This window comes from Taudactylus pleione, unplaced genomic scaffold, assembly GCF_031769625.1.
Source record: "Taudactylus pleione unplaced genomic scaffold, aTauple2 ptg001990l, whole genome shotgun sequence".
NCBI lineage: Eukaryota > Metazoa > Chordata > Amphibia > Anura > Myobatrachidae > Taudactylus > Taudactylus pleione.
In genome coordinates, this window is record NW_028286386.1 from 1,287,358 (window position 1) to 1,359,446 (window position 72,089).

Genomic DNA, 72,089 nt, shown 5'->3' on the forward strand with positions numbered 1-72,089 from the left:
TAATTATTATCTGACAATCTAGTCGTTTATGGGCTGATATAGAGTAAATCGGACGCTACTCTGCGTCGGAAGCAAGCCGATGTGCACAAATTCATATAAATATATATGTCATTCAAGGTTTAGTCAAGTGTGTGAGAAGCAGGAGTATGTCTGTGACAAGTAATTAAAAATACACAAAGATACTGTGTTTTGAATGTAGAGTTAGAAACAATTGTCAGAAGTTTGATTATCATTGGCAATTGTATGCCTTGTGTCCAATGCTGATGTGGTTAAGAAGTACTGACAATTATATTCTAAATAAGCAGAAGAAAGCCTTTGTTAAAGTTATCAGACTTCTTGATTATGGCCAAGGCTTGCCCCACCTGTGAGCATGACAAACTTTATTTTATATGACCTTTTTGTAATTAGATTCAGACAGATATTATATCCAAAATACCAGTTACTGGATAAAGCTATATAATTTTAATCCATGACACAAACACTAATGCACATTTGCATACACATAGACAATCGCGTGTATCCACAATGCGAACACATAGACGCTCTTATGCTTACGCACATACCCACGAACATACCCTGTAACTATTTTAATATGAAGATGCACAACGCATACTTATGTATTTCTGTAAATATCTCACTATTACTTATGCAAGCACATATAGAAAAGGTTTTATTAGACAATCATTATGGTATAAAGTGTGCATATATGATATTTAAGGTATACAACATGGTAGACATGGCATGTTTGGTACTATACTGACACCCTGTTTAATTCCAGATATTTGAATCCATCAGCGAGGGAGTCGCATCTTGCATTCAATGGTTATGGATTATAGGAAATTATTGGTTAGAATGTATCCTCTGTATATAGTGTCTTAAACCAGTTAAAGAAAGACAATGTAATCTCAAGATATTGTTGGAGAATTGGGACATTCCCCTAGTGACAACATATGAACTGTCCTATGAACTACAGCGTACTACAAAGACCAAGAATCAATGGAATTAGGTTTGTCTGTCTACATTGTTGTTATCATGATCTGTAGGGTATATAACCTGCGCACCAGTCCCAGTCAGTAGCCATTCTCTTGGATGACCACAGATCTCAGGATTGACGACTGTATACTGGGGCCGATGCGCATGCATCAAGCTGTACCTTTTGTATTTAATTGTCTTTGCGCTAATTGTGATAGATCAAAGCGTGTAACTTACTTTTTGTTGCAAAAAGAACTTTTTTGTGCTTTGGAACTACAGTCAAAGTCTGGAAAGCAATTATTTCTCTCTAGCGATTTAGCCCCGCAATGACAGATTGATGGGACTTTATCTGGAACCTGAATAATCTTAAGTAGGGATTGAGATCCTTCAAGTTCAGAATAGGTCTGACTGATCCGTCTGGCTTCGGAACCACAAACAAACTGCAGTAGAATCCCTGTTTGATTTGATGCGTGGGAACTTGGACCATTAGAGAGCGGTCAGAGGTTTTTCTATCACTTCCTTTAATACGACACTCCTGTCGCTGGAAACTGGCAAACCTGTGGCGAAAAACCGAGGCGGTTGCAAAATTGAAATCGAGTTTGTATACCTGAGTGATGAAGTCCCGAACCCAGGCGTCTGGGCAAGATTCTGCCCATACTTCGCTGAAGTCCCGAAGATGAGCTCCCACCCTGGGGTCCCCCAGGTGAGAGGGAAACCCGTCATGCACTGGGTTTAGTGGTGGACTTAGTGTCCTGTTGAGCAGAGGGTGCTGCGGATCTTCCAAGGCCTCTGGAACCATGAGAGATTGTAGGTCCTCCTCCTGAGCGGCCTCTGAATCTTCCCGGGGCATGAAAGGACCGAAAGGAAGGTCTAGAATAGGGCTTACAAGGAGCTGGAGCAGCAGATGGGAGATAAGTAGACTTACACCCACTAGCCTGGGAAATCCACTTATCCAGTTCTGGGCCGAATAGGACATTGCCTGTGAAAGGTAGATTTTTCCACCGTACTTTTTGTTTCTGCATCTGCCTGCCACTGTCGAAGCCAAAGCGCCCTGCAATACCGCCAAGGCCAACATTGTAGAGGCGAGATTACAAACATCTTTAGACGCCTCTCCAAGATAGGAAGCAGATTCCCCTATATGTTCTGCTAAAGGAATAAGGTCCTCAGCAGGGAGTTGAGCCCGTAGTCTGTCGGCTAGCAATGTAGCCCAAGTTTATATCGCCTTGTTGGTCGAGCAGCTCACTATTGCAGGACAAAGAGTCACGCCTGCTGCTGTATATATGGACTTTAGAGAGTTCTCCAACCTCCTGTCCAATGGTTCCTTTAATGAGGTGGACCCTGGAAACAGTAGAATAGTCTTTTTGGACAGACAAGAGACTGAGGGATCTACCACAGGAGGAGCCTCATAATACTTCCTGCTGTCTGCTGGGGAAGGGTCGGCGGACAAAAACTGACAGGATACCTGAAATCTAGTTCCTCTGATACCGGAAAAGAGGCAGCTTGTCTTTGCTTTTTTAAAAAGGATGGCCGTGCAGGACCCTAGTCCTTCTCTACTTTTAATACCTGGTGGATTACTGAAATCAAATGCCTCTATCCCCTGGGACACAGGTTTTGGCTCCTCCTGAAGCTGCTCCTCTCCAGAGTCCTGTGCATATTCCCCCTCCTCTAAAGCGGGCATATCCTCATCCTTTGAGTCTTCCGACTGGAGGACTGAGGGTAACGGTCTCTTCTTGGAGATATGTGGAGAATGAACCGTGGATGGGGCATGGGATGGTGCCATGGCTTTTGTGAGCCCTTCCATAGATTTTGCTAGGGACCGCGTCCAGGTCATTTCCTCTACAGTAGCCGATTGAGACCTAGAAACCTCTCTATCCTTACGAGAAGCCTCCAGTTCTGCAAACAGGTGCGACATAAACTTTGTGAATTGCGCCGCCCATGTCAGCGTTTCCTGCACCAGAATTTCAGCAGATTGCTCTGTATTACATTTTTCATACAACAGGGAGCTAGATGATTGACTATGTGTACATTTTTCAGCACATTTTGCACAAGCAAAAGGACTTGTATGAAGCCTTAGAGCCCCTTCCAGCCATGGTACACAAACACTGAAAACACACACAGCACAGTAATGTAGTGGACAGTGAAAAAGGCAGAGACTGAGATGCAGAGAGGTAGGAGAGGAGGAGGAGAAACACACCTGCCCTACCAGCACTCCTAGCAGTGCTAGAAAACACTAGGCACAGAGTAAAGTTGAAACGAATTACTGTGCTCTAAAGCTCTCCTGACTAGCCTAACCCCACTGTTCCAGGATAAACTGTCTCAGGCTCAGCGCTAACAGCGCGGTCAGCAGCAGCAGGATGTAGGGATCTCCGCACCAGGGATCCGTGTAATGGCCGCCAGCATGTGTGGAAGCGCTGGGGACACCGGGAGCAAGAAGCAGATACAATGAGATAGGCTCCGCCCCCTCCCCACGCGCTATGGCGCCTGTTTTGAACTGTCAGCGCTGCTGCTGATCTTATATACAGACCGCCCGTTCATAATGCCTGGCTACCCCACTAATCGGGGAGCCAGGGTCATGCTCACAGATCTGCCATTGCTGCCGGTGGCAGTCTGGCTAATGGGGGACTGCGATGCGCGCTATACACAGCAGTATGCAGTACTCCCCAGGACAGTGGTCCCTGTAGCCAAGGACCCATGCGCTAACCGCAAGCAGCTCCCTCGTTGCAGACAGACAGGGGCAGCCGCTGCCTGTCATATATCTGTAGTATAAAACTATCCAAGACTCTAATATACCCTGAGGAGAAGTCCCAAACGTGACCAGCTCCCTCGGGCACAAACTAAGACTGGGCTTGTAGGGGGGTATAGAGGGGGAGGAGCTTTTCACACTTTCTAAATTTTAACGTGCCAGCTCCCAGTTAGCACACATCTATACCCCACTGTCATGGAGCCTCCAGTGTCCCCTTAGTGGATGGAGAAAAGGGTAGAATAATAGCCCTTGCCCCGTTGTGAGGAGGGGACCCAAATTATAACTCCTGAATTCAGTAAAGACTGAATGGCTTTTTGGAGCAGCAGGACCATGGTTTTGTCCGATGGAGGTCCTGTGCAAAAGTACTGCTGGGGGTGGTCGCCTCAGGAATGACAGTGCATATCCATGGGAAAGCACTTCCCTTACCCAGGCATCCGACGTGGTTTGATGCCAAACCTGGGCGAATTGAAGAAGTCGGCCCTCCTACCCTGGGAGCCCCCAGGGAGATGCCCGCCCTGTCAGGCTGCAGTCTTGTCCTCAGACTTGGCAGGTGGACATCTAGTAGCCCAGGAGTGTTTTGCCCTAGTCTTGGAGGCCTTGGTTGATGTCTGCTGTCGTGGAGACTGACCCTTTGCTTTTCCTTGACGGTGAAAGGACCGAACGGATGATGTCCGAGGCTTTGTATTATATGCAGTGGGCAGGAACGCAGTCTTGTTAGCCGCCAAAGTAGTCACAAGTTTATCCAATTCTGGACCAAATATGCAGTAGACATCCTAAGACAGAGCCTGCTTTGATTCGGAATCTGCTATCCAGGAACGTAGCCAAAGAATACGGTGGGGCCACTACCGAAGTGGCAGATATCCTGGAGAGCAGGAGAACCGTATCCATAGCTACTTCACCTAAGTAGGAGGCTTCATCTCTAATGTGAGATATGTAGGACAGCTGTTCCCTCGAACTATCAGGGGGAAAAGTATCTTCTAGGGCCTCTGCCCAACCCTTATTGGCTTTTGCCACCCAGGCCGTAGCCCTAGCAGGACAAGTAATAGCTCCTGTAAGAGAGTATATAGATTTATGACAAGCTTCTATACGTCTATCTATAGTCTCCTTCCAGGAGGTTGCAGTATGAATGGGTAAGGTGGCATTTTTAACCAGACGTGTTACATGAGAATCCAATGCTGGGGGAATTTCCCATTTAGTACAATCAGTAGCTGGAAGAGGGTAAAAGGAACGGAATCGTTTTGGAATTTGAAAGCTTTTACCGGGCATATTCCAAGCTTCACTCATGTGATCAGATAGCTGGTCAGAGTGAGGAAACTCTGGTAAAACAACCTTTTGTTCCTTAAAAAGTGCATGTTTTTTCTTAGGAGCGGGTTCATCCTCTTCTAGTTGTAGAATATTTTTAACAGCTCTTTCAAGAGCAGGTATATTTAGTTTGGAGGGTGGCTCCTCTTCTCCTGAGACGGAGTCAGAGTGAGAGAGATTGGCATCTTCTGCCTCCCCAGATGATAACGCAGAATCAGATAACTGTGTGGACTGGGAAGATGATTTAGTATGTTTAGTAGGTAAAGGTTTTTCTTTTTGCAGCATTTGCTGAAAAACCATAGAGGTATTAGCCAAACTCTGTTCTGAGGTAGACAGTACGTCTACTCATGAGGGACGCAAAGGATTTGCAGAGAGTACCTGCTGTGATCATCCCATAAGGGGAGCTACCACGGTGACTACTACTTTACATTTGTGAAAAGGCAGCCCAGGTTGGGTCCTGAGGGAGAGACACCGGGGCTTATGGGCCTGGGGCTGTGTAACAATAAATACAGAGCCCATCCTGAATGAGTTCCTCTGTGGCTAAGCCTGCAGAGCAGGACTTACAAGACACCAGAGTAGGAGGAGCAGCATCAGGCTGCTTATTGTTCTTTCCTCTGCCAGCCATAGCCACAAGAATATTAAAATACATATGAGTAGGATACAGTGCAGTAAGACTCTGGCTAATATGGCACAGTGTAACCGTGCCATAAAGTATGTGATGGCACTCACAAGTATCTGGGAAATGTGAGGTACAATGAACCCCCTATACCTTCGTATGTCAGGGTATAGTAGAATAAAGGGAAAGGTATAAGCTGTACAGTATAGAAAGTAGAGATTAGCGCTATCACAAGTAACATACAAACGCAGAAAAACATTACAGGTTTACAATGTGCACTATAATAAACTACACAGACCACAGTGGCTGGTAGGATATAGCGCTGTATGACCTGGCCCATGAGAGAGGTATGCAGGGAGACTGGACTCAGCGTCCCCAGAGACCTGTTTGCAGAAATTGGCTGCCGTGCGTCCCTGGGCGGAGGGTGAGGGAGGAGCAGCCCAGGGAACACCAAGGCCGCAGTGGAATGGCGCCCTTGACTGGGGGAGGTGCTGCAGGGAGAGCGCCTTCTCCCCTTGATGACATTAACCACCGGGTCCCCTGGCCTCCTTACATATGCCCTGAGCCAGTATGTTTTTTGCCCCGGTGGTTTAGTGGTCGTGGTTTAGTGCAGTCGTGGGCGCACCAGTGTCCACATCAGCGCCACCGGTCTGTCTCCTGAGACCGGAGGAAACAATGCGGATCCCCGCGAATGGGGTTCCGCCTTACCTGTCCCCTGAATTCCAGTCCCCCTCGGAGCTCTGCCGGGGAGTACCTAGCACAGGCTTGGAGTCACGGCGCCTCGGAGGGTGATGGGACGACAGCACAGACGTCTGAGGAACAGTCTGGTGCTGCTCGCCCGTTATAGTAAAAAAATAGAAATAAATTCAATCATAAAATAAAAGCTTGGCCCCATTATAATGGTGATCTAGCTCCTGTCAGACACAAACGAAACTGGAGTGCCCTCGTGCTGTGGGCGGGCTATAGGGGGAAGGACCTAAGCATCCTGGGATTGAAAAGCTTTGCTGTTGGTGTCTGGTCCTCCAGGTCCCACCTACACTCCAATGTCTCCCTGTGGAGCCCTATGGACCCTGAAGAAGAATTACTATTTTAATACAGGATGAAGTACTCCTTATATGGGAGATAATACACCCCTTACTGTGATATTATAATTCACTGTATAGTTTTGATATCATGTAAAGACACAAAGCTCTAGCCCAAGTGCTTCAGCCTCACACCACCATTATTTGTGCTGGACGCCAGAGGATTCCTATACCACCCATTTACCCAGGACTGGTAAAGTGCTGTTGTTCACCAATGGGGCATCATCTGTCATTATCTATCTGAGCTGTTTTTGACCTCTATATCCAGACTTTGATTGCAATCTGGAGGTACTTATTGACTGTTGCGAGATAGATTAGTGATTTACCTGCATTATTTATATGCCACCAGAGATAGGTGGCCACCAAGATTATATTTTAATTTATGTGTATATGTCATATGTTTATTTATTTATTTTTATTTTCTCATGTGCACATGTGTTTTTATGATATTTAGTGTCATTAGCTAAATAAATGACTCATTTTTATCTTACCGTCCATCTAGTAATTAATATTTAATATCGATTATTAGCGCTGGTTTCTTTCGATATTTGTATATGCTCATACTTAGGGACTGACAACCCCCTTACCAGCAGCTCTCCTGTTAGCGCGTCCATTTCTCTTTCCATTTTTTCAGTGGTCTGTAACAAGATGCTGGGGTGGGAGTGTCCTGTGTTATTGTTATGTAGTGTAATGTCTAGCCAAGGCCACATTGGAAGGAGAAACACAGGAATGAAGTGACTAGCTGTAAGAATACAAACACCAAGTACAAAAATGTATATAAACGATCACTTTCAGGCATGGGTAAAGATCACCATAACATTCTGACTATGGAGGAAAAGTATAACTAGTTAGTTATATCAGTGGCTGATAAGGAGATCATATGCTAACAATAATATAGAGTTCTTTACACAAGAAAGACAAATATATTAAACTTCATGTAACAAGACATTTAATGCAAGTTTTGACACATTTTGCGATGGGAATGGATGTGGTTAAAAATGTAAGTAACACATGGCAGCTGTCCATTAAATCCACTACAGTAAAGGATGGGTAGGATTTATACTATATAAATGGCTTTGCTGTCAGCAAGTAAAATGTTTCACAGAAACGTCAGTATTTTGTCCCAGTGAGAAGGAGAAACGAGAACAAGCTAGTCACTAGTATGAATTGCAAATAGCTCAGTCTTATATTGAATACAGTCTCCATGCACACGACTTCTCCAACCATATACCAAACAGTTCATAAGGGACAATCCAGTATCTAAGATCCAGCCGTGATGTGCTCTCCTCAGAAATCCATGGAGCTGGTGGCCAGGTAATCTTTTCTTCCAATGGTGCTGACTTGTTTGGTCTGCATGGCCTCCAACTTGGGACAGTCTGTAATACGATGGCCCAAACCTCCACAAAATGCACAGCCTCGTTCCCCTGAGAACAGAGAAAGCCATATCAGAACAGTAATAAAACCATATATATCTTTTACCATATTACATGTACAGTCACTGTTCTAACTTCTATCAACCCTGCAAACTACATGGTTAGGACAAGACACCACCAACACATAAGTAATGCACAGCTATAGAAGTCGATGGCCCTCATGAACCCGACGCTTAGGCAGAATCAGACAGACTATGCGTATGCAGAACCAGATAAAGGCAAAATATTAGTCTAATGAAATTGTCACTAGTATCGCAGTTGTGTGCAAGTTATTCAAGTTATACAGGGATAAAAAAAGGAAGACAGCTGAGCGTTTACTGTACATCTACACCAGTAGGAATGCTATTGATAAGTATCACAAGCTTTCGTACGGCAAGTGCCATTCCTTCTATGGTGTAAGACAAGTTGACTATGACCATCATTAATAGGTCTCGTCCTGACCTCCCCCCCTTCTTGCCTCACCCGGTTTTGCCATGTTATTTTATTTCATTCTATTTTTCTCTTTTTATTTGTCTGTATATGCATATCTGGGTAATAATACTCCTTTGCATTCCTTTTTCTCAAGTCCATCTGGCTGGTACTTTGCTTCTATGTATTAGCACGTTTGTATTTTACATGTATTTCAACCTGACAGCTTTTAGTTCGTCTCTTTTGTATGTAAATATAATAGGACTAATTTAAAAGATATGTAGGAGGTTTTAGATTTTTTTCTTTTCTTTCAGGAAAAGAATGAGGCCCCACATTTATTATTGATCTTACACCTTTCAGGTCGTCATCTTTTATCCTAATCGAATTACCTCATAAGCCAACTCGCTAACCTGATCCATTACAGCACAATCTCTAATGATCAATTGTAAAGGTGGATAAAAATTATTCATATCTGTCATTTTTAAAAACGACAGCTTACAATTTACTACAGCAGACTGGAGTATCAGCATGGGGGTACTCACCTCCAATGTCCAGCATTGTCTCATCACTGCTGTTGAGTACTTGCAGTACAGGAGGCACACGCTGCTTAGCCTCCATAAGCAGAGCTTTCAGGTCATTCAAAACAGATTCATCTGTGGGAAAGGGTAGGGTTGTTACTCAAGCAGCACGACTACACAATAATAACTAGGCACCGTCTTCTCTTATGTCTACACTTACCGCATGCCTTGTTAATGAAGGTGGTGGCAATTCCTGTATTACCTGATCGCCCTGTACGTCCTATTCTGTGAACTAGATATAAAAAAAGACAATTTGTTAAAAGCAGGAACATGCTAGAAGAACAACATTACAACTGGATAGACAAGGACTGTACACTTCTTGACATTTTTATATATTTTTTTTAAATTTTAACTAACAATAGCTACACCAAGGAAAGTTTTAGCGAGTTGTATAATTATTAATCACTTTGTTGAATGATAGGTCAACATCTTACTTATGTGAGGCTGCAGGTGGACTGTTAATAACTGTATTCAAGCAACATATCCATTCCTATATTGTGTTTGAGTATGTCATGTAGAAGTGGATGGCAGAAAGGAAATGTATGTGATGCAACTATAAGCCTCTTGAATTGGTCACCAGAAATATATAATCAGCCTAATTTCCAGTATTTTAAATTTGCATGATGCCTGTGTGAACGGGTTCATGCTCATATTTAAAACATTACCTCTCCCCGTTTTCCATAAATTTAAATACAGTAATGCACAGAAATCCTATTTTTGCCAGGGTTAGACATCAGAAATCCATGTTTATCATTGCATTGGCCTGGGTTATTGGGTGCAAAATGCCATGACATGAGAATGTTTATCTGATATAACTACTGCATACCGCATACAATACACATGTTTATGTATGTGTAAAAGGGTTCCAAGTTTCTTTTATCAAAACCGGGACATGGCAGCAGACACCGAATTCCCTGCCCTAATTGCTTCCCGAGTTTGGGGCAGTCAGAAGTGTGAGGAAGTGGTTCTCCCATGTGTTTCCACAACAGTTATCCATTACAGTATGTCCACACCCAAAGCCCAGTGAGCAGCAGTCACTTGGGACTCTCAGACTCACCGTAGTTCTCTATCTCCTCAGGCATATCATAGTTGATCACATGCTGGATAGCTGGAAAATCCAGACCTTTAGAAGCAACGTCTGTAGCTACTAGAACATCCTTTTTTTCTTCCCGGAAAGCTTCAATTGCTTTGGTTCTTTCCTCTTGGTCTAAAAACAAAGTTAAAACTCTAGTTGCCAACATATTAAAAACAATTCAATAGAAACTATTAAGCATGCTCACTGTTAAAAGAGGACAAATCATACCTAAAATCTCCTTAGATGGATCCCTCCTCACAAGAATTAGAATATGTTTTAGGCATTTAGAAACAAAACATTGCCTAATATATCACCTTTAACCCACTTCCCCATCTTGACAACTGTTCTCTACCCAAAGCTGGGTACACACACAATGCGATTGTGTACCCAGCCGACGTGACAGCGCGATAAAACGATACATCGCGCCGTCCCCATGCGGCATTTAGCATGTTCTAGTTCAAAACATATTGTAGTTCTTAGTGAGTAGGGATCCATCTAAGCATTTAGTAGCATGGCGTTGTTTATTGCATCGTCGCATCTGCTGTGCAGCACATCAGGTGGGATGTGATGAATGATCAGTGTGCGTGATCGGGCATACACACAATGCTATCTGCACTGTATATCGTTCTGATCTGCCAGAGAACGCTATAGTTTAAGACAGATCACATAGTAAAAAAACAAACTAGTTACTGTCCACAACACTCTCCAGCCCCCTCAAACCAGTGCTGCAGGTTGTGCACTTCAAGAAGTATGCTCAAAAAGCTGCAGCCATCTGCAGATTACAATGTGACATCCTGCATATAACCAAATCAGTGCTCCAGATACAAAGTGGCATGTTAGCAGTTTAGGGTCTAAACCTTTGGAAACTAATAGAAAATCAGCCACTTGGGAGCCTCTTATTGGATTGTAACATGCAGGATGCCCCAAAACTATTCACTCAATCTTACCGACTTAATACCTAGTAAAGAGCCAGGTACAATGGAGTAGCAAGTTTCAAAATAAAATAAGCAAAAAAAGTGAATAAAAACCTTATTGGGAGTTCTTGAATTTTGTTTTAAGAAAGAAGACATAATAAATGGATCCACTAGTCACCTTTTCCTCCATGTATGGCTACTGCCTCTACGCCCTTCAGTAGCAAATACTCATGTATAGCATCTACATCTGCCTTCTTTTCTGCAAAGATCAGCACCTGGTACAGGAAGACAAAAGAATACAACATGAGACTGCTGTGGACGTCGGACATACGGTTTATTGTCAGACTAAACTCAAATATTATAAACATAAAGCTATCGCACACTTCACGTACACACTACACATATTGACGTCACAAAACACATTGCTTGGCCTGAAAGTCAGATCACGATAGCCTGATTATTTAAAAAATGTGATGTAAATAAAGGTCTTAACATCTATCTTTTGATACTGTATTGCTTGTAATGTTTGATGGTCTTATAATGAAAGGATGACAATGACAAACAATGTATTATGGTGTGATGCTGTTTCCACTGTCAAATACATAAACAGAAGTGGAATATTCATGCAGTTGTGTGCTAAGAGAGAAAGGCATATAAATGCATTTAGTACATAAAAAGTGTCACTCACTGGAGGTGGGGTCTTCTGCAGGCACTCCAGTAGGTACACCATCTTGGCTTCCTCCTTTACATATTCTACTTCCTACAGAGTGCAGACACAAAGCAGTCAGTCATATTGCATCATTATATACGCCATCAAATCTCAGTGAGAAGGGGTAATCGCTAATCTTAGCATACTTGTGGCTCTACACTGGAGTGATCAAACAAAATATGCATTTGACATTTGCATTGCTTTCTCGATGTCTGGCTACTTAATGTGTATGCTGAGACACTGTATTTTAGGAATATATGAATTAGGAATATATGATCACTCCCTTTTTTTAAGGCTCCGCCTAGCAGACCTCACATTAGCACACAAACACTCCATAGAACGGCCTACTGTGGTGTTCCACGGGAGAGAAGTCAGTCATGCTTCAATTCAGCACCATCGGCTCCCCAACCATTATCAGTGCCTACACCAATCACCAGCAAGCTCTATTCTACTACACATGAATATCGTCCTTCGGTAGAACAGAGCATGCATTTTATTGGTGGAGAGAATCTTTATGGTGTAAGGAAAGTAGAAGTACTGTGCGTTCAAGCTCTGATTTGGACCTGTTGCAATAGCTGGTTACACATACAGTCAGGTGCATAAATATTGGGACATTGACAGAATTTTCATATTTTGGCCTCTATTCACCACCACAATGGCTTTGAAATGAAACAAACAAGATGTGATTTAACTGCAGACTTTCAGATTTAATTTGAGGGTAATTACATCCAAATCAGGTGAACAGTGTAGGAATTACAACGGTTTCTATATGTGCCTCCCACTTTTTAAGGGGCCAAAAGTAATGGGACAAACTAAACAATCCTAAATCTAACTTTCATTTTTTAATACTTTGTTGCAAATCCTTTGCAGGCAATTACAGCCTGAAGTCTGGAACGCATAGACATCACCAGACGCTGGGTTTCATCCCTGGTGATGCTCTGCCAGGCCTCTACTGCAAATGTCTTCAGTTTCTGCTTGTTCTTGGGGCATTTTCCCTTCAGTTTTGTCTTCATCAAGTGAAATGCATGCTCAATCGGATTCAGGTAAGGGGATTGACTTGGCCATTGCATAACATTCCACTTTTTAGCCTTAAAAACTCTTTGGTTGCTTTTGCAGTATGCTTCAGGTCATTGTCTATCTGCACTGTGAAGCGCCGTCCAATGAGTTCTGAAGCATTTGACTGAATATGAGCATATAATATTGCCCGAAACACTTCAGAATTTATTCTGCTGCTTTTGTCAGCAGTCACATCATCGAAAAATACAAGGGAACCAGTTCCATTGGCAGCCATACATGCCCACACCATGACACTACCACCACCATGCTTCACTGATGAGGTGGTATGTTTTGGATCATGAGCAGTTCCTTTCCTTCTCCATACTCTTCTCTTCCCATCACTCTGGTACAAGTTGATCTTTGTCTCATCTGTCCATAGGATGTTGTTCCAGAACTGTAATGGCTTTTTAGATGTCGTTTGGCAAACTCTAATCTGGTCTTCCTGTTTTTGTGGCTCACCAATGGTTTACATCTTGTAGTGAACCCTCTATATTCACTCTTGTGAAGGCTTCTCTTGATTGTTGACTGACACATATACACCTACCTCCTGGAGAGTGTTCTTGATTTGGCCAACTGTTGTGAAGGGGTTTTTCTTCACCAGGGAAATAATTCTTCTGTCATCCACCACAGTTGTTTTCCGTGGCCTTCCGGTACTTTTGGTGTTGCTGAGCCCTCCGATGCGTTCTTTCTTTTTAAGAATGTTCCAAACAGTTGATTTGGCCACACCTAATGTTTTTGCTATGATTTTTCAGCCTAATGATGGCTTGCTTCACTGATAGTGACAGCTCTTTGGATCTCATATTGAGAGTCGACAGCAACTGATTCCAAATGCAAATGTCACACCTAGAATCAACTCCAGACCTTTTACCTGCTTAATTGATAAAGAAATAACGAGGGAATAGCCCACATCTGTCCATGAAATAGCTTTTGAGTTGATAGTCCCATTACTTTTGGCCCCTTAAAAAGTGGGAGCCACATATAGAAACCATTGTAATTCCTACACCGTTCACCTGATTTGGATGTAATTACCCTCAAATTAAATCTGAAAGTCTGCAGTTAAAGCACATCTTGATTGTTTCATTTCAAAGCCATTGTGGTGGTGAATAGAGGCCAAAATATGAACATTCTGTCAATGTCCCAATATTTATGCACCTGACTGTATATGTCACTGGTTTGGAAGAGCACAAGATACAATCAGTCAGACTTATTGGGACATCAGGGCTCTTGCACTACCTCAGCTATAAAACAAATTATATATCTATATATATATATATATATATATATATATATATATATATATATATATATGATATGCTGTGTGTTGAGCTAATTTGTTTCAGGTGAGCTTTATTGGGGTTAATGGTGTGGGGTATATAGGTATGATCCAGTCCTATTACTAGCCATGCTCCTGACGAAGGTGGTTGTTAACACCTAAAACGGCCATTGGGCTGGCTACTTATGGGATGGCGCATATTTGGATACGATGAGTACACTCTCCTACCGATTGATTTTGTGCCTTAAATTGTACCGATTATTATGCTTAATGCCTCCCTTTTTCTGCTACAATATGCAGTTAAATATGATGATGCGTTTTATATGCTTATGCACCTTATGGATATAATTCTTAAAAACTTTTTACATTTTTTGATGTATTTGGATGCGCTGGCTCTTTCTTGCATTTACAATAAAATGTGTGTGACCACTATTTGCCTTAAAAACAGCATGAATTCTTCTACGTACACTTGCACACAGTTTTTGAAGGAACTTGGCAGGAAGGTTGTTCCAAACGTCTTGGAGAACTAACCACAGATCTTCTGTGGATGTCGGCTTGCTTCTTCCTTCGGTCTCTTCATGTAATCCCAGACAGACTTAATGATGTTGATATCAGGGCTCTGTGGGGGCCATATCATCACTTCCATAACTCCTTGATCGTTTTTACGCTGAAGATAGTTCTTAATGAAATTGACTGTATGTTTGGGGTTGTTGTCCTGCTGCAGAGTAAATTTGGAGCCAATCAGATTCCTCCCAACTGGTACTGCATGATGGATATGTACCTGCCTGTCTTTCTCAGCATTGAGGACACTATTAATCCTCACCAAATCCCCAACTCCATTTGCTAAAATACAGCCCCAAACTTGCAAGGAACCTCCACCATCCTTCACTGTTGCCTGCAGACACTCATTGTACCGCTCTCCAGCCCTTCGGCGAACAAACTGCCTTCTGTTACAGCCAAATATTTCACATTTTGACTCATCAGTCCATACCACCTGCTGCCATTTTTCTGCACCCAGTTCCTATGTTTTCGTGCACAGTTGAGTCGCTTGGCCTTGTTTCCACGTCGAAGGTATGGATTTTTAGCTGCAATTCTTCCATGAAGACAACTTCTGGCCAGACTTCTCCGAACAGTAGATGTATGTACCCGGGTCCCACTGGTTTCTGCCAGTTCTGAGCTGATGGCAAAGCTGGACTTCTTCTGATTTTGAAGGGAAGTAAGCATGATGTGTCTTTCATCTGATGCACTAACTTTCCTTGGCCGACCACTGCGTCTACGGTCCTCAACGTTGCCAGTTTCTTTGCACTTTTCCAAAAGAGCTTGAACAGCACATCTTGAAACACCAGTCTGCTTTGAACTCTTTGTCTGGGAGAGACCTTGCTGATGCAGTATAACTACATTGTGTCTTGTTGCTGTGCTCAGTCTTGCCATAGTGTATGACCTGTGACATGAAACGGTCTTCCACAACCTCACCTTTGTAGCAGAGTTTCCTCGCACAGTTTTAAGCCCCCTACACAGCTGTTTCTGCTTTAGTTAATGACTGTGTTTCAAACTACATATGAAAATGATGGTCATTATCACCTGTTTGGTATGATTGGTTAATCATACACCCGACTATAATCCTACAAAATCCCTGACTTTGTGCAGGTGTACCTAGAATAACTGATACTGTTTTGAAGGCAAAGGGGGTCACACCAAATATTGATTTGATTTAGATTTCTCTTCTGTTCGCTTCACTTTGCATTTTGTTAATTGATAAAAATAAGCTATTAACACTTCTATTCTTTAAAGCATTCTTACTGTGAAGCATTTTCAATACCTGCCTATAATTTTTGCTCAGTACTGTATATCCATAAACACACACATAAAAAACACCAAAAAAAACTGAAATTGATCCAGATACTTAAATTATTGAAATCCAGAAGCTACGGACATTTTACCCAGCTGCTAGTTATCAAGAAATGTCCTACAATATTATACATCAGTGTAGCCGACCAATACTGGAAATGGCAACCACTATTTCTTCTTCCTCCATAGGGAACACAGGCTTTACGCTGGGTATAGGCTGGTAAGTAGGAGTCTGGGCACGCCTATACCCAGTGTAAAGCCGGTGTTCCCTATGGAATCGAAGAAAAGGATTTAACAGGTAAGCACATAAATCTCCTTTTTTCTGTACACATGGTTCCTCCATGAATGGATCAATTAGCAATCTCTCAGGGCCTGGGTGAGCGAGTATAGTGGTTACTTTTTATGTTATTGTTATTGTGGCGTTCGCACCTGGTACATTAGACAATGATTGCGGTTATAAAATAACACTTGTTATATGATTGATAAAATTCAAAAAATTGGCACAAACATTACAGCATTTTTATATGCATTTATAAACTGCAGCTAAAATTATAATGTCAGTAAAGCCTTGTGTAACTAGGTGTGTCTAGAATAAACTTATGAGGCAAATAACACAGATCCACCTCACTCACAGTCATAGGAAGGAAATCCTGAGGACCCTCACCTGTATCACATCCAAACTGGCAGCGCCTGCTCGACCAACATTAATCGTGATGGGCTTCACTAGGGCACTTTTAGCAAAGTTCTGGATCTTCTTGGGCATAGTGGCACTAAAAAGCAGTGTTTGCCGCTGACCCTATTTACATAAGATAAGGAGAAAAGATAAGTGAAGAACTGGTCTATTTGTTCAGGTAGAGAGAAGCACAGAAAATCATCTTCAAAATGCCCAAACATTTTCAGCTCCCAGTGGAGTCACAAGCCTGATTTCAGGAAGGATCGCAATTGCAAAGCAGTATGCAGTCAGCTTTGCAATTGTGATCCTTACTATTATGCAAATGCAGCAGGAGGTGTATGACACCCTCTGCTGAATTTGCGATCCCAGCACTGCTTTGGAGGTCGCAGGCTGGGATCATCATCGCGACCATTGAGAACGCTGGTCGACCCCTCCCCTGCACTGCCACTTAAATGCCTGCGTGCGACTACGCAGGACCCATTCCCCACACTCGCAGAATGGGTCCTGCGCACATTTCCGATAAATCGGGAATCTGCGATCAGCAGCGCACTTGTGTGCACTGCTGAATCAGGCCCACATAGCGATGCTCCAGAGTGTTAGTAATCTTTTTATTTATTCTTGTACAAAATGGGACATCTAACCCACATGGGCATTATAGGATATGGGCTGAAAAAATAGATTTTAGTAATACATATACTTGTATTTAGTGTAGAATAATTAATGCTATACAAATATATAGTGGTAACACTTTGTATCAATGGATCTATTATAATTTAAAATGGTTAGGGTAGTAAAATAAGCATAGCCATAACAAACCAGTATTCAAAAATACAAACCATAACCACAGTCAAGCTCTATTTTTTTGGCAATTTTGTTTGTCATTATAAGCTAAACGTACTAGCAGGACCGGCTCTAGGGGTGTTCGACAAGTGTGGTCGTAGAGGGGCGGCACCCCTCCCCAGCATCCCGATTTCAGCGGGACAGTACTATCCCGCTGTTCCACCCGCGGGCCGCAGTGGCCCGCAGGTGGTCGGGGACCCCCACCGCCGCAGCCGTGCTGCGGTGCCGGATCCCCGGAGTGTGAATGAATGCCGCGGGCATGCGCGCGGCAACCATTCACTGACGGGAGAGGACTGGGGGAAGCCCAGCCAGTGACTTTACCCCCAGCCTGACGTTATTTGGAAGCATGCCATGCGGGCACGCCTCAAAATAACGTCACACAGGGGGCATGGCCTATGGTAATGAGGCCACGCCCCCAAATTTGGTCACGCGCGATGTTAGGGCGCCTTCTCAAGGTCCGGCACAGGGTGCTCCGAACCCTGGAGTCGGCATTGCGTACTAGGCAGACACCTACATGTTTGTGTGTGCTTGGGAATTGGTATAATATGGAGGGGTTTGGTGTAATTTTTGTAATATGGAGAAGTGGTTATGGTGAGCATTGCTGTAATGTAGGGGATGGGATTGATATATGTGTGTGTAGAGGGGGTGATTGTTGTAGTGTGTGTGAATATTTAGTCATGTAATAGGGTTGCTCATAGTGTAATGTTGGAGGTAATTACTGATGTAATAGGGGTGCTATTAAGGTAATGTTGGGGAGTCATTAGGAAAAATAGGCATATATTTTAAATGTTAATGTTCTTGATTTAGAGGCTGTCTTCCAACTGTCTCGATTATGGTGGGACTGTGTTGCACAATAATTTGTTGAAATTATAGCGAAGGTCAGGATACTATCTTCATACTGCTCTGCTTGAAGGGGGAGCCACATCCTGGAGTGGAGTGCACAGTATGGTCTGTGTATTTAAAGGGAAGTGGTTGGAGAAAGGCTTAGCACTAAAGAGACAGCTAAACCCTTTTTTGTGTTGCTAACTCCCAAATATGGCTACATGGAGGCACTTTAAATCTGCTACTGCAAACAGGACAATATGTTAAGCAATGGTTCTTTTTTAGAATACGATTTGAGAATTTACTGGTAATTTATGTATCCCAGTTTTGTTTTCAGGTTTGGATGTTGATTCAAGTCATATTTTCTCCATTTCATATATTTTGCTTTGTTCTCGGTAGAAGTTAAACTAGACAATTCAATACAAGACCGCAATTTTTGTAAGTGAAACTTCATGCTTCTCAATCGTACTATTAGGTTGAACAATTATAATTTCCAGATTAGCACCAATATACTTTTACATATGTCATTTGGAACAACTGCAGAAGTGGAAGTAATGCATCAAAGTGGCTAACCTTGAAGTATGAAAATATTGTCCTAATGTCCTCTTCAAATCCCATGTCAATCATACGATCAGCCTCATCCAGAGCCAGGTACCTGCAGATGTCCAAACTAACCATCTTCTTCTGCAGGAGGTCCATAAGTCGGCCAGGGGTTGCCACCATCATGTGCACACCCCTGCAGAGAGGAGGCAAAACAGTATCATTTATTATTTGTATAGTGTCACCAAATTACTCAGTGCTTTCATTCATATCAGTCTCTGCGCCTCTGAAACTTGCAGTCTAAGGGGGGGGGGGGGGGGGAGAAGCATCACACCTTCTAAAGAGGGCAAATTGCCTATATCAACCAATCATCTTATAGCTATCATTTTAATGAATGTACTAGATAAAAAGACAGCCAGTATATGATTGGTTACTACGAGAATCTTCTCCAATTGACCTCTTTAGAAGATATGATTAAGCTCCCCTTAAATTAGCCATTTACCACTGTGCTGTGGTCATAGGATCGATTCCAAACATGGCACCATCTGTGGGGAATTTGCATATTCTCGCCTTGGGTTTGCATGAGTTTCTTTCCAGATGGATTTTCTCTCCCAGTCCATACTAGTAGTTTAATTCGCTTCTACTGAAACTAACCCTTGCATTTTTTTTGTATGCTAGGCAATACAGATTGTATGCTCCACTGGGACAGAAACTGATGTAAATGATTGAACACTCTTTAAGACGCATCCTAATAAGTGGGTGCTATATAAATAAGGCTAAGAAATAAATATCACCACAAGCAAATTATATTATACCAGTATGTTTGTGGATTGTGGGAGGAAACCATTGAAACATTAATATAACCTCCAAACACCACACAGACTATGAACTGGTTGGAATCGAACCCATGTCACTAGCCCTGTGGCAGATATGTCCTTCTGACAGCAGGCGTATTTTGCCATCATTCATTACAACATTCCACTATAGCACACTCATACCCCTTGCACACTGCCATCAAGTAACCCGGGTTATTGCACATAAATGTGCAGCAACCAGAGTTACTAAGGAGTGTGAAAGGGTCCAGTTGAAATATTCCGGGTGGAGCGACTCGGCATTTCAACCTAGGTAATGAGAAGGGTTGAACATGAGTTCAATCCGGCTCGTGGTGTGATGTGAACGGGTAACCCGGGTCGAGGCGACCCGGATCCCGTTCACTGCATAGGGAGAACTTGCACTTGGAGATGAGATCCCTGCCCTACAATATTTTCCCTACCTTTTCACACCCTCAGGGGAGTATGCACAAGATAAAGCGATTTACAGAGTTTGAAATTGGATAGCGACTACAATTTGCAGTTGTGAGTTCCCTGTGATAACTGCTCTCATAAGCCATCTTGCACCTAATTGGATTGCACCCATATAGTTGAGAAGATATTTATAAAGAGCATTCTTAAGTACTGCGTTATGGTAGACTCCTAGAGAACTCCTTTTCTTCAAGGTCCATAGGGATACCATGGGGATATTATGGTTGGAGAGATCCAGGCACCAAACAGTTAAAGCTTCAGCTTCCAGGATGCCTTGGGTCCGCCTCCATATATACCCCGCCCCTAGCCACAGGCCTTTAGTTTTGTTAACAAGCCTCAAGGCAGGAGAAGGAAAGAAGAGAAGGAAGAGCAACTGTACACCAGAAACATTCTGATACAAGATGAGGGATCCGTGATCGAAAGAAAAAATTACCCGTGCAGCCAGGGGCGTCAGGGTGGGTGCCCTGTCGACCCTATGGACCTCGAAGAAAAGGAGTTATCTAGGTAAGTCTACCATAACCCATTTTCTTCTTCATGGTCCATAGGGATCCACAGGGATTCCATGGGGATGTCCTAAAGCAGTTCCCCAAGGGTGGGGGACACTCCTGAGTAGAAAGGAGAACTCGTCGTCCAAAGGAAGCATCCTGAGAGGCAAAAGTATCAATGGGGCGGAATATATATGGAGGAGGACCCGAGGCATCCTGGGAGCTGAAGCTTTAACTGTTTGGTGCCTAGATCTCCCCAGCTATAATATTCCCATGGTATCCCTGTGGATCCCTATGGACCCTGAAAAAGAAAATCAAATAAACAAACAAACTAATGGCAATCTGGAAATCATTTTGCTTTATCACTGGGAATACGAATTTGCAACTCACTGTTTGATCGTTTCCATCTGCTCCTTGACAGACATGCCACCGATGCACAGTGCTGTACGTAAGGGTGGGAAGTTGTCTTCCTGCAGCAAGCGGCAGTAGTACTCAATAATACTGTGTGTCTGACGAGCCAACTCTCGCTACATGAAGAAAACAGATAACAGTGCTCAACAAATGAAAGAGGCAAATAATGGTATAGGCTGCAAACTTAATACCCTAAGTTAGAAAAGTTGAGCTGGGCTTCTAAGTAGCCTTGATTGTTTAATCTCCACACGTGACCTCATACATCAAATTATTAATAATAATTCACAGTTGGTGATATGGTTAGCAAACATTTCATAGTTCATCTGGAAGTGGTGTGCCTCAACAAGGCAATTCTATTACTCCACAAATAAACCCAGGTTTCACTGAATCTATTAGTTCTGACAAAAGAGAGGCCAGCAGATTCTTTATTGGGTACTCTTCGTTAAAACAAACAAAAAAAAATAATAGTTAAACAGTGATTGACCTTCAACTGCTTACACCTTAAGTACACATGATTTGTATTCCTGTATTTCTGACAGGGATGATGTCCATCACATCATTTTGGCTAAATCTGCTCCAATCAGGGATTAATATATATAATATAAAGATCACTGAACAAGTACATACCGATGGACAAATAATAAGCCCATAAGGGCCTTCTCTCTTAGTAAAAGGTAATCGCTTTTCTTGCTCCAAACAAAACATAATAACAGGTAGGGTAAAGACCAAAGTCTTGCCAGATCCGGTGAAAGCAATGCCGATCATATCCCTTCCAGATAGGCTGCAAGAGAATATTTGTCTCAGTCAAACACAGAGCTAGACAGGATTTATAATAGAAAACAGATATATATCATACTAGTCTCACCATATGACATACAAAGTTAGTGCAACACCAGGTCTTTAACACCTCACCACCACACTAGGTATTAAGCACAAATAGGGAACATGCTCACTCACATTGTTGGGATCCCTTGAATCTGGATTGGAGTGGGATGCTGGATTCCTTTTCTCTTTAGACCACGTAGAATAGCTGTTGTTAAAATGAAAAAGTATTAGAGAAACATTCCTACAGGCCAGCATATTACAGCACCATGTTGTAATGTACCAAAACCATCTGCTTTTAAAATAACTGTACTTAAAAACAAAATATGAAGCGAAACACAAAAGAAAAAAAATATATAATATAATATATATAAAAAGTTAAGGGGCCTATCCATTAGCAGATAAAATGAACGATTGAACGATATATCGGAAGAACACTAGTGGAGCTTGAAATAAGGTATTTCTGTATAAATTGTGGCACCGCTTTCAATTTGAAGCTATGTACATATTACATGTTGCACTCTTGTTTACTGCCAATAATACAAGAGTGACGGGTTAAAAGCACATTCCTAAAACCAGAGGATTTTTAACCATCTTCTCTTAAAACTAAACTAAACAATTCATCCCCTCACTCATTTATCAGATAACAGTGCCAGGAGTTTCTTTTTGTTCATGACAGATGTGACTGGTTTGGAGCCCTACAGCATATCAGTGAGCAATCAGGTCACATATGTTACAGAATAAATTGCACAAATTCAATTGAAATATATCCTTTTAAAATGCACAGAATGAGGGAACAACAGAAACTGGCTGATTAATAATAATACAAATTGGCAGCATGTACTGTAAGGGAGGGTTGGCTGAGGACCTCTCATATATGCTTATAATAGATGACAACACAGTATACAATGGTAAGTCAAATTAGTTAAATCAACCACAAATTAAAGTATAAAACTTGCCTTTTTGCCAATACAATGAATGATCCAATAACCAAGATATTTATTTAATCAAACAATGGATAAATATGTTGTCTGTTCACTATAAGTGGTGCCAGAGAGAGGCCAACACCAAAATCAGATACAACTTCTACTTGTACCAAGACAAGCCAATATGGGAAAGGTCCATAACTTCTACTTGCACCAAGGCAATAGGGGAAATGTTCATAACTTCTACTTGTACCAAGCCAATATGGGAAAGGTTCACAACTTCTACTTGTACCAATCCAATATGGGAAAGGTCCATAAATTCTACTTACACCAAGGCAATATGGGAAAGGTTCATAACTTCTACTTGTACCAAGGCAAGCCAATATGGGAAAGGTCCATAACTTCTACTTGTACCAAGGCAATAAGGGAAAGGTTCATAACTTCTACTTGTACCAAGGCAATAGGGGAAAGGTTCATAACTTCTACTTCTACCAAGCCAATATCGGAAAGGCCCATAACTTCTACTTACACCAAGGCAATATGGGAAAGGTTCATAACTTCTACTTGTACCAAGCCAATATGGGAAAGGTTCATAACTTCTACTTGTACCAAGGCAAGCCAATATGGGAAAGGTCCATAACATCTACTTGCACCAAGGCAATATGGGAAATGTTCATAACTTCTACTTGTACCAAGCCAATATGGGAAAGGTTCACAACTTCTACTTGTACCAATCCAATATGGGAAAGGTCCATAACTTCTACTTACACCAAGGCAATATGGGAAAGGTTCATAACTTCTACTTGTACCAAGGCAAGCCAATATGGGAAAGGTCCATAACTTCTACTTGTACCAAGGCAAACCAATATGGGAAAGGTTCATAACTTCTACTTGTACCAAGGCAAGCCAATATGGGAAAGGTTCATAACTTCTACTTGTACCAATGCAAGCCAATATGGGAAAGGTCCATAACATCTACTTGCACCAAGGCAATATGGGAAAGGTTCATAACTTCTACTTGTACCAAGGCAATAGGGGAAAGGTTCATAACTTCTACTTGTACCAAGGCAATAGGGGAAAGGTTCATAACTTCTACTTCTACCAAGCCAATATGGGAAAGGTCCATAACATCTACTTGCACCAAGGCAATATGGGAAATGTTCATAACTTCTACTTGTACCAAGCCAATATGGGAAAGGTTCACAACTTCTACTTGTACCAATCCAATATGGGAAAGGTCCATAACTTCTACTTACACCAAGGCAATATGGGAAAGGTTCATAACTTCTACTTGTACCAAGGCAAGCCAATATGGGAAAGGTCCATAACTTCTACTTGTACCAAGGCAAACCAATATGGGAAAGGTTCATAACTTCTACTTGTACCAAGGCAAGCCAATATGGGAAAGGTTCATAACTTCTACTTGTACCAATGCAAGCCAATATGGGAAAGGTCCATAACATCTACTTGCACCAAGGCAATATGGGAAAGGTTCATAACTTCTACTTGTACCAAGGCAATAGGGGAAAGGTTCATAACTTCTACTTGTACCAAGGCAATAGGGGAAAGGTTCATAACTTCTACTTCTACCAAGCCAATATGGGAAAGGTCCATAACATCTACTTGCACCAAGGCAATATGGGAAAGGTTCATTACTTCTACTTGTACCAAGCCAATATGGGAAAGGTTCATAACTTCTACTTGTACCAAGGCAAGCCAATATGGGAAAGGTTCATAACTTGTACTTGTACCAAGGCAAGCCAATATGGGAAAGGTTCATAACTTCTACTTGTACTAATCCAATATGGGAAAGGTTCATAACTTCTACTTGCCTGCGGGGAGCTTCATTTCCTTAAAACTCTTTATGGGTGCAGGAATCCCATCACCTTCAACCAGAATATGGTATTTTCGCCGGACACGTTCATGACGCGCTTGTGACATTGCTAAGATATAGCGTGGGGCCTTCCAGCTGTACAAAAAAAAAGGAAACTGTTTATAAAGCATTGTAAAAAGGATTCTGGAATAGTTTACAGTATAAATTTCAATGCAGAGAAATTGTTCCAACACATAGGCTTACCTGGTCTTTATTGGGTCATCATATGTAATACCTTTTGCCATTTCCTTTACAGACATCAGGGCTGATTTGATATAAAAAATATATTATAATATATACGATATACATATATTATATTGGCAAAGATTTGCTTCCTACAGAATTAGTTTATATTCAATCTATACTGACAAGTAGGTATATGCATAGAGTACTTCTTCCTAGTGACTGTGTACTCTTTAGTGGGAATGCAGTGCTAATGTATGTGCCACACACTGCTCACCTCTCCCCTCTGTCACACTCTCTAAGATCTTCTCTTCTTCTTTCAGCTGCTTCTCCTTTGCAGACTCTTTTCTAGCTGTAATAAAAAATTAGAGTAATGAGCATACCAACCATGTACATAAATAGCAGGCATCATGTATTTAACAGAGAACCACAAAAAGCAGGTATTGCTTACAGAGTCTCCAGAGGCGCCCCCATACACACCTTCTGCCTTCTCTTTTAAGTGCTGATGTTGATCCAGAAGACTGACATTTGACCGGGGTCCCAAGGGAATGTCATCTTCATCCCCCCGATGGTCACTACCACTGTCCTTCTGCTCTTCCTCAATCACTCCCTTCCTGCGCATCTGCATCCTCTTTAGAAGCTGCACATAAGAAGAAAGAAACCAATAGGTAAGTTATTGGCATTTCCAGCTGTTCCCCAACTGTAGTCACTGTAGAAACTTTGGGACCCACTGTGTTAAGGTTTTATGGATGCATTTTCTTTTCACTATTTTAATGTTCTCTACAAATAAAAATTATTATTCTTAAAGAAACAGAATAGTAAATTAGTGCCTTGTCCAACATAGATATCTTAAAATGTTTATTAGCCTTGGCTGTAGCACACAATAGGTATGTACATAACAGGATTAGCTAGACCCACTAAAATGGCTTGGCATACAGTAAAAGTTAACTACCATCAATATGGAGATAAATGAGCCACTTTAGGAAAATTAAAAGATTTACCATCTGCTGCCTCCTCTGCTTAACTGGTACGTAAGGCACATAGTCTTCATCATCGCTAAGTGCAGTCTCTTCTTCCTCTGCATGAACTCTCTAGGGAATGATGGATAGTATACAGCACATTTTAAACAAATTAACATATATTTAAAACGTATAAACGTGTGTGTCACTAGTTTACATCTGTAGAGCTAAAAGTGAATATAATCTGTAATATGTAATCCCTATTCTGTATGTCGCAGCAGCTATGAAAAACTTACATGGTACATTAGTGAACATATACCAATGTTTCAAATGAATGTGTGTGGATAAAACAATGAAGAATTTAGGAACCAGCAGTCTCTTAAGAAACAAGAAGATATGTATTCATCTATATCAATAAAAATTACACAGAACTAACTTTTTTTAAAAAAAATTTTGAACGGTCCGTCCACCTTGTGCAAAACACAATTATGGGGGGTTTGTATGGGTTACCATGAAGTCACTTGAAGAAATTGAATTATTGGTAAATATAATCCGCATGTTTCTTCTTTTTTCCTCCATGGCAGCCATAACCTTGGGATGTACCAAAGCAGAGTACAGGGAGGGATAATAACCAGTCAGACTTCAAGGTATACAAGTGCAATTATTCACTGTCCTTTGTAGAACCTGACTTCCAAGTGAGCGTCCATAATATTTAAAGCATAGTGACTTGATAAAAGTATGCATAGATAACCCTGCTGGTTGTGTACAGGTGTCTTTTATTGACCTCCGAGCTTTCCTCACCATATAAGATTAATACTGCACTAGTCGACTGTGCCTTAAGAACTTACCTTACGCCCTTTCTTCTAACAATGAAGACGATCAATCTTCTAATCCATCTTCCAATGGTGTGTTAGTTGGTGTATTAAAAACTTTCTTGCTGGAAGAACCAACAAGTGCTTCATTTCCAGAAATAGGTTTACTCTGACTAGGTAGTCAGATATTCTCTGACTATATATCATGTATGCAATTTCTTTTTCAAGTCATTCATAGATTGAGGGAAAAGATGGCAGTGTGATCTCCAGATTTCGATGGAATGAGGATATTGCTTTTTGCAGAAAGCCTCAATTTGTTCTTAGCACACCTCTGTCTGGCCTGATACCCATAGAGCTTGAAATTTGCTCATTCTCCTGGCTGAGGTAATTGTAATTAAGATTACTATGATTTTCCATATCAGGAATTTCAAGGAAGCTTCCTGCAAGGACTCCGACTCCCATGGTGATGACATCAAACCATTCAATATATAATTTTAGATCAGAGGGGTTATAAATAATCTAATTTGTTGACAATTTTCTTTATGACTTGACAGAATCTTACGACTAAGTCCTCTTCTGCTAGACTCTTGTCCAGAAGGACGCTCAGAGCGTATATTTTTACTTTCATTGATGATACTGCTAGAGCTTTCATAAATCCATTGAACAGGAACTGCAAGACTTGTTATGTTCTGTCTTCAGAATGTCTAATTTATAACCTGTCCAGGAAATAAAGTTTTCCCGATTCAATAGTATACTTAAGGAGGAGGCTTTTTTTCTTGACAATTGTTTCAACAATTCATTCTCAATCTCCATACCAGTAAGTCAAGCTCAGTAGATTTGAATGGAGCAATTGCCCCTGTTGCAATAGACCCAATCTGATGGCTCTTTTATTGCCATTTCTAGAGCGGTTGAGAAGACTGCTCTTTTTGGCCAGTAAGGTAGAATTGTTATTACCTACGCATGCGCTTCCCTGATTTTCCTCATTCCTCAGTTACCATAGAGAATGGTAAGGATACATAATCCAGATGAACACCCCCAGGTTTGTACTCAGGCGTGTTACCATCAGGTCTATGTCTGGGCATCCAAATCATTACTATGGCCTGGAATACCTGTGTATTCAGCTCTCATTGTCCCGGAACAAGTTTTCTGTAATATTTTCTCAGCCTGGCAAATGCTCATTAGAGGCCAGCTTTTGGTACCACCCTGGCAGTCAAGAAGGCCACCACTACCAAGTTGTTTGAGAAAAATTTAGGTTATCTCCTTACAAGTGGTTCAGAGAACGACTTATTGCTTTCCATACTGCTTTCCGCTCTGTTTTAAAGAAAGCAATCTCTCTTGGGTGTCCAACATCCTTGCACTATGTGCTGTAACAAGTGTGCTACCTTGCATCTGTTGTTAATATCAGGTACTGTGACTGCGATAGAACAGTTGACCAGTTTTCCAATTTTCCACCAAGCCAGAGACATATTTGTGGTTTATTCCAGCTGTACTTTGTAATACAAAGGCAGTCTTCTTTGACAGTACTTCAACAAATCCAAATATAGGTTTTCTCATTCACCATCTCTCCCATGGAACTATGGCCCTCATTCAGAGCCGCTCGTTAGTGGCAGTACGCTCGTTCCGAGCGATGTTTGCACATCTGCGCATGCGTACGGTTTTTAGTACGCATGCGCAAACCAGTCAGTGCGGCCGAAAATCGTTGGTACGCAATATAGCGAGTGCCTCCTATTTTGAGTGACAGGAGGAGGCGTATGTGGGTGGTAACAGGGGAAGGTGCTTGAAAATGGGGAGTGGAGATCCGAACGCAGGCGTGCTTAAAGGTCAAAACGGGCGTTTTATGGGTGTGTATATTTAAAACAGCAGCGTCATTGTTCACGTCACTGGGTTATTTTATAGCCAGAACTGCTCGCAAATTTGTGGTAGCAAACACCAACCACAAGAATAGCGAGCAGTTCATACGCTGGTCGATGTACTCGATTAATCTAATAAATAGCGGACATGACGTAGGATGCGAGCGGCCAGGGGGCGTTTTTAACAAATAAACGAGCGTATGTTTTGCTCGCTCGTTCAGACTTAGAGGCGTGAACAGACTGCAATGTGCGTACGGATCATTTGAATAGCCACCCCTTGTTTTTAAACGAACGACCGCAAATAGCGAACGGCTCTGAATGAGGGCCTATATCCATAGTTGATGATATCATACCCAGGAGTTGCAGTTATGTCAGTTTTTTTATGATCTTTTATAATTTAAGAGGTTCTCGTACATTGATTATATACAGAGTACACCCTGTTTTTATGGTATCTTTACGATGAGAAATAACTTTTAGTCAAATAGAGCCTGGGGTGCCTTCTCCTCCGTCTTGTATCGGAAGTGATGTATGCGGGTCACCGGCGGTCCGGAAGTTGGGCTTGTTTGCGTTCCACCTGAGGTGGGAATTCTCTGGGCGATGTGCCATTTCCACTGGGAGCTGCAGGCTGCACTGTGCTTCTGTCCATCCGGTACCGGAAGTGACGATGCGTGTCACCGCCGGACCGGAAATAAGGTCAGTTTGCGTTCCACGGAAACAAGGAGAGTTATTTATTAAGTTATATTTAAACGTTATATATATATATATAATTTATTGGTATTGACTTTTACCAACTGTATGTATAAGATCTGCTTAAACAATGTCCTATTGAGGAGGAAATTTATGTTGTTGAATAAAGTTGGGCATGACCCAATCAGGATTTGAGGGAGGGTATATAAAGTAGCTCAGTCCACCTACACTTTACACCTTGAAAGACACAAACTAAGGGTCGAAACGCGTAGGGGGTATCCTTGAAAGGCTGGCATCCAGGAGGCAGGGACTTTTCAGAGACACTGGAACTTGCTGAAGCACAACGGAGTTCTATTCCCAGGAAGTGTGATTTTAGCGACTTTAGGTGTATATCTGTACACCCATATCTTCCGACAAGGAGAAGCATCTTTAGTGTAACTAGAGGAATTATTTACCTAGTTAACTCAGCTGACTATTTGGATTATCAACTTTATATCCTACCTCTCTTTCAATGAACTTCCCTTAAAGGGATAAAGAACTGTACCCAGGATTACGTTATTTAGGAACTATTCACACTATTACACTTCTAAATTCATTGCGCTTGGGTGACTATCTGTTTTTTGAATGCCATACTGTTAGTACAAATGTAGGACCAAAGGCAGATCCTTTTTCTCGGTGGGCGACACCATGTTAAGGTCCTTCGATAGGCTGAGCAAAAGTGCAGACCGCTACGCAAGGCATCCTGGTCTGGCTGCGTCCTAGGTCACCTCCCGTCACTTTCTGGTTGCACTGTAGCATGCAGCATGGAAGGTCACTTTCTGGTTGCCATGTTACAGCCTTATTCCAAAATGGAATAAATTCATTTTTCTCCTCAAAATTCTACACACAATACTCCATAATGACAATGTGTAAAAAGGTTTGAGATTTTTCCAAATGTAATAAAAAAAAAGCAAAACTAAGAAATCACATGTACATAAGTACTCACAGCCTTTGCCATGAAGCTCAAAATTGAGCTCAGGTGCATCCTGTTTCCACTAATCATCCTTGAGATGTTCCTACAGCTTAACTGGAGTTCACCTGTGGTAAATTCAGTTGATTGGAAATGATTTTGAAAGGCATACACCTGTCTATATAAGGTCCCACACTTGACAGTGCATGTCAGAGCACAAACCAAGCATGAAATCCAAGGAATTGTCTGTAGACCTCCGAGACAGTACTGTCTTGAGGCACAAATCTGGGGAAGGGTACCAAAAAATATCTGCTGCTTTGAAGGTCCCAATGAGCACAGGGGCCTCCATCATCCGTAAATGGAAGACGTTCGGAAACAGGAAACACCAGGACTCTTCCTAAAGTTGGCCGGCCGTCTAAACTGAGCGATCGGGGGAGAAGGGGCCTAGTCAGAGAGGTGACCAAGAACCAGATGGTCACTCTGTCAGAGCTACAGCATTCCTCTGTGGAGAGAGGAGAACCTTCCAGAAGGACAACCATCTCAGTAGAAATCCACCAATCAGGCCTGTATGGTAGAGTGGCCAGACAGAAGCCACTTAGTAAAAAACACATGGCAGCCCGCCTGGAGTTTGCCAAAATGCATCTGATGGACTCTCAAACCATGAGAAACAAAATTACCTGGTCTCATGAGCCAAAGATTGAACTCTTTGGCATGAATGTCAGGCGTTATGTTTGGAGGAAACCAGGCACCACTCATCGCCAGGCCAATACCATCCCTACAGTGAAGCATGGTGGTGGGAGCATCAAGCTGTGGGGATGTTTTTCAGCTGCAGGAACTGGGAGACTAGTCAGGATAGAGGGAAAGATAAATGCAGCAATGTACAGACATATCCTGGATGAAAACCTGCTCCAGAGCACTGTTGACCTCAGACTGGGAGGACAGATCATCTTTCAGCAGGACAACGACCCTAAGCACACAGCCAAGATATCAAAGGAGTGGCTTCAGGACAACTCTGTGAATGCCCTTGAGTGGCCCAGCCAGAGCCCAGACTTGAATCCGATTGAACATCTCTGGGGAGATCTGAAAATGGCTGTGCACCGATGCTTCCCATCCAACATGATGGAACTTGAGAAGTGCTGCAAAGAGGAATGGGCAAAATTGCCCAAAGATAGGTCTGCCAAGCTTGTGGCATCATATTGAAAAAGACTTGAGGCTGTAGTTGCTGCCAAAGGTGCATCAACAAAGTATTGAGCAAAGGCTGTGAATACTTATCTATGTACATGCGATTTCTTTGGGGTTTTTTTTGTTGTTTTTTATTAAATTTGCAAAAATCTAAAAAAAACTTTTTACACGTTATCATGGGGTATTGTGTGTAGAATTTTGAGGACAAAAATTAATTTATTCCATTTTGGAATAAGGCTGTTACATAACAAAATGTGGAAAAAGTGAAGCGCTGTGAAGACTTTCCGGATGCAATGTATATACTGTACCAGCTTACCGCCACCTGCTTGGTATGGGGGCTGTTACTGGCTCTGATTCTCCACTGAGCGAGCTTCAGGACCTCACCGGTAGGTCTGACTAGAAGCAGCAGTGCCAATCTCGCTTTCCAGTATGCTGTACCTGCCACGCACCCAGCCTTTAAACACTCCGGAAGGGTTATCCCTGGGGTGCCACCCTGCCACAGACCACGGCTCCAGGAGATTCATCACTAAGCTTACCATTGGCCGAATTCAATTCAGTGCGATGATGAATAGCCGCGGGAGGGAGCTCCCACAGCTATGCAATATACCGCGCTGTTTGGACGGGCTAAAGGATTTCTTCTCTAAACCGCCCTGGGGATGCGAGGAGAAATCCAACAAAAGTGCCGGACATACAGCGGTTTGCTAGCTTAGCGCAGTGCTAACAGCCGCGTGCCCGGCACTTTAGTCAGAGAATGCTAGTTACCGCGCCTTAACACCCAGGTTAAGTCGCGAGAACCAGCATTCTCTGACTTAACCAATTCCTGACAAGGCACACAGCGCGGTGTATTGAATAGCTGCGGGAGCTCCCTCCTGCGGCTATTTATCATCACACTAAATTGAATTTGCCCCAATATGAGGAAAATCATATGGATCAAAAAACAACAAACTTCCATACACTATTCTTTCTAGGAGATAGGAAAAAAAGACAAGGGGGAAGAGGAGGAGCTGGGATATATCAGTGGCGTCCCTCCCACCGGTGTCATCCGCTGCGGGGAGGGACGTTGTAAGCGCGGCAAAGCCGCGCGCCCCCCCGAAAAGAGGCGTGGCCATTTGGTCTGGGGGTGTGGCCCTGCGGGATGGGGGCGTGGTCTTGCGGCCCCATTTCCCGTGGTCCTGCTCTTTACTGGGGGGTGCAGGGGGTGCGTGCCGGCTCCCTCAGTGTCAGGAGCCGGGTGCTGCACTTAATACTACAGTGCAGCACCCGGCTCCTGTCACTGTGGGGGAGTGCCAGTCTGCACCTTGGTGTCACCCTTCGGCGGGTGACACCCGGGTGCGGCCCGCACCCCCCTTGTGACACCACTGGGATATATACACCAGGTGGGCGGTCCCCCACCTGTCTAACCTAGGAGGAGAGATCATTACCCAAGATTATGGCTGCCTTGGAGGAACGAAGAATAAAATATCTTATTGGTTTATCTAGTCTACCCATTATGCTATCAACAACCAACCAGTATATTTTGCTTTATATTCATTTGTACTAATGCATTGTCCATTGACAGATTACTATTTTAATAATAAAATTAATATTCAAAGTTATAATTGTACCTTCCAAAACTAGGATAATTATTCAAATAAAAAAAATCCCCTTGTTACACTTATACTAATTTAGTACCCAATTACATCCTCACTTCAGGTTGCTTCTAAAGGAATTGCAGCTTTACCACCACAATGATGAGAACCAGAGAACCACTGGGTTACATACTGGAATTGTACAAGACTTTTAGATGCAATCTTGCAGGCATATTGCATTGTCAAAATATGAAGTTTATATGAGTCACACAGAGGGTGGATAGAATGTTACTGATAATACACTGCTTAATGAATAGCAAGGATTAAGGATGTTGGTGATCTATATCTGTATAGAATACTTCAGCTCTCTTCATCTACGAGTCTCCTGGAGAACACTTAGTACACATCCCCTGACTTTATCATATGTAGTCAATAAATGGTAAAACAAAAACAAAATAATCATTGAAGTGGGGCTGTACTGCAAACAAGAATAAAAGGAGCCATAGAGAATTGATAAAGCTGCATGGAAGATGCTACAGTTGTACCAGAACTCACTTGTATTGTGGATGTCATTTTATCTAAAAAGGAGAAAGATGTATTTACGAAGCAGCAGCTTAGCTTTCTGATGATCTGATGAGTTGGAGCTAAAAATTTAAAGCAGCACCGAATGTTAGAGCCGGTTTAAATTTTTAGCTCCAAGCCGTCGCTTTGTAGATATAGCTGATAATCTGAATTTGGTAAGGTTGTTCTTTATACAGCACATTGCATCCTTCTTATTTTTTAAATGTCTCCTCCAACATGGTAACTGGACTGTACTAGATACAGAGTAGCTGCAGCTGCGAGCTAGGGAGGAGCAGTATGTCGTGTACAATACTGGTCATAATACTGCTACTGGAGAGTAGAATAATACTGCAGGTATCTGGTACAATATTACACATTCTATATTGGCCACCAGAATGGGCATTATTATACACTAGATATCACACGGGGCACTGCATTATAAACTGGTCAATCAGTTAGGGGCTATGTATTTTATATTCAAAATCAAATGAGTCTGTATACAGGTCATCATGCTTAAAGACAACGAACAGCCCATATCCAAATTAATCATAAAGGAATACAATGATGGCATTTTGATTTGCTATTCCCCTTGTGGCCTACAACTATGTTACATAGCACAGTGTTCTATTTTTTTTTCCTCCCAAGTAGGATATCCTTACCCAAAGCAACTAATCATAAAACTGGACTAGTATAGATGTACAAAATTTACAAGAATATAGGACAGAGAGTTATATAATAATGCCTGACAGACATATAATGGTACACATTCCTGGTCTAAGCTACTTACAGTCCAACTAGGTTTGTAGCAAACAGGCAGTGGGTCAAAATGACCTGCATATATGCGGACCACAAGGTTAAAATTGGAAAGCAGGGTTTACATACTTATTGTATCACTTCACTCAGTAAATGCCAGAAGTCATTGAGATGAATTTTGTATGTATGTGGGGAAAAAAAGCTCCAAGTATAAAGCAGCATAGGAAAAAGCTCTTTGTGAAAAAGGTTGTGCTGTCTAAATGTCGACAGGAAGAAGTCAACTTTTAGCCTAACCCTAATTGCAGCAAAACCTTAACTTACTGTGTTGACATCTTGACTACATCCCTGATAAAGGAGTTTATTTTCAAAATTATAGTTTGCCCCAGGATCACAAGCAGCAATTTCTATTAAAAGGTAACACATGGCACTTTAAATCCCACATCAACAGTGATGGTTTATACAATCTGCCATCAAGTACATAAACAAAGTCAAATTAGTATGGGGGAATATAAAGCAGGCTGGCCATAGTACAGCTAATATCGGATTGTTTGCTATAGCTTCTAGCACCCCTACTACAAGAATCACTGTTTCCACTGAGCTAAGCACAATTTTACTGACATAGGAATAAAAGCAGTTTAATAAAAAAAACAGCAGATGTACTAAACTCAGGAAAGTGATAAATTGGAGAGTGATAAACTACCAACCAATCAGCTCCTGTCATTTTTCAAACCTGTAACATGACCGTTAGGAGCTGAGTGGCTGGTAGTTTATCACTCCAAGTTATCACTTTCCAGAGCTTAGTACATCTGCCCCAGTGTCCTTACTTGGACAAAACATGACAGACTTCACCATATGGATGTGAACAGTCCGACTCTATTTATTAATGAGAGCAAACTGCACCAAACATCTCTCTATCGCTGCTATTGGTGGCAATAAGGGATAGTTTTGGGTAAATCAATATATTCATGCCAGGACTTCAATACAAAGCTGTAACCACAAATTCTGACTACCACGGTCCCTCCATGGTAAATTCAGGATACTTAATATTTGCCAGTAACCCCCAAAACAGCTGTTTCCGGGTAATATCCAGCAAATATTATTTGAGAAATAGGAACCATAGAAACAGCTGTTGCCGTATGTATATCGGGGAAAGTGTTTCATAAATAGGCCAGCATGCTCCGATCTGACCATAGCTATGGCTGAAGTCCAGGGCAGGTAAGCTCAGATTCCCATTGTTGCTACCTATGTGTAACCAACCGGCCACTTACCTTCCTCTCACCGCTGCTGTTAGTCTCCATGTTGTCGTCTCTCACTGTGCTGCTGCTGGCCGCGGTGCCGGTGACACAGCTGCTTCCGGTCTCTGGCGCGCAGTGATGACGTCACATGCATCACGAAAACAAAAACAAAAGAATTAGGGCACGTTGTAAGCACAGGGGAGACACAAGGTATTGCTTGTGTGTGACGTCACTGCCCCACCCATTCACTGTTAGTATGGGGTGGGCTGTGTGACGTCAGGGTCCTGTAGCTGAAGGGGATATAGCCGCAACCGTTTAGTTTCACATCCACACCATTCAGTGCAGGGGGGATGGCTGGTGTGGACAGCTGGTGCTATGCAGTGTAGTTGCTACATGACAGGGCATTCAATGGGGAGTGTAGTGTACAGAGGATGGTCACTGCTGTGGGAACTTAGGGGAGCGGCTTACTGAACACAGGACACTTTAACACTTTGAGAACACCAGTTTACAGATGAATGTCTTTTTAGTGTAATTTATAGGGAAAGTTGCTGTGTAAGGCAGAGGTTCCCAAACTCGGTCCTCAAGGCACCCTAATGGTCCAGGTTTTAAGGCTATCCATGGTTGAGCACAGATGGCTATACCCGAAGACTTAGGTACTAATTAAGTCACCCTTGACCAAGCATGGTTATCCATTAAACCTGGACTGTAAAGCTGGCCACACACTAGACCAACTTACTGTACATCCAACCAGCCAACTAGTTGATTAGTTGGAATGAAAATCTGGTAAGGTACGAAAGCAAATGACAATCAGCAATTTGCTCCCAAACGCCGGAAAATGTACAAAAACTGTTGTTTGAACAAATCGTTTAGATCAAACATTTAAAAAACTTGTCTGACGACCGTTTTCATCTGTTTTCTGGCATTTAGGAGCAAACTGCTAATCATCATTTACTCCCATTCCTTACCAGATTTTCATTCCTTGAGGGCCGAGTTTGGGATCCTCCCACAGTTCTAAAGCTGGGTACACATTAGACCAGGGGTCGGCAATCCTGGTCCTTAAGAGCTACCAACAGTGCATTGTTTCCAGGTCTCTTCCCAGAATCACCTGTGGCTCTTTTCAAATGTGTTAAACCCCTTAACGATCCTGCCTTTGAACCTCTATACACCCCTGCCTATACCTTCTGATATCCTGCCTATAAACCTCTAAGGATGACGTTATTTTGCGCACGCAGTTATACAGTAAATAAAGACTCCAGACCTAGAACCTGTGGTTCCAAAGCAAAAAGTATTATTCAAGTAAAAGTATAGTCAGTTACACGCTAGTTATAAGTACAATTTAGCGCAAAGGAATTATACAGACCCAAGTACAGTTATACATAATCAACGCTCTGGACCAGATGTAGGCATCAGCAAGAAACCCCTCATCAATCAGCATTCAGCACGAAGACTAGAAACCCAGGGTCAGAGCACACATATTTATACCCCCCAGAAATAGACAACACAATAGAGAAGTTTGTTGCTAATACCATTGGTCCTAAAGGAGAGGGCATATGTTACAAGGCATCTAACAGGTTGGTTCAAATAGACACAGTCCAGCCTCTAACAACTGGTGGTCTCTGGTTTCCCGCCTCATGCAAATCCTAACAGTTGGTCATATAATGTACATTTTGTTGCTTGAAGTCTCTGCGGTCCATAAGTTGAGAATGCCTGTTGCGATCTCTACGTCGATGTTACTGGAATACTGTTGAGAGAGTACGCATCAGTACAATACCAAACATGGCTTACTTATCACGTATAAAACCTTAGTTACAAAATAATCTTTATTTCATTGCAATTATAGTAAATGTGCATACTTAAATCTTATACCTTAAAGCTTATGGAACCTTGTATGTGAATATGTAATGTGTGAGTATGTGGGGTTTGATATAAAGACGCTAGTTAACTTGGGGCAGATGCGTGTGCATGAAGCTAATATTAGGTGTTTTCATACAGGATCTTATGTATTCGCTAATATGCGAGTAGTTAACTGCGCAATTGTGCGTATTAATGTGTGTATGAGAAATGGTGTAAGATGCAATCGCATGATGCTAATAGTAATATCGCCACATGTACTAAAGTGTGAGTTTATCTAAAATGGCGCTTGGGCAGCCATTTGCAAAATGGCGTCTTGTGATTTCATTTCCAAGATGGCGTCTTGCGGCCAGTCGCAAGATGGCGTCGCTGCGATTCAATTTTAAACTGATCTTGTCTCAGCCAATAATCCAGCTTCGACAGTCCACCCTTTGATAGCGAACAACATGCTATCACAATCTGATTTTAAAATATAATCTTTAGACTTACATTTATATACTATTTAGTGTTATTATGGGATGGCACAAGGTGGTTGTTAATCCATCAATAATGTGTCTCTGAGTGGGGACATAAAACTACGATTATACGCACACCGCAGATCTTGGAAGATCATGTGAAAGGTGTGGGGATACACCAGTCCTATAAAGGCAGTCTTGAAGGGGAAATTTGAGACTTTACATTATCTGAGGTGTTTTAACATAACATTTCAATAATACATTCTATGCATGTCTAAATATAATACATTAAAGGTATTTCCTAGTTCAGGGTTGTAATGCAGTTCTGTATTTACCTCAGTATTCATACTGACCACCATCATAATTTCGTTCTTTCATTTTACTCTATTTTAAAATTTTCCACACTTCAACACAATAGGAACACACCGGACACATGCCAATTATTATGATGACAATCAGTATAAGGATTAAGAATTTGCCAATGCTGGCGATCACTTCCTGGACCCATTCCCCTAGACCTGAGAACCATTTCACTGGGTTCAGCCATGAAACCCATCCTTCTATCTTCTCCCCTACTTCAGCCACTGAAGCATTATGGTTCTTACGAAATTCCCATTTTAGCTGCAGAATTTCATCCATCTTCCGGACTATCACTTCCTTAGGGTCGCTGGTATCATTGGTGACATAGGTGCAACATTTTACTCCAAATTGGGTGGCCAACGTTACGCAATACCCTCCAGTAACAGCAGTTAAATAATTTACCACTAGCCTGTATTGCACCAGTTCTTTCTTGTATGCTTGCAAAACTCTCCCTGTATACCTGAATGTGTCATCGTACATCTTGGTGATATTATCTATTAATTTAGCAAGTTCCTGAATATATCTAAAATTTAATGTACCCCGAGAGATCCTGGTGGGATCCAATGCGACTAAAACTTGAAAGCCAGTTGTCTCACTGATTAACTGAGTGGTTTTATGCACGTCACCAGGTATCATATTTCATTTGCTTCTGTGTTCATATTGCGTGTGAAGATATGGTGATGGTGTGTTTTTATGTATACCAAGCATTTAAACATCTGTGAGGGTCATAACTTCTGGGACTACTCTTCCCAGGTAACACAAACCTTCAGAACTCGGGGAGAGCCACTTATATGCTTTTCTTCCACATATAAAATATACATTATCAGGGAGAACATAAGGAATGGTATGCCTCATTATCATTAAGCACATTTCCCTTGCAAACAATCCTATTTCTGGGTCTTCCATCTGGTACATGCAAGTCTCTGGCTGTATTATTTTAGCACAATAACCATCTGGCACCTTACCAATAATTTATTTGGTGGAACTCAATGCATACCAGTACCTAAAATGTCTCCCACTAGATTTAATTGAGCATAACAGATCATGGTTTATGGACTCATTATCAGCTCTTTGTGAGAAGGTCATCGTCTGATTATTCCCTGTCACTTCCCAACTCCCGGGTTTATTAGGGTTGGTTATGTTCAAACACAAAAGTGATCTATCTAGTTGGAATTGATAGAGTTTGAAATGAGGTGGTTTGGATGAGAGGAATTTTCCATCCAATGTCTTCCCTTTCTGTAATTCTAAAATTTCCGTGATATTCAGCGGAAATGGCACCAACCCTACATTATGCTGTCCCTGTGGCACATGTGAACACACCCAGCAATCAGTTTGATTTAACACTTTGCCTACCATGCTATGATAATCCTCTAAAGGATACCCACCCCAGTACGGGTTATATTTAGGCTGGCACCGTTGGATACAATTCTCATCAACTAGGGACCCACAAAGCTCACAAATACAGAAATCTTCAGATGATAAACCTCCACACCGTCCCCGAGTATCCGGAATAACAGCTCTCTTAACAATAACAGTACTAAGATTGGTCAGACACTCCCCTGATTGGCATTGCACTCCTTCTGACTCCACTCCATCAGCACTGCCATCAACTCCCCTCTCCACAATCGGTCCCCCTTCACAGAAACCAGACATTCCCGAACCGACCAGGATGGTGAACACTCTAAAAGAGAACATGAAAATGAAAACAGCAGGCCCGCCCATTGCCACAACAAGACCTGCAGATTTCTTTTAGTTCAGGTATCTCACTACGACCTTTTCAATCCTCCTGAACAAGCTCACGAGCGACAGGTCCACGCTATCAGCCTTGTCTCCGACTCGTTTCTCCACTGGTTGGTTGACCTTTTTGCAGTGAGTGGAATGGACCCAGGTATCTCTCTCAGCCACCTTCAAAGATGTAGTACTTGTCAGCAGCACCTGGTACGGACCTTCCCACTGATCAGTCAAACAACAAGAAATTTCTGATCATAACATATTCTCCTGGTTCAACATCATGACAGTTAGTTTCAGGCATATCATTGGATAACAATTTCAGTTTCTGCTGCTGTTCTTTTAACTGCTTACTCATTGATATAAGATACTTTACAGTTACCTCGTTGTTACCCTTCAAGTCTTCCTGTGGACTTATAATCAAATGAGGTTGTCTACCGAACAGTATTTCAAATGGGGACAGATTTAGAGGGAGTCTAGGAGTGGTCCTTATACTATGTAGGACTAAAGGTAACGCTTCTGGCCATCCTAGTCCAGTCTCTGCCATGATTTTACTCAACTTATTTTTAATAGTCCCGTTCATCCTCTCTACCTTGGCACTGGCTTGCGGTCGGTAGGGGGTGTGAAGTCGACTATTAATACCCATCAGCTTACACATATTTTGAAAAACATCACCTATGAAATGAGTACCCCTGTCACTCTCAATGATTTTAGGGATACAGTACCTGCATACAAATTCCTGAACTATTTTCTTGGCAGTAAATGCAGCAGTATTAGTGGCCGCTGGGTAGGCCTCAACCCAATTAGAAAATACATCAGTGCACACTAATACATACTTAAGATTCCTGCAGGGTGGTAATTGGATGAAATTAATTTGTATCACCTGGAAAGGTCCATCAGTCGGTGGAATGTGGGACGGTTTGGTAGGGATCGCTTTCCCTATGTTCTTCCTCAAGCAGGTCAGACAGGACATTGTTATCTTTTATGCTTGTGAAGAAAAACCTGCCTCAGCCAGGCTGGGGTAATATGCCTTGGGGGCTACTGGTTTACCTTGTCCGTCCCTCCAGAGTCCGGAGGACTCTTGCCCACATCCGTTGGACTTCCAAATGGACTTTTCCTGAATTGAACACAAATTTTGCATCTCAATTAATTTCAGCATATCAATTGTTTGGAAAGACATAATTTTTTCAGTGGGAGAAAACATTTTTAACCTTGCTGCCCATTTTGCAGCTTCATCGGCTCTGTTGTTGCCCAATGACACCGGATCATCCTCACATGTATGGGCTTTACACTTGATTACTGCCACTGCTTTGGGCAGTTGGATTGCTTCTAAATGGTGTTTTATGTGTCGGGAATGTGCAACTGGTGTGCCTGCTGCTGTCATAAAATTTCTCAGATGCCATAGAGCCCCGAAATCGTGCACCACCCCGAACGCTTACCTCGAGTCAGTGTAAATGTTAGCAGATTTGCCTGCTGCTAGTTCACACGCTCTAGTTAGTGCTACTAACTCTGCCACCTGGGCTGAGTGAGGAGGACCAAGAGATTTAGCTTCTATGATGTCTGTGTCATTTACAACAGCATAATAACCTGTACATAATTCACCTGTGTCTGTTTGTCTATGACAACTCCCATCCGTGTAGAAAGTCACATCTACAATCTCTCAAGGTGTGTTGTGTATGTCAGGTCTAGCAGTAAAGGTCTAATTCAGATATTGCATACAATCGTGTCTATCATTATGTCCGCTGAACTCACCCCCTGCCAGCAACTCGTCTCCTTCCACCCTTTGTACATCATGTTGTACATATGGTAAATACGTTGCTGGATTCAGCGTGCTGCAACATTTAACAGTGATGTTTGCAGGTGCGATTAGAGCTAGTTCCCATTTGGTAAACCTAGCCGAAGAGATGTGTCTGGTTTGAGCAGAATTCAGCAGAGCAGATACAGCTTGGGGAGTGTATACAATCATATTATGACCCAATACTACGTCCTCACTTTTATTCACCAATAGAGCGGTAGCTGCTACACTTCTCAAACAGGTGGGGAGTGATCTCGCCACAGTGTCCATTTGGACACTGTAGTATGCTACGGGCCTACTGGCATCACCATGTTTTTGTGTAAGGACACCTGCAGCACAACCATCGGCTTCCGTACAATACAAATCAAAAGGTTTTTCATAATCAGGTATTCCCAATGCAGGTGCTTTTGTCAGACTAGCTTTAAGATTAAGGAAAGCCTGCTCTGATTCCTCTGTGTGTATGACACGATCGGGCTTTGAAGAAGAGATTAAGTCCTGTAAAGGCAAGGCCAAAATAGAAAAACCTGGGATCCACATTCTACAGTATACACACATTCCCAAGAAGGTACAAATTTGCTGTTGATTCTGCGGCAGTGTCATGTTCTGTATGGCCTGGATTCTATCATTGGTGAGATGTCTTAACCCCTGGGTTAGGCAATGTCCCAAATATTTTACACTGGATTGGCACGGCTGTAGTTTGTCCTTAGCCACCTTGTGTCCTGTATGCGAGAGATGAAGCAACAAAAGTTTAGTATCATTCAAACATGACATAAACGAATCAGAACACAGCAATAAATCATCCACATATTGAATTAGAACAGATCCATTGGCAGGTTGAAAAGATTGTAAACAGTCGTGCAGTGCCTGGGAGAAGATACTGGGGCTGTCTATGAAACCTTGGGGAAACCGTCTCCATGTATATTGCACACCTCTGTATGTAATTGCGAATAGATACTGACAGGGTGAAGAGGCACAGAGAAGAAAGCAGAACAGAGGTCAATGACAGTGAAATGGGTTTCATTTGGTGGGATCTGCATCAGGATGACAGCTGGATTTGGCACTAGCTCTCTACGACCTTATTAACACCTCTAAGGTCTTGTACCAGCCTATAACCCCTCCCACCACTCTTTTTCACCGGAAAGATGGAACTGTTGACTACACTAGCTGTACGGACTAAAATTCCCTGTTGCAATAGTCGCTCAATTGTTGGAAAAACCCCTAATTCTACCTCCTGTTTTAGTGGGTACTGGGGAATTTTTGGAGCTTGCCTACCGCTTTTTAAATTTACCATTACGGGGCTTACATTTGCCATTAATCCAGTGTCCTGTCCATCCTTAGTCCAAAGGGAATCTGGAATTTGGGACAACATTTGATCTACCTGGGATGGATTTTCATTCAAACAGGTAGAGTGATACATTATCCTTTGGGGAGTGTCCAACATATGCCGCACCTCATGCGCAACTCTCTCAGGGATATCTAAAAATACACCATCAGGGGTGCAATATATAACACATCCCATCTTACATAACAAGTCTCTTCCCAGCAGGTTAGTAGGAGCCGCAGCAGCCAAAAGAAAAGAATGCCTGGTATGCAACAGCCCAATAGTAACCTCTGTGGACTTTGTTAAAGGATAATGTTCCACTTTACCTGTTACACCCATTGTTGGTACTGTCTCGTTGGTCACCTGTAAATTAACGGGAGATTTTATCACTGACCTGGTCGCCCCTGTGTCTACAAGAAAAGGATATTCAGTACCAGCTACATCAACCATCATGACCGGTTCTTCCCTAGTACTTCCCGTTAACCTGACTATCTGTAGACTACAGGTATGACCTGACCCCTAGCATTGGCTACCATTCTCCAATAAAGCATTAACGGCCACAATTGGAGCTGGTGCCTGCTGGACATTTGCTGTTCGCTGTGCATATCCCTTATGGGGATATCCAGGTACTCTCTGGTTTGGGGGTCCTACCCTTTTTACTCTGCAGTTTTTAATTAAATGTCCTGGCTGGTTACAATTAAAACATATTCGTGGATCGGATGAAGACACGGGTTGTTGTGAGGTTTGAGCAGGGGGAAAAGGTGGTGGATGTGGGTAGGGATATGGAGGATAAGGGTATTGTGGGGGTTATGAAGTTTGTGAGTAGTGTGGGACCTGTGGTTGTGTTGGGTTAGTAGAATAGAGCTGTGTTTGCTGTTGTGTGGGATTAGTGAGGGCATATAACTGTTCAGGTGTGTGTGTAGATGCAAGTGTGTCTGTTGGCTGTGATGTTACCGTCGTTCCTTCCAGAGCTTCAATACTGACAGCCATTAATTTTTCGCTCTGGGTGGGTCTCTCTCTTCTTTGAGATGTTCTTATCATGTTCTATGGCAGATTCTATGAGTGTATCTATTGTGACTCCCCTCCAGCCAGGTTGTGAGGTCTGAACCCGAGTCTTTAAGTTTTCCTTAAGACCGTCCATGAGTACCGTGACTATAATTGCCCTGTGGTGAGCGCTATCTTTAATATCTTCTATCCCAGTGTACTGGGTGATAGCCTGCAGAGCCCGGTCGCAAATGCAGATTCACTCTCCTTTTGCTTTATGGTGAAAATTTTGTTCCAGTTAACTACTACTGGAAAATATATACCTAATTGAGTTACAATGCGGGAAATGGTATCTTAGTTTACTTGGTCTGTTAAGGGAACGTCACCATCCAATACACAATCCGTGATAAATTTTGTCACGTCGGTATTGCGTGGTAGAGAGGCCCTTAACACCACCCGCCAATCTTTATTAGTTGGCTCAAGAGAACTACCCAAATTCCTCAAAAATCTTTGACATTTGGCTAGTTCCTTTTTGGGATCGGGGAAATCATTTATGATGGAATTTAGTTCTGCTTTTGTCCAAGGACAATGCATTACCACTTCCCTCGTGGGCACTACACCGTTCGCATCTGCATTTCCATTCGGAACAGTTATTGTCCGAATGGGATGCAGACTGGTAGCGCTGCTACCTTTGACCTTGTTATCTTGCTGGGGGTTTAATCTGTTGCTGCTAAGTATGGTATTAACAACTTCCTCTATGGGTGCAGAGGGTGTTAGCACTTCCCTTGCTGTTACCGATGGAGATGGCGGCACCACTCGTGATTGTCTTGGCGTAGCATCTATCATTTGTACAGCATGGGAAATGGCAGACATTACAATAGGCTCATTATCCACATCATGAACATTTTCTTTATAGTTGCTTAAGAGAGGGTACAAATTGCTTGTTACATTTTTAAGGGTATTTTTGATAACTGTACTTGCACCTCCATCCACATAAGGTGGGGGATGGTGCGCGTGAACTGCTGGCAATACCTTCCGCAATGCTACCTTGCTGCATGTGCACGCCATTTTGCGGCTCGCCCGCATTGCAATTCAGCGTCGCGGATGTATTTTCTGGCAATGCACTCGCAACGCTAGTTTGCGTCGCTTGTGCATTTTTAAGCCACGCCTCTCCTTCATGCTGCCACAACTTTAAACATTCATAATATTTGACCTTTTTCTCTCGGGAGCGCATCAGACTGATGTGATCCCGGACATTATCTAATACATCTTTATCAAAACTACCAATTCTGGGAAACGGTCTAACACTCTTCATCGTCATTTTAAACCATACATCACAATACCTTATTGCATAAGTACCGTACTTAGTATGCATAATACGACGGGCCGATCCAAGCGGCGCTTCCATTAGCAGCACATCATTGTCTAACATCTCTATTGTTTGCGTGGCTCCCATTCTGAGACAACTCCTACGTTTTTCAATAAAGATTTAAACTGGTGAAAGACAGTCAAGATACTTTCACTTACCTGCGAACGTCTTGGAAAAAAGGCGTATTCGCAAACCTTATGGAGGACCTCTAGACGCTTCCACTCACCTACGGAAGTAAAGGCCGCTTCCGCTCAACAATCCCTTTTTGACTACTTCTCAACTGCTAGGGGGCAGCAAAGTACCCTTTGTGTTCCAGTTGATTTCGTCCACTCTCCCACAGCTCACAATCACAATCTAGCCAAGATTATGTGGTTCAATTATAGTGTTCAATAAGCCTAACAGATCACACACATTGATTACTGAACGCTATAATCACGCTGGGGGCCGAACCCTAACAAAAATAACAAACCATACACCTGCTTTGTGTAAAGTAAACGGTAAGCTGCTACCGAGTCACTAGGCCAACTCCTGTGCCTAGCACTTAAGGGTCCTACGATACCCTTAACATTTAGGTCCCGTGTTACACCCTAAACAAACACTCACAGTTACACACCTTTTTCCTGCGCAGAAAAATACACGTTAACCCAGATATTTAGCAACAATTGATAATGTAAACTCAATGGCTTTGTTTATACATTTGGTAGCACAACCGGAAGTACGTATACGCTATTTGCGACCAGTCGCATACGCAATAATGCGACTACCACACAACCGTATGACAGCCTTTAGCTGCGTACACAAAGTGCATCTTTACTGTGCACAAAACTGCGACTCAGCCAGGTGTTCAATACTGCGGCACTCCTTTAAATGTTAGGGTCTATCAACAAAGGAAAACAAACTTTTTCCTCTCTTGTCCCTGGATTCTAGTCAGCATCCCTGGTTCACACAAAAATGGGTAGCGATCTCTCAGCACCGAGCGGTTTCAGGTAAACCCTGCATGTGGCCACTCCACCCTTTGGTGAGATATCGATAACCGTATGTGCCGTGTGAGTGGGTAAGTGACTTCACTACGAGCCCCCAACTAACGATACTGCCTTTGAACCTCTATACACCCCTGCCTATACCTTCTGATATCCTGCCTATAAACCTCTAAGGATGACGTTATATTGTGTACGCAGTTATACAGTAAATAAAGACCCCAGACCTAGAACCTGTGGTTCCAAAGCACAAAGTATTATTCAAGTAAAAGTACAGTCAGTTACACGCTAGTTAACTTATAAGTACAATTTAGCGCAAAGGAATTATACAGACCCAAGTACAGTTATACATACGCAGCGCTCTGGACCAGATGTAGACATCAGCAAGAAACCCCTCGTCAATCAGCATTCAGCACGAAGACTAGAAACCCAGGGTCAGAGCACACATATTTATACCCCCCCAGAAATAGACAACACAATAGAGAAGTTTGTTGCTAATACCATTGGTCCTAAAGGAGAGGGCATATGTTACAAGGCATCTAACAGGTTGGTTCAAATAGACACAGTCCAACCTCTAACAACTGGTGGTCTCTGGTTTCCCACCTCATGCAAATCCTAACAGTTGGTCATATAATGTACATTTTGTTGCTTGAAGTCTCTGCGGTCCATAAGTTGAGAATGCCTGTTGCGATCTCTACATCGATGTTACCGGAATACTGTTGAGAGAGTACGCATCAGTACAATACCAAACATGGCTTACTTATTACATATAAAACCTTAGTTACAAAATAATCTTTATTTCATAGCAATTATAGTAAATGTGCATACTTGAATCTTATACCTTAAAGCTTATGGAACCTTGTGTGTGAGTATGAGGGGTTTGAAGTAAAGACGTTAGTTAACTTGGGGCAGATGCGTGTGCATGAAGCTAATATTCGGTGTTTTCATACAGGATCTTATGTATTCGCTAATATGCGACTAGTTAACTGCGCAATTGTGCGTATTAATGTGTGTATGAGAAATGGTGTAAGATGCAATCGCATGATGCTAATAGTAATATCGCCACATGTACTAAAGTGTGAGTTTATCTAAAATGGCGCTTGGGCGGCCATTCGCAAAATGGCGTCTTGCGATTTAATTTCCAAGATGCCGTCTGGTGGCCAGTCGCAAGATGGCGTTGCTGCGATTCAATTTTAAACTGATCTTGTCTCAGCCAGTAATCCAGCTTCAACACCCTTTTCCACCAAAATTCCAGGTTTGACCCGGAGTTGGAACATGGGTTCCTATCCGGATAAGACCCGGAATTTAGCCGACGCCGACTCGGGAATATTCCCGAGTCGGCGTCGCTCACACCGCAGTCGGGTCTGCATAGACCCGGCTTTTCTGGCATGAAAGTGGACGCTTGGAGATGACGTCATCTCCAAGCGCCACTGAAGCCGGACCAATTGGCCGGCTTGCGGCGCACTGCAGGTCATCAAGACCTGGAGTGCACCGTACACACAGCAGGGTTTCACGGGTTACTCCCGTGTTAAACCCTGCTATTTACCTGGATTGGATTGCCGGGTCACTCGACCCGGCGATCCAACCCTCTCCCCTTTTACACCAAGGAGCTGCCGGGGTTAACCCTGCAATAACCCTGACTACACCTGTACACTAGCAAGATGGTCTGGAAAACGTGAACTGTTAAGGCTCCCATACATCAGCAATTGATTGCAGCAATCGTGCAATTTGCATTCGTTTGTGTGTAAAAATCTTTGCCTTTTTCAATCGATTGCAGAATTGCCACAATCGATTGAAAAAGGAAAAGATTTTTATATACAATCGATTGCAAATTGCACGATTGCTGCAATCAATTGCTGATGTATGGGGGCCTTTAGTAGCTATCGAGGACCGAGGTTGGCTACCCCTGCATTAGACGATATATTGGACGATTTGCCAATTTCCAGGGAATCAGAATGACAAATTGTCTAGTGTGTACAAACTATTGCATGCTCCCGTGCATCATTCGCCGCATCTTCAGGTCGGCCTGCAGTGTAGGCCAATCTGAGGATTCGAGGACCAATACCATGCTTCTGGATGCGGCGGGGGAACTATATATCGGGCAATCGTACACCAGATCATGCAGTGTGTACCTGCCGCCCGATGTCATGAAATCTGGTCTGGTGATGCTGGGTACACACATCGTCTATTCTGTACCCGTTTTAAGGGGCTCTGGATTAAAGACTCTTAGGGGGATGTGTCTGCATCCCTTTGTGTCCTCTTTCATATTGTGGGCATGACTCTGCACTCAATGATATACCGCTTAACAGTAGGCCAACCAGTATTATCACACCTTAAAGGGTTTTATGGGGCAAGAGAAAGCAAATAATACAGCCCTACTAAATGGTGAGATCTGTAATCAGCCTGACTGGAACAATCAGAAAAAAGATTAGTCCCTTAATAACAAATTTATAACAATCTTAGAAGAACAAATTCATATACTAAATTGAGTCCTGCAAATTCAGTATGAAATAATTAAGTGGCTGCTTCTATGTCCAGTTTAGCTATATAGGTATCTTCATCGGATAAAACCAGTCATGTTGGTTGTTACAATCCTAAACACCAAATTATTGATCCATTACTGGGCACATTCTGGATTAGAGTCTTTGATTCCACATATCCTCTTTCCATATGTGTAAACAGGTTATGTGTCCATCTTGTGTGTGTTTGTGTATATATATATATATATATATATATATACAAACACAGTGTGTGTATATATATATATATAAAAAACAACATGCAGTGGCACTCGGAGTCATCCAGCAGTTGTAAAAAGGTTTTTACTGTGAGAGAGTCACATAACCAAGTACCAATGTTTCGGGACAAACAAGCCCCTTTGTCAAGGTGAGTTAAACAGAGTGTGTAAAGAACCTTACTTTAAATAGGAGAAGAGAAACACCGCCCTGTGCTTGCAGCTGGACGCTGCCCGGGACTGGCCGCATGAACGCCCCATCCCGCAAAGATGATGTCAGAGCATCAGGCGTCGAGTGGTAGTCATGACTACCAAGGCGCCCGGCCTGACGCGGATCTGTGGTCCAGCCGTCAAAGTGTAAAGATAGGGATGCATGCAGCTAATGAAAAAAGCATGCAGTGCAGAAGAGAAAATACACCTAAAGTGTGCAGTGTTAAAGTATAACATGGAGCGGGGAGATACATACATGACTGATCTAATGTCTCTAATCCCAAAAGTGTTTAAAAAGGCTGGATAGAATAAAAGCACTACAGGGGCCTGCCATAGAGAGAAACAGCTGTACCTCTACCATATAAAGCATAAAAGGAAGCTGCTAGCGTGGAACCACAGATCCCAAAAGAATGTGAGGGATGCACTTTAATGTCAGAAAAGGGTGGATATAAAGAGCGAAACAGTGACTAGTCATGCGGAGGGAACATTAAATGAAGTCCACCCTTTGCAGGCAAATGCTTGATAGTAGATAAAATCGAAAGGGTAGGTATCATAGTAGATTGATCCTGAGATGTTAATATAGAACTAATTAAAGACATTCCACGAGATTATCTCATTTAAACTGTGCGGGCTGATGGTGTTGAGATGGAAGATCCACCAAGCCTCCTTCCTCAAGAGGTCTCCTGCTCGGTCTCCACCCCTTATGGATTTTGGAATGTGGTCAATAGCCATATGAATTAACATGGAGAGGGAATGTTTTTTGTCGGCAAAGTGTCTGGCCACTGGTTGGTCCGATGGTTTGCCAGACAGAGCCGCTTTGATGGCCGACCGATGGAGGGCCATTCGTTCCCTCATGGTTCTTGTGGTTTTGCCAATATAATAGAGGCCGCATGGGCACATGATCAAGTAAACTATAAAAGTGGATGTGCATGACAAAACAAATTTAATGTTGAATATGTGATCCGAATGCGGATTTTTGAATGTAGTACCAACCACCATGTTGCGGCAAGTGGTACAACCAAGGCATTTATAACACCCCGGGGATCTAGACAAAAATGTGGAAGAAAAAAGGGGGTCCTTCTTAACCAAAAAATTGGTGATATCCGTATGGATATCGTGAAGCACGCCATGGGCATCTTGTTCTTAAAACAGGTTAAGCTTTTGTCTGTGGAGACTATCGGCCATAGGGCCCTGGTCGCTCTCTGGATGACTCCACTGGAGGTCGAATATGGGCTCTTCCGTGGGATTGTTTCCTTGGTGTTTCTCTGTCTAGGATGGAGTAACGACTCCCGGGACATAGACATGACCTCACCCTTCTGGATGTGCAATAAAAAGGAATCATAGCCTCTCTGCTGGAACTTCTCTATAACGGTATCTAGTTCCAATGCCAGTAATGAACTGTCGTTAGTAATTCTTGCCACCCTAATCATTTGGGACTTCAGTAAGCCTTTCTTGAGGGCTTCAGGGTGGTGGCTGTTAGCCTTCAACAGAGTGTTCTTGTCAATTGGTTTGGTGTAAATTCTGGTCTTGATGGTGCCATTAAGAAGAGACACCTGTACATCTAGAAAATTCAAGGTATCTGGGCTGTATTGGAATGTGAACTTTATTGGTGAATCGCGAGAGTTCAAATCTTCCATCAACTTAAGAAATGCAGTTGCCCCACCTGACCAGAGCATAAACAGGTCATCGATGTAGCGGGTGAATGCTACAATGTGTCTGGTAATCTCCAAATCAGAGATCAGGTGCTCTTCTCTGAACATGAACACATTGGCGTAGGAAGGCGCCACATTACTTCCCATGGCACACCCGTTCTTCTGTAAGAAGAACTTGCCATCAAACACGAAGTAAATCCTGGTAAGGGAGAGTTCAAGAAGGTGAAGGAACAGCTGGTGATTAAGAGTTGACATATCCGTGGTTTGTAGAAACTGTTTCATGGCTTCTAGGCCTTTCCTGTTTGGGATGCTGGTGTAAAGACTACACACATCCATGACGCAAATGATGGTGTTATCAGGGATATAATCGATCTTCTCAAGTAATAGGAGGAAACTAGTCGTATCTTTGATGTAAGTTGGTTGGATGTTGATGAGAGGTTGCAAAATACTGTCCAAAAATTGTGACACTGGTTGGTAAATTGAGTTTCTAGCCGAAATGATCGGGCAACCTGGCGGCTTATTGATACGCTTATGGATCTTTGGTACTTTAAACAAAATAGGAACCACGGGGTGTTTTTGTGTAAGTGCCTTGAGTAATTGCTCTGTAATAAGGTTTTCTTGTTCAGCCTTAATGAGTAGGGCATCGAGTTCCTGTTTAAACTCGGAGGTGGGATCAGACGTAAGTTTCTGATATGTGTTGTCGTCAGCCAATTGCTGATAAATTTCATCACTGTAATCGGTAAGATCCTGGATCACAATGCCGCCCCCCTTATTGGCAGGGCGGATCACCACATCCCTGTTATCGCTGATCGCTTTCAAAGTGCGCCACTCCTCCTTATTTAAATTATAATGTCTAAGGAAGGGTTCAGAGAGGTGGGATCAAATTAAGATTTAGACCTCTTCTTCATAAATTCGTGATGCAAAGGTGGGGGATGTGTTGGTTCATTGTGTTGAAAAAATTCTTGTAATCGGAGCTTACGGCTGAAACGATGCAAAGCTATATGCCATGCTAGGTCGTTGTGATGATTAGTGGGGATGAAAGAAAGACCCTTGTTGAGAACCCTTATCTCTACAGGAGAGAAGGGTCTCGAGGACAGGTTATACACTAGGCTTTCTTCTTGCATGTTTTCCCTGTAGATCCTCAAGTGTTGACCCCCCATGCGGGTGGGCGTCCCCAGTTTTTTGACTGCTTGGGTACTGCTCCTTGTGTCGCTGCAGAAGCGGTGGGTCCTTCAAAGAGACGACTAGTTTCCTCCTATTACTTGAGAAGATCGATTATAACACCATAATTTGCACCATGGATGTGTGTAGTCTTTACACCAGCATCCCACACAGGAAAGGCCTAGAAGCCATGAAACAGTTTCTACAAACCACGGATGTCATCTCTTAATCACCAGCTGTTCCTTCACCTTCTCGAACTCACCCTTACCAGGAATTACTTCCTGTTTGGTGGCAAGTTCTTCTTACAGAAGAACGGTGTGCCATGGGAAGTAATGTGGCGCCTTCCTACGCCAATGTGTTCATGTTCAGAGAAGAGCACCTGATGTTCTTCTCTGATTTGGAGATTACCAGACACATTGTAGCATTCACCCGCTACATCGATGACCTGTTTATGCTCTGGTCAGGCGGGGCAACTGCATTTCTTAAGTTGATGGAAGATTTGAACTCTCGCGATTCACCAATAAAGTTCACGTTCCAATACAGCCCAGATACCTTGAATTTTCTAGATGGACAGGTGTCTCTTCTTAATGGCACCATCAGGACCAGAGTTTACACCAAACCAACTGACAAGAAGACTCTGTTGAAGGCTAACAGCCACCATCTGGAAGCCCTCAAGAAAGGCTTACCGAAGTCCCAAATGATTAGGGTGGCAAGAATTACTAACGACAGTTCATCACTGGCATTGGAACTAGATACCATTATAGAGAAGTTCCAGCAGAAAGGCTATGATTCCTCTTTATTGCACATCCAGAAGGGTGAGGTTATGTCTATGTCCCGGGAGTCGTTACTCCATCCTAGACAGAGAAACACCAAGGAAACAATCCCATGGAAGAGCCCATATTCGACCTCCAGTGGAGTCATCCAGAGAGCAACCAGGGCCCTATGGCCTATAGTCTCCACGGACAAAAGCTTAACCTGTTTTAAGAACAAGAGGCCCATGGCGTGCTTAACGAGAAGCAAGAATATTAAGGATTGGGTGGTCCATACGGATATCACCAATTTTTCGGTTAAGAAGGACCCCCCCTTTTTCTTCCACATTTTTGTCTAGATCCACGGGGTGTTATAAATGCCTTGGTTGTACCACTTACTGCAACATGGTGGTTGGTACTACATTCAAACATCCGCATTCGGACCGCATATTCAACATTAAATTTGTTTTGTCATGCACATCCACTTTTATAGTTTACTTGATCATGTGCCCATGCGGCCTCCATTATATTGGCAAAACCACAAGAACCATGAGGGAACGAATGGCCCTCCATCGGTCGGCCATCAAAGCGGCTCTGTCTGGCAAACCATCGGACCAACCAGTGGCCAGACACTTTGCCGACAAAAAACATTCCCTCTCCATGTTAAGGCATATGGCTATTGACCACATTCCAAAATCCATAAGGGGTGGAGACCGAGCAGGAGACCTATTGAGGAAGGAGGCTTGGTGGATCTTCCATCTCAACACCATCAGCCCGCACAGTTTAAATGAGATAATCTCGTGGAATGTCTTTAATTAGTTCTATATTAACATCTCAGGATCAATCTACTATGATACCTACCATTTCGATTTTATCTACTATCAAGCATTTTCCTGCAAAGGGTGGACTTCATTTAATGTTCCCTCCGCATGACTAGTCACTATTTCGCTCTTTATATCCACCCTTTTCTGACATTAAAGTGCATCCCTCACATTCTTTTGGGATCTGTGGTTCCACGCTAGCAGCTTCCTTTTATGCTATATATGGTAGCGGTACAGCTGTTTCTCTCTATGGTAGGCCCCTGTAGTGCTTTTATTCTATCCAGCCTTTTTAAACACTTTTGGGATTAGAGACATTAGATCAGTCATGTATGTATCTCCCCGCTCCATGTTATACTGTAACACTGCACACTTTAGGTGTATTTTCTCTTCTGCACTGCATGCTTTTTTCATTAGCTACATGCATCCCTATCTTTAGACTTTGACGGCCGGACCACAGAGCCACGTCAGGCCGGGTGCCTTGGTAGTCATGACTACCACTCGACGCCTGATGCTCTGAAGTAATCTTTGCGGGACAGGGCGTTCACGCGGCCTGTCCCGGGCAGCGGCCAGCCGCAAGCACAGGGCGGGTGTTTCTCTTCTTCTCCTATTTAAGGTAAGGTTCTTTACACACTCTGTTTAACTCACCTTGACAAAGGGGCTTGTTTGTCCCGAAACGTTGGTACTTGGTTATGTGACTCTCTCACAGTAAAAACCTTTTTACAACCGTTGGATGACTCCGAGTGCTACTGCTTGTTGCTTGTTGGAATGTTATTACTCAGTGGGCACCGGAGCAAGTGGACATAATTTTACAGAGTGCCAGTCTACTACTATCATTTATATATTATATATATATATGCAAATAGGGTTGTGTTACAGAGCCAGCACGGTTGCTGCTCTCATTTTTGTGCTTGTTGCTAAGCAGTCGCTTCTCATCTGCTTCAAGGAAAAGCATAGGTGCTGCTGACTTGTTCTTGGTCCTGTAATTCCTCCGGACTCTATCATATTGGTTCTCCCGGCTTTCTATAGCTCCTTCTGTGCTAGTTTCTGTATTCCTGCATGTACGTATTTGCTGTGACCTGAATTGCCTTTTTATTCTACTTCATTCTCCTGCAGTGAATTTGATGCACCTTTTTGGATCTTACCTTGAAAAAGACCCCAGAACGGGGGTCGAAACACGTTGGTACGGGGACATCAGGTGGCATGCAGAGGTCTCAACACCCGGTGATTGTGACAGAGCATCACATGCAGTATCCGGACCCTCTACGGTGACAAATGCATCTTATGCTCTTAAGAACTGTCCGTTATCAGTTCTCACCTCCATTCAGTAATTGTTTCATTTGCAGCCAGGAGAGGATTCCCCATGATCTGTTTTATTCATTTATTTTTGTTCGCATATTGAAATTGTACTTCACTATATATATATTTTCCTTCTTATGTTTTCTATGGACTGATCTCCTATGAGGGAGACACTCCAGGATATTTGAACACATACCAACTGAATTTGAGGATGTTAAGTATAATTTAGCGCAAGTGTATGAGATTGGTTTACTTTTATTTCTTATGCTTGTTTATTAGGTTTGGGAACACCTTCATTAAGCTGATTTCTACACCTGCTGCGCTCGGTGTTTCCTTTCCACTTTCCTTTTCTATCCTGCAGTGAATTTGGTTTGCTAATTGGACTTTACTTTCGCTAGGTACCTGACCTAGTCTGGTCATTACATGGTCCTTCTCTAGCCAATTACTTCCTGCCCTGACCTCAGACTAATACTGGTCTTCCTCTTGCCCACTGCCTGCCACTTATCTCTGATTGTTTGTCCTGACCTCACCTTGCCCAATGCCAGCACCTGCACCCGGATTGCTAATTTTACTATGTACATGCCATGATCTTGGCTTGCTGACAGGTCTGCACAGTATTTATAAAGGTATATAGAAGGTAAGGACAGACAAAAATGTGTTTGCAGTGATTGTACATACTCTGAAATTCTAAATATTCTCTAAAATTCTTAATAATCTTTCTTTTGTTCCAGTGGATGTGTTCAGTATAGATGCAGCAAGCCTGCCAACTACATGAACCTAGACCTTAATACTAAAATAGGATTATTTGTTGACGGATGTCTCTGAATTTTGTATTTCCCAGTTATTTCTTTATTCACATCTGTTTATACTAAGCACTGGCATACTCATCAGTGTTTTATAGGTTTGGGAGTCAGTAAGTTGTTGATCTTCAGGTGCACCTTTAATGGTGCATACACACGTTCAGATCAGACAACAATAAAGATATTGTCTGATCGTCCTGCATGTGCTGGATGATCGTTATCGAACATCCAGCACAGCACCAACCCCTAAACGACCCGCAATCAAAGATCTTGGGTCCCTATAGTAACCTATTCGATATAGACCAGGTTGTACTGCATTCACGGGCGATGGTCGTTATCGACCATCCGTGCCTGTGCATCGTCTGTCATTTGGGGGTTGAAAGGGGCCAAAAAATGAACAATATGAACGATATCATTATCATTTATATTGTCCTACTAAATCTGCCCATGGGTATGCACCATAAGATTTGGCCTGTTCCTTATACTTGGGATCTTCTTATGGCTTTTTGGAACCCAGTTTCTCCTTTCCTGCTCTTTTATCTCAGATATCCTCTTGCCTTTGTCATCTGTTCACTCTGCAAGGGTCTCTGTCATTTGTTCCTGACGGTTATGTCTGATACTGACATGGGAGACTGCAACTTACATGGTAAAAGCAGTGTAATGGGAGTGCAGAAAATAGTTGCTGAAAGCCATATTGTGTATAGTGATTTTATAGATGTATCAGGCAATAGATAATGGTCAGACATTGCATAAGGTGTTTTTGACAGATAGAACCTAAGAACAGGACAAAGTTCTCTGTGACCAGATATACATAATCCTGAGTCAACATGGTCTTACCTTCATCTTATCTGAGTACACCAGAAACACAGTTGTTGTTGAGATTGCCAACATTCATAATTGAGGCAACAGTACCCTCTACTGTGTATTAATATTTATGTATATTTCCAAACATGACCTTTATACTTGTTAAAATGCTTATGTATGAGATTTTTCCCTATATAACCTGTCATTTGTCAGTATACAATCAGCCTATTGCTCAATGTACGAGATCCAGCTCCATGGTGTTGGAGGGGCTCCTGAGAAAGAAACCATTTATGTTCTGAGTAGATGATCTGACAAGCAAGTTAAGTGTTAATAATTTACTTTTTCTTTTACTTTGTAATAAATGTCTTTTTAACTAATATTGGTTTGTAAGGCTTGATTAACACCTTTGTATCCAAAGAATCTTATCTCATTCCACCGAGAACATTAATGGTGTCAGAAGTAGGGGTGAGCGGGTTCGGATTTCTGAAATCCGAGCCCCCCCGATCCGAGGCAGATCCGGGTCAGGCTTGACTTTTCCCGCCTGACTCGGATCTGAAATCGAGGCAAAACGTCATCATCCCGCCTTCCGAGTCTCGCGGGTTTTGGAACCTATATAAGGTACCCGCGTCGGTGCCATTTTCTCACTCGGCTGTGGACAGTGAAGAGGGAGGGTGGGAGTTAGGGCTGGCTGGGCTGTGTAGTGTAGTGCAGAGTAGTGTTGTGCTGTGCTGCTGTTGTCCACTACTTCAAAGTCCATAAGGGCTGGCTGTGTTGTGCTGCTGTTAATAGGGGCTGTGTCCACTACTTCAAAGTCCATAGGGGCTGGCTGGACTGTGTTGTGCAGTCAGTTCTCCATAGGGGCTGTGTCCACTCCAAAGTCCTGTGCAGTGTCCCAGTCCTAAAGGGGTGCTGTAGTGTTGTCCAGGGGGTGCTCTGTCCATCAGGGGTGCTCCCCCCAAGTGCTAAAAAAATTATATTTTTTGTGTGTTTGTGAATTGTGTGCGCAGTAGCTGCACGTGCATCAACAAAGTAGTGCCAAGCGTGCGCCTGTGTCATAAGTAAAGGGCCGGCTGGCTTGACCGTTAAAGGGTGCTGTAACCCCCAAGGTACACTACAGTCCAAACCAAAAAAAAAATTATTTTCTGTGTTTGTGAATTGTGTGCGCAGTAGCCGCACGTGCATCAACAAAGTAGTGCCAAGCGTGCGCCTGTGTCATAAGTAAAGGGCCGGCTGGCTTGACCGTTAAAGGGTGCTGTAACCCCCAAAGTACACTCCAGTCCAAACCCAAAAAAAATTATTTTCTGTGTTTGTGAATTGTGTGCGCAGTAGCTGCACGTACATCAACAAAGGAGCAGCGCCAAGCGTGCGCCTGTGTCCCATAAGTAAAGAGCTGGCTGGCTCATTTCTTAAAGGCTGGTGTAACCCACAAAGTGCACTACTCTCCAGCAAAAATAAAAAAATATTTTCTGTGTTTAGCCGCGCACTTTCTCCGATAAAAATAAAATAGAGAAAGATCAAGAACCACTTCCTCCTAGTGCTGAAGCTGCTGCCACTAGTCATGACATAGACGATAACATGCCATCAACGTCGTCTGCCAAGGCCGATGCCCAATGTCATAATAGAGGGCACATGCAATCCCAAATGACAAAGTTCAGGAAAATGACCTTGAAAAAAACATTTAAATCAGCTGAAGAGAAACGTAAACTTGCCAATATGCCATTTACGACACGGAGTGGCAAGGAACGGCTAAGGTCGATCCCTAGTATGTTCATGACTAGTGGTTCAGCTTCACATGACGATGGAAGCCCTCCTCCCACTAAAAAAAAATCAAAAGAGTTAAGCTAGCAAAAGCACAAAGAAAGAACTGTGCTTTCTAAGAAGATATCACAAATCCCCAAGGAGAGTCCAAGTGTGGTGGTGGTTGCGATGCCTGACCTTCCCAGCACTGGACGGGAAGAGGTGGCTCTTTCCACCATTTGCACGCCCCCTGCAAGTGCTGAAAGGAGCACCCACAGTCCACTTGCTGATATGCAAATTGAAGATGTCACTGTTGAAGTACAACAGGATGAGGATACTGGTGTAGCTGGCGCTGAGGAGGAAGTTGGCGAGGAGGATTCTGATGGTGATGTGGTTTGTTTAAATCAGGCTCCGGGGGAGACAGTTGTTGTCCGTGGGATGAAAAAGCCCATCACGGTCATGCCTGGGCAGAAGACCAAACATTCCACCTCTTTGGTCTGGCAATATTTCTATCCAAATCCGGACAACAACTGTCTTGCCATATGTACCTTATGTAAAGGTGGAATAAGTAGGGGTAGGGACGTTAACCACCTAGGAACATCCTCCCTTATACGGCACCTGCAGCGCGTTCATAATAAGTTACTGTCAAGTTCAGAAACTTTGGCTAAGACCGTAAGCAGTCCAGGGACACCTAAATCCCGTTGTCCTGTTGTATCCAAGCGCCTGCAAACCACACCGTCAACTCCCTCCTCGTCAATTTCCTCCTTAGTCAGGATCGGAAGTAGTCCTGCAGGCCATGTCACTGGCATGACTGACTCTCCTATCGGGGATTCCTCCGAAGGATCCTGCATTGCTACGCCTCCTGCTGCCGCTGCTGCTGTTGCTGCTGCTGGGAGACGTTCATCATCCCAGAGAGGAAGTAGGAACACCACTACTTTTACTAAACAATTGACCCTCCAACAGTCCTTAGCGAGGAGGATGAAGTACGACAGCAGTCATCCTGAAGCAAAACGTATAACTGAGGCCTTGACTGCTATGTTGGTGTTAGACGTGCGTCCGGTATCCGCCATTAGTGCAGTGGGATTTAGACAATTGATGGAGGTAGTGTGTCCCCGGTTCCAAATCCCGTCTAGATTCCACTTCACTAGGCAGGCGATACCGAGACTGTACAGAAACGTCAGAAAAAGTGTCCTCAGTGTCCTGAAAAATGCCGTTGTACCCAATGTCCACTTAACCACGGACATGTGGACAAGTGGAACAGGGCAGACTAAGGACTATATGACTGTGACAGCCCACTGGGTAGATGTATCACCTTACGCAGCAACAGCAGCAGCGTCACCAGTCGCAGCATCTCAGATACGCCAGCTCGTTCCAAGGCAGGCTACGCTGTGTATCACCGGTTTCAGTAAGAGGCACACCGCCGACAACCTCTTAGAGAAACTGAGGGAAATCATCGCCCAGTGGCTTACCCCACTTAGACTCTCCTGGGGATTTGTGATATCTGACAACGCCACCAATATTGTGCGGGCATTACATCTGGGCAAATTCCAGCACATCCCATGTTTTGCTCACACAATAAACTTGGTGGTGCAGAATTTTCTGAAAAGCGACAGGGGCGTGCAGGAGACGCTTTGGGTGGCCCGAAAAATTTCTGGCCACTTTTGCCATTCAGCGACTGCGTGCCGAAGACTGGAGCGCCAGCAAACACTCTTGAACCTGCCCCGCCATCACCTGAAGCAAGAGGTTGTGACGCGGTGGAACTCAACCCTCTATATGCTTCAGAGGATGGAGGAGCAGCAAAAGGCCATTCAAGCCTATACATCCACCTATTACATAGGCAAAGGAGGGGGTATGCACCTGACTCAAGCGCAGTGGAGAATGATTTCCGTGTTGTGCAAGGTTCTCCAGCCCTTCGAACTTGCCACACGTGAAGTCAGTTCAGACACTGCCAGCTTGAGTCAGGTCATTCCCCTCATCAGGCTTTTGCAGAAGCAGCTGGAGAAAGTGAAGGAGGAGCTAAGACGGAGCGATTCCGCTCGGCATGTGGGACTTGTGGATGAAGCCCTTCATTCACTTTGCCAGGATTCCAGGGTGGTCAATCTGTTGAAATCGGACCACTACATTTTGGCCACCGTGCTCGATCCTAGGTTTAAAGCCTATGTGGTGTCTCTCTTTCTGGCCGACACAAGCCTGCAGAGGTGCAAAGACCTGCTGGTGAACACACTGTCAGCTGAAGCGGAACGTGACACGTCAACAGCTCCTTCTTCATTTTCTCCCGCAACTGGGGCTGCCAGGAAAAAACTTAGGTATCCTAAGCAACCCACTGGCGGTGATGCAGGGCAGGCAGGACCAAGTTTGGACATCTGGTCCGGACTGAAGGACCTGGCAACAATTTCTGACATGTCTACTGTCACTGCATATGATACTGTCACCATTGACAGAATGGTGGAGGATTACATCGGTGACAGCATCTAAGTAGGCATGTCAGACAGTCCATAGCTGTACTGGCAGGAAAAAGAGGCAATTTGGAGGCCCCTGTACAAACTGGCTCTATTTTACCTGAGTTGCCCCCCCTCCAGTGTGTACTCCGAAAGAGTGTTTAGTGCAGCCGGGAACCTTGTCAGCGAAAGGCGTAGGAGGTTGCTTCCACAGAATGTGGAGAAGATGATGTTCATCAAAATGGGAGACCAGCCTCCAGAACATACAGAGGGACCTGTGGTGGTGGATTCAAGTGGGGACGAGTTAATACTTTGTGAGGATGAGGATGTACACACTGAAGAGGGTGAGGAATCGGTGGATGAGGAGGATGAGGATGACATCTTGCCTCCGTAGAGCCAGTTTGTGCAGGGACACATTAATTGCCAGCTTGTTTTGTGGGGGCCCAAACGAACCAATCATTTCAGCCACAGTTGTGTGGCAGACCCTGGCGCTGAAATGATTGGTTTGTTAAAGTGTGCATGTCCTGTTTATACAACATAAGGGTGGGTGGGAGGGCCCAAGGACAATTCCATCTCGCACCTCTTTTTTTTCTTTGCATTATGTACAGTTTGGGGCCTAGTTTTTCACACTGCCATCCTGTCTGCCACTGCAGTATCACGCCTAGATGGGTCACGTGTTTGTGCCGCCCACTCGTGTCGCTTAGCATAGTCATCCAGCTACCTCGGTGCAACCTTTTGGACATAAAAACACTATTGTGAGGTGTGAGGTGTTCAGAATAGACTGGAAATGAGTGGAAATTAAGGTTATTGAGGTTAATAATAGCATAGTAGCAGAAAAACCTACAAATTCTGTGATTTTAGCTGTTTTTATGCTTTTTTTCAAAAAAATACAGATCCAAAACACAAAACCCAGAACCCAAAACACGGAAGGGTGGTTTTGGCAAAACCAATCCAGATCCAAAACACGAAGAAAGATCCAGATCCAAAACCAAAACACGAAAAGTGGCCGGTGCACACCCCTAGTCAGAAGTAGAATATAAAGGGTTAATAGTCATAAATTTACTTAGAATGTGTAGCCGATGGTTTAGGGTTTTGCAAACCCATTGTAAATTGCCTTCATGGTTCAGTGTTGTCCTGAAGGAATGTTCCTCTGTCTCATTTTAATGAGGGAGGTGTAACCTGATCAGTCACAGTGTATACTGTATGTCACAGTATATGTGCATGTTGTCTGTTTACTGTCTTTGTGTTACTGAAACAAACAAGGAAAAATGCATTTTAAGATTTTTAAGAAATATGCAAATTTGCTAAAAAATAAATTGGAAAATCAGCTGGCTCATTTCCAGAGAAAGCATAATGTTGGGTTTTCAGTGCCTGTTATTGATGACTGTAAAAGTAGTGAAATTTTGCATAGTCCCGTAGATGTTGTGAAGGGAGGAGGGAGTGTAAAATCTATGCAAAAGAATGTATCAGTGATAAGCAAGCCTATCTCACAGATAGAGAGAAAACCTGATCCATATTGTCCCATGAATTCACAAGGGAGGGGCAGTGAGGGGGTTCATTACTTAGCAGCAGCTGCTAGTGAGAAAGAAACAGAGCACTTTACAAGCACATCTGTAATTGAGAGATGTATTGATATTACAGAAGATCTTGATAGTCACACATTGTTAGAACAAGAGTTTGATTCTGAATTGAATGGAAACAAATGTGTGCAAGATGTAGTAGAAAGTTTCTGACAACATGCCATTGGTTTGTGATGAACTGAACAAGATTCAGGAACTGCCTGAGTGCCCATTAGAAAAGGGCTAAGTGATGATGGGGGAGTGGTTATGATGCCCAGTGATGAATGGGAATTACCAAGGGCCAGGGGGTGGGAGATATGGGTATGGACTTTGACTGCAATCCTGTCTGAGACAGAAGACTGCCCCCATGATGATATTTCTTCCCAGAGAGTTACAGTGAAGTTTCACAATGATGAAAATGCATGCTTTGCAAATTACATGTATGGGTTCTCAGTTATTGATGAGACAGTAGTGGTGGGAAACACAATGATACTGATAACCAGTGAGCCATCACATATGGCAATGCACAACGGTCTTGCACCAACAAACAAACTGATTGGGGAAATGCTGTTTGACAACAGAGCAAAATTTGTAAACACTGTGTTTTGCATTGCAGAAAAGCTGATTGTGAGTACTAGTAAGAAAGATCAGAGCCCAGTGCATTTCCTGATAAAACCCTGTCAGTCAATTGTTTTAAATCAGCTGAAAGATGCACAGTTACCAACAGCAGTTACCAGAGCTGACAGGTCAATTGCTGAGGAGTTCAAAGCAGAGGAATGGATTGTGCATAACAGAGGGATGCAAAATCAGACTTCGATACATGGGCGATGGTACTTACAAGAAAGGATATGCATGAAACGACAATGCCCTTACATTGAACCAGTTATATCACAGCTGTCTGCTGGGCTTGTAAAGTTTAAACCATTATTGCCAACGATACCAGGACTGGATTCTAGTGCTGTTTGCACCAATACTGAACTGTTATGGACTCTGGCCCTGATTCAGAGCCGGACGCTCTGACAGAGCGCTCGCTCTGAATCAGGATGTCCCTCTGAATTTTAGAGCGGCCTCCTGGCCGCTCACATAGCTGTGGGTGACCACCCACAGCTATAGCGAGCAGCCAAAAAGATGGTCGCGATGGTCAAGACCATCACAACCATCGGGCTTGTGACGAGACCCTTGTGGTAGGGTCTCGTCTTCCGCAAGCCCTGGAGTGCTTTTGGCTCTATCAGAGCCAAAAGCACTCCCACTGACATCACTTGTGATGTCAGTGGGGCCGGACCCAGACGGTAGACGTTCCCATGGGAACGCCTCCGTCTGGCCGCCACGCCCCCGGCACACCCACCAAAGGGGGTGTGCTGTCACTCACCATCGACAGCACGCCACCTTTGTAGCAAGACACATAGCGACGGCTTGCCCATCGCTATCCGGGTCTCGTGCATGCGCACGACAGAGCCGGGTCCGTCGTGCGCATGCGCACTGGCCCAACATCGACCCGCTTGCGAGCGGGTCTGAATCAGGCCCTCTGACTGTAACGATGTAGCCATCTTTTCATACTGTCAGACAGACACATTTAGAAAAGGAGCTACCCCCTACTGCAAATAGGTGGGAGACCAGTTCAGGTGGCAGAGTCATATGCCAAATTAAAAGACCAGTTACAATTTGTTTTGTTCACAGATGAATCAGCCACACTGACAATGCAAGGACACTCCTGGACAGCAGCAGCATTCCAGCAAGTTATCTGGGGTGGCACTGCCCTGTGCAATCGTAGGCCTGTGTCCGTGGGCCATGTCAATGCCCACACTGGACTAGAAGGCAATGAAGTGACGGATGTACAGGTTCAAGGTAGAACAGTGGCGCTTACCCCTGAAGAGCAAAGAGAACTGTACAATCTAGGAGCATGGGCTCATGTGCAGTGTGGCCGCAGACAAGCAGAAGGCCTGTATGCCTGGGCCCAGAGAAAATAAATTCCCATGACACAGTTGATGGCAAGAAACATCATGGAGAAATGCAAAACAGGTCAGCTGTGGAACTACAAGGAAAAGTGAACCTAAGACATGTGCTATATATACAAAGAAAAATGAGCAGGACAGGTGTGGCAGATAGCTTTCATTGGCCGTGCCCAGTGGACGTGGGAGTCAAACTTCTGCGGCACTGCGGTGGACATCTACTCTTTGGTGACTGTCTCTCACCCTCTGTACATGCTAATACACATGCCCATAGCCTGAATGATGTACGCAGACACAGCAATGATTGTGCAAAGACTTGTGAGCTATGAAGGAGCTGATATTACATTCCAGCAAGCCCTATTCCAAACGATGGACAGAGACAATGCAGAAAGCTGTCACGTTTGACAAAGACAAACATCGAGCAAACACAGCACGGAGTACACTGAATTCATTTGCATTTCTTACTATATACAAATCTGCCAGTGTGAATGTTTTGTTTAGGGAACTGAAAAGTTCTATGATATATAGATTAGATATTACATTAGGATGTTTATCTGTTTATTACAGTACAGCAGCTGATTAAATAAAATGTTTACTGTTTGTTTAGTAAGATTTAACAAGGTTAAGGTGTAGATTTTGCTGTTAAGCAAATACACAAACATTTAAGTAGAAAATTAAATCTATAGGACTGATTATATTGTATTAGATATTGAGACTCACCGTTTCTTCCTTCTTTCAGGATGTATTATCAAGAAAGATAATGTCCCTCATGTTTATCCTGGGCTTGTGATACCAAAGCTTTCTTATCTACTATATCAGAGACAGTGGGCCTGATTCAGAGCCGGACGCTATTTGCGTTCGCACGTTCAGAAAAAGGGGCTGGCTATTCAAATTAACCGTTCGCTCTTTGCGGTCTGTTCACGCCTCTATGTCTGAACGAGCGAACAAAACTTGCGGTCTTAATTTAAAAAAAAACGCCCCCTGGTCGCTCGCATCATACGTCATGTCCGCTATTTATTAGATTAATTGAGTACATCGAACGGCGTATGAACTGCTCGCTATTCTTGTGGTTGGTTTTTCCTACCGCAATCTTGCGAGCAGTTCTGACTATAAAACAACCAAGTGACGTGGTCAATGACGCTGCTGTATTAATTATGCACACCCTTGAAACGCCCGTTTTGACCTTTAGGCACACCTGCGTTCGGAATTCCACTCCCCGTTTTCAAGCACCTTCCCCTGTTACCACCCACATACGCCTCCTCCTGCCACTCAAAATAGCAGGCATTCGTTATTTAGCGAGCACACGATTTTCGGACGCACTGACTGGTTCGCGGATGCATATTACAATCCGTACGCATGCGCAGATGTGCGAACATCGCTCGGAACGAACGAGCGGCCGCTTATGAGCGGTTCTGAATGAAGCCCTGTGCCCGATGACAACAGGAGAAGACTGCTAAATTGCATGGGATCACCCACAGTGCAAGGGTGGGGAGATATTGATTTTTACAACAACTGGAATCTGGTGTGATCTCACACAGGACAATTTCAGATACCATCAAGGACTCAATAATGTTCAAGTGTCAGATGATTGTGTTTGTACATGTATCGTGAAAAGTCAAAGAATGGTTAAATAATGTAATGGTAATGGAATGTTAAAACAAGAGGGTTTTACACACAGGGATTTGTTATATGCAACCTGATAATGTGTATTACCTTAGTATTAGAAAGATAAATGAATGTTGCCTTCTACATCATAAACCAAGTGTGGATTGTAATGGGAGTGCAGAAAATGGTTGCTGAAAGCCATATTGTGTGTAGTGATTTTATAAATGTATCAAGCAATAGATAATGGTCAGACATTGCATAAGGTGTTTTTGACAGAAAGAACCTAAGAAAAGGACAAAGTTCTCTGTGACCAGACATACTTAATCCTGAGTCAACATGGTCTTACCTTCATCTTATCGGAGTACATACACCATAAACACAGTTATTGAGATTGCCAACATTTAGAATTGAGGCAACAGTGCCCCCTACTGTCTATTAATATTTATGTATATTTCCAAACATGACCTTTATACTTGTTAAAATGCTTATGTATGAGTTATTTCCCTATATAAGCTATAATTTGTCAGTATACAATCAGCCTATTGCTCGATGTAGGAGATCCAGCTCCAAAGTGTTGGAGGGGCTCCTGGGAAGGAAACCATTTATGTTCTGAGGAGATGATCTAACAAGCAAATTAAGTGTTAATAATTAACTTTTTCTATTACTTTGTAATAAATGTTTTTTTTTACTAATATTTGTTTGTGTGCCATGAGTAACATCTTTGTATCCATAGAATCTCATCTCGTTCTACTGAGAACAAGCAGCAAAGTGATGGTCCCTGTACCAGTTAAACTTTGCACCACCAGAGTAAGAAGCATCAAACTGGTCTGACTGAAATGGGTAAATTACAATCTTGTGAAGTCCCCATAGTAAAATCTAGCCCAAAATGGTTCATGCAGGAAATTCAATATCTAAAAGATAGCAGCAGCAATATAGCGTGGCTAGAATGGAGTAGCAAGAAGTTACCATGGCGCAGCTGATGGTATTTCTGCCAGGACTCTCAACTCACTCAAACACCCTCCAGAACATGCTGATTAAACCTGTCCTCCACCAGCATCTCCTGCTTTACAGGCATCTGCATTCGATCTTTTGAGTACCACGTCTGCTGAGTATGTTGTTGACCCCAAGATGTTTCATGAGTAATGGGTTTCTTAATCAGTGTGCAATCTAATTTCAATTAAAAAGACACAGTTGATTATAGAATCTTGTAGCTTTCAAATCAAACTCTGGAAATGTCTTGCCTTGTTGTTTCATAACTGCGCTTCCTTTCTGGAAACTTTTCACAGAATTTTCAATGAGCCATGGCACGCCTCTTCTGCAACCTCAGGGGTTCCTTGGCTCTGTCAGTACAATAGACCAGTATGTGGTGCATTTCCAGGATTCTGGCATCAATGGAACAACATTCTGGTTACAACATTGGGCAGAATGTTGTGGGTAGCATTACTGCTTCACAGTCCTTTGGTGATTAGTTCATTTCCTATCCAAGGCACTTCTGTGTAGCGTTTGTATGCTCTCTATGTGTTTATGTGGGGTTTTTCTCTGGGTGCTCCGGTTACCTCCTTGTCGAAGCTGGATAATTGGCTGAGACAGAATCAGTTTAAAATTAGATTGGAACGACACCATCTTGCGAATGGCCACAAGACACCATCTTAGAAAATGAGATCTGCACGACGCCATTTTGCAAATGGCCGCCCAGCGCCATTTTAGAGAAACTCACACTTAAGTACATACGGTGATGCTATTATTAGCATCATGCGATTGCATACTTCACCATATCCCATACACACACTAAATACACACAGTTGCGCTGTTAACATGACGCACATTAGCGAATGCATAAAATCCTGCAGGTGAATGGTTTATTAGCTTCATGCATACGCATCTTCCCTAACTAACTAGCTTCTTTTCCTAAACCCCTCATCCTTACATACTGCACACTCATATAAAAGGTTCCATAGCTCCAAAGTGTAATATTCAAGGGTTATTCATTTATTACTAATGTTGTGAAATAAAGACTATTTTGATATCTAAGGTTTGGTACATGATAAGTAAACCGTGTTTAGTGTTGTACTGATCTACTCTGTCTCAACAGCTTTCCGGTATCATCGGTGAAATCGCAACATGCATTCTCAACTTATGGACTGTAGAGAGTTAAAACACTAAAATGTACTTTGTAATATTAGCAGCTTAGATTTGCATGCGGCGGGAAAAAGGAGACAAAAGCCTGTCGGAGGCTGATCTGTGTCCATTTGAATCAACCTGTTAAATGTCCTGTAACAGATGCACGCGTACTGGGAACCAATGGAACTATGCCAAACTTTTCTAATGTGTAGCTTATCCCCGTAAGGGTATAAATGTGCGTACTGACTCCAATCTGGAGTCTTCTTACTGATGCTGATGATGGAGGTTTCTTGTTGATGCCAGTAACTGGTCCCAGTGCACGTGCGTATGTATAACTGTACCTTGGGTCTCTATGATTTCTTTGTGCTAAATTGTCTTTAGATCACAGCGTGTAACCTACTGTTTTTATGTTGAATAATAACCTTTGTGCGTTGGAAACACATTACTCAAAGTATGAAGGTATTTATTTACTGTATGACTGCGTAGGCAAATAGCATCAATCTTAGAAGGTATAGGCAGGATTTAGAAGGTATAGGCAGGAGCGTATAGAGGTTTAAATCCAGTATCGTTAGTCCATACTCCATAAGTATACTTATAAGTTTATTGGCCTCTGACAAAAAAAATAATAAAATAATCCTAGTGTGGCCATGTCATAGACTATAGGTTTTAAGATCCACCGGGACAGGGACTGATGTGACTGAAATATTTTCTGCAAAGTGCTGCATAATAGGTATGCACTATATAAATAACTTAATCAATAACTCTCTGGCAGATATTTTCAGTCTGAATTAAAGACCAATTAGCCTCACGAGTTGCCTACCTCCTCAGACAACCCGATTTCCATGTGCGATAGTGTGGACATTTGCTTTCAAAACACTCTGGAAAAAGGGCAATGATGTAAGCCCTTTGTTAAATGGGCAACTCTGTTTAAGCCTGCACAAGTCATCATGTCAGCCTAAGCAACTCAGACCCTTGGGCCTCTCTATTTGTCCCATTTTCACTCAAGCAATGTCAGAATAAAGAAAAATCTTTTGCAGGCTTTATTAATTCTTCCTCTTTGGCCAAAGCTGGGTTATTTTTTTATTAAGAAAAACGATGGGTTCTCTGGCCATGATCATCAAAGCTTTAAAATGTTCACTATTATAAATAGTCCATCTTCCTCTTATTTGTAGAACGTTTGATTGGATCAAAATAACATCTTCACCAAGCCACGAATGTAATCAACAGATGTGAAGGTGACAAGTGGAAGGTGAGGTGAAAGTAACAATTTTTAAACAGTGCAGGGTTCTACAAGTGTCATGGCATCTAATCTCGTTCAAAAATACCAACCTATGCCAATATGTACTTGGACAGTGCTAAACGCCAGCACATATTCACCAAATACTTCATCAGCATCCTGTACTAAAAGTGTTTCATCGATGATTGCACGTTCTCTGGATTTGGAATGCTGTTGTTGTAGCCTTAAATTATATGGCTAAGAAAAAACCTCGAAGATAAGTGGGCACTAGATTCTTCTGGACACCTGTAAAAACAGAAAAAAAATCTTTAAATTTAAAAATATGGTCATGTCATAGTAGAGTAACTCAACCAATGATAAGTTCAGCTCAATGTCCATTAATGTTTTTGATGTTACTGTATTTCTTAATCTACCCTTGAATATACCAAATACCAGGAGCCAATCAATAGGAATACTACAATTAGTCACCATCTGCCTTTTAAAAAAAAAAAAAAAATAAGGTCTGCCACTCTACAAAATTTTGGGGAACTTTTGTAATAATTCTGCCACTAGCTTAATTGCTGCACAATTGGTAGACATGACAACGGGGGGACTAATCAAGAACTTCAGCAAGACGGTACAAAGAAAGTGATCTAAGGATTCTAATGAGAATACCTTTGTTTTTCCTCTCAAGCTATTCCACTGGTAATTATCAAATCTAAGATTTTGAGAAAACATTGGAATATAGAGGTCAGTGTACTAACACTGCCCCTTTCTCAGCACTCAGGGACATCCTGCATTGCCACTAACCGCAGCGACTCAGGATATCTTAGGGCCTAATAAAGTAAAGGTCCCCATACATCAGAGATTGATTGCAGCAATCGTGCAATTTGCAATCGATTGTGTATAAAAATCTTTCCCTTTTTCAATAGATTGTGGCAATTCTGCAATCGATTGAAAAAGGGACAGATTTTTATACACAATCGATTGCAAATTGCACGATTGCTGCAATCAATCTCTGATGTATGGGGGCCTTTAGTTAGAGCAAGTAACAGTGTTGTAATGTAAGGGGTGCATATACATAAAAAAAAAAAAAAAAAAAAAGCTTTTGGGGTAAATACTGGATGTTTTTGCTTGTAGCCCACAAATGCTGCACAGCTTTATTTTTACGCTGTAATTTAGCTTTGTTTGGACACACCCCTCCCAAATCTAAATCCCTCTGCTCATTTTAAACCTGCCCCACTGATTTTACCAAGATGCACAGTTACGTGCATGTGTGAGATCTTGCAAAACTGCAATAACTTCTTCTGAACAGACAGGGCATGAGTGAAGAGGTCAGCCAGCAATGGGACTTGTAAATGCCCATAACGATATGACAACAGCATCATCTGATTTCTCTCCGATCTACCTTTTCTTACATTTTGGAGAAGCCGGAAAACCTCCTATTTTCGTCGAAAACACCAGAAAGAGAGATCACTGCTTCCTATACATTGTATTTACCACATAGTGGCTTCTAATCAGGCATTTGGGGGTCAATCCAATTAGATGCAAAGGGTGCGATGTGCTGTTGACATGGCGTTTAAACGCCGACAATTGCACCAAATCTCGCACCCTTCCAACCCGAGCCTGGATGCGCATAATTTTGCTCTGAGCCCTATGGGGCTGTGAGCATTATTAGGCGAATCCAGGCTGCCGTAAAGTGTGCCCGCTGCCACGATAGACTTGCAACCGCGAGATCATCGCACCTAATAGGATTAACCCATTAATGCCAGTTTTGGAACATTAGGAGAACGAGGATCATCAGGGTGAATGGCTGAAGAGGGTGAACATATGCCGCAAATATTGTAGGTCAATGACTATGTAAAAGGCTGCAAGCAAAGAAAGTATTGTTTTAATAACTATAACAGGGCTAATGGAATGATCCATAATTTGTAATATACATAGAAAAAAAAAGAAATCTGTCAGTAACATCTGGAAAATCTACCCACTTGAAGCCACATTAAGGTAATGGACACAACTTTCCATGGTGAAATAATAACAGAAATCCAATTGTCCCCTAGTCTGACTGCAATATTGTAGCTCATGGGGCTCAGCATACTAGAAAGCTGCTCGTTTTGCTTTGAACAATTAATTTTTACGATTCTTGTGGCATAACCAAATAAATCACATTGATTTGTGATTCTAAGAGAGAATCTATATTTCTATAAATTACAAATATACAATATGCGACACAACATGCATGAAGAGTGAATGGACAGCTAAAATTACACTGCAAGATGGAGTGACCGTCTGCAGCAGAGATATTAGGTCATGTACAGTACAAGTCAAAAGTTTGGACACCTTCTCATTCAGTGGTTTTTGTTTATTAAAATTATTTTCAACATAGTAGATTAATACTGAAGACATCAAAACTATGAAAGAACACATGGAATTATGTTGTAAACAAAAAAAAGTGTTAAATCAAAATATGTTTTATATTTTAGATTTCTCAAAGTAGCCCCCTTTTGCTTGGATGACAGCTTTGCACACTCTTGGCATTCTCTGAATCAGCTTCATGAGGTAGTCTCCTGGAATGGTTTTCCAACAGTCTTGAAGGAGTTCCCAAGGTGCTGAGCACTTGTTGGCTGCTTTTCCTTCACTCCAACTCATCCCAAACCAGCTCAATTGGGTTTAAGTCGGGTGATTGTGGAGGCAGGTCATCTGACGCAGCACTCCATCACTTTCCTTCTTGGTCAAGTAGCCCTTACATATCCTGGAGGTGTTTGGGGTCATTGTCTTGTTGAAAAACAAATGATGATCCCAGTAAGCGCAAACCAGTTGGGATGGCATTGCACTGCAGAATGCTGTGGTAGCCATGCTGGTTACGTGTGCCCTGAATTTTGAATAAATCACTAACAGTGTCACCAGCAAAGCACCCCCACACCATCACACCTCCTCCTCCATGCTTCACAGTGGG

The 72,089-nt window shown here is 42.8% G+C and overlaps 1 protein-coding gene across 1 annotated transcript; it reads right to left on the bottom strand.

The window, feature by feature from the left end:
* Nucleotides 1-7,641: 7,641 nt before the first annotated feature.
* DDX41 (DEAD-box helicase 41) lies at nucleotides 7,642-35,636 on the bottom strand. Its single transcript, XM_088465544.1, has 17 exons — nucleotides 35,475-35,636; nucleotides 25,887-25,976; nucleotides 25,366-25,525; nucleotides 25,163-25,237; nucleotides 24,907-24,967; nucleotides 24,662-24,798; nucleotides 22,039-22,111; nucleotides 21,709-21,862; nucleotides 21,061-21,197; nucleotides 18,918-19,080; nucleotides 16,674-16,805; nucleotides 11,812-11,883; nucleotides 11,302-11,398; nucleotides 10,192-10,341; nucleotides 9,295-9,366; nucleotides 9,099-9,209; nucleotides 7,642-8,139 (listed from the first exon to the last, which is right to left on the bottom strand). The coding sequence occupies exons 1-17, from the start codon at nucleotides 35,502-35,504 to the stop codon at nucleotides 8,003-8,005; spliced, it is 1,851 nt and encodes a 616-aa protein (XP_088321670.1). The 5' UTR covers nucleotides 35,505-35,636; the 3' UTR covers nucleotides 7,642-8,002.
* Nucleotides 35,637-72,089: the final 36,453 nt, after the last annotated feature.

Bases quoted from the DNA above. Each gene is read 5' to 3' on its own strand.
- DDX41 (XM_088465544.1), bottom strand. From the start codon at position 35,504: ATGGAGACTAACAGCAGCGGTGAGAGGAAG. The intron at 21,198-21,708 runs GTATGTACTTGT...TTCTTCATGTAG, and splicing joins GGCTTATTATTTGTCCATCG to CGAGAGTTGGCTCGTCAGAC. The intron at 9,210-9,294 runs GTAAGTGTAGAC...CCTTTCCCACAG, and splicing joins CTTCATTAACAAGGCATGCG to ATGAATCTGTTTTGAATGAC.